The sequence below is a fragment of the Arachis stenosperma genome, chromosome 10 (genome assembly GCF_014773155.1).
Source record: "Arachis stenosperma cultivar V10309 chromosome 10, arast.V10309.gnm1.PFL2, whole genome shotgun sequence".
NCBI classification, from domain to species: Eukaryota; Viridiplantae; Streptophyta; class Magnoliopsida; order Fabales; family Fabaceae; genus Arachis; species Arachis stenosperma.
In genome coordinates this window covers 66948123-67020211 of record NC_080386.1, presented here as the reverse complement: position 1 = coordinate 67020211, position 72089 = coordinate 66948123, and the positions used below count along the sequence as shown (strand labels likewise).

General features: G+C 38.1%; 1 protein-coding gene and 3 non-coding genes across 4 annotated transcripts; 3 read left to right on the top strand and 1 right to left on the bottom strand.

Annotated features, from left to right (window-relative positions):
- The first annotated feature begins 262 nt into the window (after positions 1-262).
- LOC130959581 (small nucleolar RNA R71) lies at positions 263-370 on the top strand. The gene has a single exon (XR_009078653.1). It is a non-coding gene; the product is annotated as a small nucleolar RNA R71 (small nucleolar RNA).
- A 32112-nt stretch (positions 371-32482) lies between these two features.
- On the top strand, positions 32483-41854 carry LOC130957192 (uncharacterized). Its single transcript, XM_057884058.1, has 5 exons — positions 32483-32716; positions 32795-33641; positions 40084-40149; positions 41359-41419; positions 41734-41854. Exons 1-5 carry the CDS (start codon positions 32483-32485, stop codon positions 41852-41854), a joined length of 1329 nt encoding a protein of 442 aa, XP_057740041.1.
- LOC130959527 (small nucleolar RNA R71) lies at positions 41830-41935 on the top strand. The gene has a single exon (XR_009078601.1). It is a non-coding gene; the product is annotated as a small nucleolar RNA R71 (small nucleolar RNA).
- Positions 41936-71120: 29185 nt separating this feature from the next.
- On the bottom strand, positions 71121-71224 carry LOC130958775 (small nucleolar RNA R71). Its single transcript, XR_009077881.1, has one exon. It is a non-coding gene; the product is annotated as a small nucleolar RNA R71 (small nucleolar RNA).
- Between the last annotated feature and the right edge of the window lie 865 nt (positions 71225-72089).

Sequence of the window (72089 nt, the reverse complement as noted above, 5' to 3'; positions counted from 1 at the left end):
GTTGAGTCAATATCTTTTTCTGAGCCAGAATGGCATTCAGAGTATCAATCTCAAGAACGCCTTTCTTCTGATTAGTCCCATTGTTTACAGGATTCCTTTCAGAAGTGTACATGAATTGGTTATTTGCAACCATTTCAATTAGCTCTTGAGCTTCTGTAGGCGTCTTCTTCAGATGAAGAGATCCTCCAGCAGAGCTATCCAAAGACATCTTGGATAGTTCAGAGAGACCATCATAGAAAATACCTATGATGCTCCATTCAGAAAGCATGTCAGAAGGACATTTTCTGATCAATTGTTTGTATCTTTCCCAAGCTTCATAGAGGGATTCTCCATCCTTCTGTCTGAAGGTTTGGACTTCCACTCTAAGCTTACTCAATTTTTGAGGTGGAAAGAACTTTGCCAAGAAGGCATTGACTAGCTTTTCCCATGAGTCCAGGCTTTCTTTAGGTTGTGAGTCCAACCATATCCTAGCTCTGTCTCTTACAGCAAAAGGGAATAGCATAAGTCTGTAGACCTCAGGGTCAACCCCATTAGTCTTGACAGTGTCACAGATTTGCAAGAATTCAGCTAAGAACTGATGAGGATCTTCCAATGGAAGTCCATGGAACTTGCAATTCTGTTGCATTAGAGAAACTAATTGAGGCTTAAGCTCAAAGTTGTTTGCTCCAATGGCAGGGATAGAGATGCTTCTCCCATAGAAGTCGGGAGTAGGTGCAGTAAAGTCACCCAGCACCTTCCTTGCATTGTTGTTGTTTTCGGCTGCCATGGGTTCTTCTTCTTTGAAGATTTCTGTTAGGTCCTCTACAGAGAGTTGTGCCTTAGTTTCCCTTAGCTTTCGCTTCAAGGTCCTTTCAGGTTCAGGGTCAGCTTCAACAAAAATGCCTTTGTCTTTGCTCCTGCTCATATGAAAGAGAAGAGAACAAGAAAATGTGGAATCCTCTATGTCACAGTATAGAGATTCCTTGAGGTGTCAGAGGAAAAGAAAATTAGAAGGAACAGGTAGAAGAATTCGAACTTAGTCAAATAGAGTTCGAATTGTGCATTGAGAAGGAGTGGTACTCCATAAATAGAAGGATGTGAGAAGAGGGGAAGAGAATTTTCGAAAATTAAGTGAAAGATTTTGAAAACATTTTGAAAAACTTGAATTGATTTTCGAAAACCAAGAGTGGGAAAGAAATCAAGTAATTTTTGAAAGAGATTTTGAAATTAGAAATAAAAAAGTTATGATTAAAAACTGTTTTGAAAAAGATGTGAAAAAAAAGATATGATAAAAAAAAAGTTATGGTTTTAAAAAGATATGATTGAAAAGATATGATTAAAAAAAAACAAATTAAAAAGATTTGATTTTAAAAATTAATGACTTGCCTAACAAGAAAAGATATGATTCAAACATTAAACCTTTCTCAACAGAAGAGGCAACATACTTGAAATGTTCAATCAAATCATTAATTGTTAGCAAGTATCTTTGAAAAAGGAAAGAAATTGATTTTGAAAACATTTGATTGAAAAGATATGATTTGAAAAAGATTTGATTTTGAAAAACTTTGAAAACTTAAAAAAAATTGATTTGAAAACAAAATCTTCCCTCTTGTGCCATCCTGGTGTTAAACGCCCAGAACCATTCTGGCGTTTAACGCCCAAAATGCTACCTTTTTGGGCGTTAAACGCCCAACCAGGTACCCTGGCTGGCGTTTAAACGCCAGTCTGTCCTTCTTCACTGGGCGTTTTGAACGCCCAGCTTTTTCTGTGTAATTCCTCTATAGTATGTTATGAGTCTTCAATTCTCCGTATTATTGACTTGAAAAGACACAAATGAAAAATATTTTTGGATTTTTAATAATAAGGAGTAATCAAGATGCAACTAAAATCAAATAACAATGCATGCAAGACACCAAACTTAGCAGTTTGTATACTACTGACACTAATAAAATGTGAATGCATAGGAGACACATAAACACTCAAGTCAAGAGAATTAAGAATCATAGTAATAAAATCATCAAGAACAACTTGAAGATTAATGAAGACACATGCATGAATGCAAAAAGAGCAGAAACATGCAATTGACACCAAACTTAAAATGAGACACTAGACTTCAAACAAGAAACATAAAATTATTTTTGGTTTTTATGGTTTTGAAATTTTTTGTGCTTTTCGAAAATTATATGAAAATAGAAAACGAAGGTTTCAGAATTCTTAGTTTGGATTCCAGGAATCATTGCAATGCTAGTCTAAGACTCCGGTCCAGGAATTAGACATGGCTTCACAGCCAGCCAAGCTTTCAAAGAAAGCTTCGGTCCAAAACACTAGACATGGCCAATGGCCAGCCAAGCCTTAGCAGATCAATGCTCCAATAGCAAGATTGATAGAAATCAACAAGCTCTTGTGATGATCAGTTGAAACCTCGGTCCAATAAGATTAGACATGGCTTCTCAGCCAGCCAGACTTCAACAGATCACCATGAAACACTAGAATTCATTCTTAAGAACTCTGAAGAAAAATACCTAATCTAAGCAACAAGATGAACCGTCAGTTGTCCATACTCGAAACAATCCCCGGCAACGGCGCCAAAAACTTGGTGCGCGAAATCGTGATCACTACAACTTCGCACAACTAACCAGCAAGTGCACTGGGTCGTCCAAGTAATAAACCTTACGCGAGTAAGGGTCGATCCCACGGAGATTGTTGGTATGAAGCAAGCTATGGTCACCTTGTAAATCTTAGTCAGGCAGACTCAAATGGGTATAGATGATGAATAAAACATAAAGATAAAGATAGAGGTACTTATGTATATCATTGGTGAGAGCTTCAGATAAGCGTATGAAGATGCTTTCCCTTCCGTCTCTCTGCTTTCTTACTGTCTTCATCCAATCCTTCTTACTCCTTTCAATGGCAAGCTTATGCAAGGGTTTCACCGTTGTCAGTGGCTACCTCCCATCCTCTCAGTGAAAACATTCCTATGCTCTGTCACAGCATGGCTAATCATTTGTCGGTTCTCGGTCAGGCCGGAATAGAATCCAGTGATTCTTTTGCGTCTGTCACTAACGCCCCGCCTGCTAGGAGTTTGAAGCACGTCACAGTCATTCAATCATTGAATCCTACTCAGAATACCACAGACAAGGTTAGACCTTCCGGATTCTCTTGAATGCCGCCATCAGTTCTTGCCTATACCACGAAGACTCTGATCTCACGGAATGGTTGGCTCGGTTGTCAGGCGAGCACTCGGTTGTCAGGCGATCAACCATGCATCATGTATCAGGAATCCAAGAGATAAACATTAGAGCCTCGTTTGCTTGTAGAACAAGAGTGGTTGTCAGTCACTTTGTTCATAAGTGAGAATGATGATGAGTGTCACATAATCATCACATTCATCAAGTTCTTGAGTGCGAATGAATATCTTAGAATAAGAACAAGCGGAATTGAATAGAAGAACAATAGTAATTGCATTAATACTCGAGGTACAGCAGAGCTCCACACCTTAATCTATGGTGTGTAGAAACTCCACCGTTGAAAATACATAAGAACAAGGTCTAGGCATGGCCGAATGGCCAGCCTCCCAAAGAGGGTTCAATCATAAAAACATGATCAAAAAGATCAAAATACAATAGTAAAAGGTCCTACTTATAGGAAACTAGTAGCCTAAGGTGTACAAAGATGAGTAAATGACATAAAAATCAACTTCCGGGCCCACTTGGTGTGTGCTTGGGCTGAGCAATGAAGCATTTTTCGTGTAGAGACTCTTCTTGGAGTTAAACGCCAGCTTTGGTGCCAGTTTGGGCGTTTAACTCCCATTTTGGTGCCAGTTCCGGCGTTTAACGCTGGAAATTCTGTAGGTGACTTTGAACGCCGGTTTGGGCCATCAAATTTTGGGAAAAGTATGGAGTATCATATATTGCTGGAAAGGCCAGGATGTCTACTTTCCAACGCCGTTGAGAGCGCGCCAATTGGGCTTCTGTAGCTCCAGAAAATCCACTTCGAGTGCAGGGAGGTCAGAATCCAACAGCATCTGCAGTCCTTTTCATTCTCTGAATCAGATTTTTGCTCAGGTCCCTCAATTTCAGCCAGAAAATACCTGAAATCACAGAAAAACACACAAACTCATAGTAAAGTCCAGAAAAGTGAATTTTAACTAAAAACTAATAAAAATATACTAAGAACTCAACTAAAACTATTAAAAACATACTAAAAACAATGCCAAAAAGCGTACAAATTATCCGCTCATCACTTATACCACGAAGATTCTGATTAAGGAATCTTAGAGAAGCTCATTCAATCTGATGTAGAACGGAGGTGGTTGTCAGGCACACGTTCATGGATTTGAGGAAGGTGATGAGTGTCACGAATCATCACTTTCTCCATAATTAAGCGCAAGTGAATATCTTAGATAGGAACACGCATGTTTGAAAGGAGAAACAGAAACAATTGCATTAATTCATCGAGACGCTGCAGAGCTCCTCACCCCCAACAATGGAGTTTAGAGACTCATGCCGTCAAAGTGTATAAAATTTAGATCTGAAAATGTCATGAGGTGCAAAGTAAATCTCTAAAAGTTGTTTAAATAGTAAACTAGTAACCTAGGTTTACAGAAAATGAGTAAACTATGATAGATAGTGCAGAAATCCACTTCTGGGGCCCACTTGGTGTGTGCTGGGACTGAGACTTAAGCTTCCCACGTGCCTGGGGCTGTTTTGGGCGTTCAACACCAGGTTGTAACCTGTTTCTGGCATTGAACTCCAGCTTGTAACCTGTTTCTGGCGCTGGACGCCAGACAGCAGCATGATACTGGCGTTGAACGCTAGTTTACGTTGTCTATCTTCGCGCAAAGTATGGACCATTATAAATTGTTGGAAAGCCCTGGATGTCTACTTTCCAACGCCGTTGAGAGCGCACCAATTGGACTCCTGTAGCTCCAGAAAATCCATTTCGAGTGCAGGGAGGTCAGAATCCAGCAGCATCAGCAGTCCTTTTTCAGCCTAACTCAGATTTTTGCTCAACTCCCTCAATTTCAGCCAGAAAATACCTGAAATCACAGAAAAACACACAAACTCATAGTAAAGTCCAGAAATATGATTTTTGCCTAAAGACTAATAATATTCTACTAAAAACTAATTAAAACATGCTAAAATCTACATGAAATTACCCCCAAAAAGCGTATGAAATATCCGCTCATCAGCGACCTTCCCAATTCTAGTGACAGTAGGAAAAAAGACCAAAATATCTGATTCCCAGCTTCTGACTCTTGCGCCATACCTGTAACAACCTCAATTTTTCGAGTACGCGAAATCTTTTCTGAAGGCACGGATTTCTCCGGAAGATCGGTAAAGGGAACACCTCTTATATATTATAAAGTATCTCAATCCTCATTGTCATTATATCATCCTTAAGCTAGAACCTCTTCTGAGGCAAGCTCGACAACGCAATCAAGAAGAACCTAGTTTTTGAATCGTATGGGTTAGGAGTTTTGGCTCTATTTTTCGTAAATAGTCTCTGTTTGATGATCTAGACTCGATTCATAAGAGAAGAGAGATAATAGTATAATATTATCCTTATATTAGTATTAGAAGCTGCTTGAATGATATTATAAGGTTATCTGGTCTGTTTTAGTTAAAAATAGGAAATCGGTTTAACCAGGTTGACAGTTTACTGGTGTAGCTTAGCACCAACACTCTCTGATGACTTTAGCAATTCTAAGGCCTCATACTACATGTTCTATTCTGATATTAAATATGTAACTAGTGTCATTTATTCTGGTAGCTCAGTAAATAATTTCTAGAGATGTTTTACAAGTGTTCCGATACACCTAGTTTTAGTAGTTATATACCTGAGATATTTTAATATTATTTTAATCCACCTCCTAGCCAACCAATCACAACTCACCCTACATCCCCAAGACCTCCAAGGCTGTCTCATTTCTTCATTTTTGGCCGAAAATAACAAGAGAGAAAAGAGAGAAACATTCATGACACTTAAATCTTCAAAGCTTGATTTCTTCTGAACTAAAACTCAAACCAAAACTCCGATTTCACCAAAATGATCCTCTCTTCTTCCTCTACATAACCATATAACATATCAAGGCTGGAAATAAGGTGAGATGGCTGTCTCCCTCCCTCTTCAATTCGGTTTTCAAGGAAACATGCTTAAACATGTGGTTTCTTAATGTTCTTCCTTAGGAATCACGCTTAACTTGACTTGAGGGCCAAGAAACATTAATTTCCAGCAAGTCTAAGGTGAGATATCCCTTCCTAACGTGCTGAGAGAGATTTGGTCAGTTGAGGATTTGTGGATTTAAAGTTGTTCTTGATGTGATTTAGGAGGAAAAAGTGCTTAAGCACCACCTAAAAGTCTAACCGAATTAGGAGCAGCAAAACCAGGTAGGATTTTAATAATTTAATCTTGATTGATTGTGTCTAAGTTTTTTAATTATGATATGGTTTGGCTGTGCTTGAAATTGATGATTTATATGAGTGATTCTTCTCGAAATTTTGGTGAAAATTTGATGAACTTTGATAATATTCAAGCTATGAATTTTGTTCTTGAGGGCTGCTGGAATAACGAACCCTAACCCTTAAATTGGTGTTGAATTTGTGTTGTAATCAAGGGGAAAATATGGGGCTTTAGTGGATGCAATTTTATTTTAAATTATGGTAAAAATCGGTTGCTGAAAAGATTGAAAAACGGGTACAAACAGAGAAAGAATCTGAAGAATTTATGAAGAACACGAAAAACACTTTGAGTATGATGAAGAACATTGAATAACACCTTTTAGATCTTAAAAAGGGTAAGGTTGTAATTATTTTGGTGTTTGAGGGTTATTTGGTAATTTCTGAATGTTAGGGTGATAAAGTAGAAATATTAAAAGTTACGGGTAGTAAAAAATGAATTTTAAAGGTTAAAGGTTAAAGTAAAATTAATTTTCTAAATTTAATGATAAAATAATAAATAATAATAAAATATTAAATAATAATATTTAATTAAAAATAATATTTTAATAAAAATAATAAAATAATGCAAAAAAGGCAGTTTTTCGTAAAAGCTTTAGAAAGACAACTTTAAGCATAGAATTCCATAATTACCATCATAAAACACCTAGGGAGTGGTAATAACATGATAGTGAGGCAAAGATAAAGGAAAGTTAAGAAGTTAAAAAAAGATAAAATCAAAGAAAAGTGTATAAAGTTTTAGTGACAGAAAAACAGACAGAGATTAGTGAACGAACTAGAGCAAAATAGTGAGTCCTTGAGTTGCGACTAGGGTTACGTATAATATGAAAAGTTAAACTGTATCAGTATAGAATTAATGAACCTATACCTGGGACAGGCTAACTATTCATACCGAAATTTACATAAGCTTTAAATACATACATAAAGCAGAGAAATCAGTACAGAGTAGAGAAACACAAAAAATAGAGTAACCAGACCAGAATAAAGAGGTAAAGAGAAAAAAATAATATAAATACAGAGAAAAAAGTAATCAGAATAGAGTAAAGAGACAAAGAGAGAAGAGCAGTAAAACACACGAACTGATAATGTTAAATACGGGAAGTACCCACGAACTGAATGATCATTGGTCTCGGGAAAACCTACGATCTATTAACTATTTCATGTGCAGAAAAAACCCACGAATTGATAATCATTGACTACGGGAATAACCCACTAACTGTTATATGTTGATCTCGGGTATAACCTACGAAATGAGGATCATTGTATTGTTGTGTATTGATCTCGGGTATAACCCACGAACTGAGGATCATGTTTGTTTTTGTATGTTGATCTGGGGGAAACCCACGAACTGAGGGTCATTGTTTTGTTTGTGAATTGATCTCGGGGACGCCCACGAACTGAGGATCACTGTTTCCCCTTGTGCGTATATTTTGGGGTCGGGCTTTGCGCCGACTGCCGGTAGCCACGAAGGAGTGGTATTCTTACCACCGACACATATGAACTAAGGACACAAAGGGAAGCCATATCTGGGACTTGTTCCTAGTTAATGTCGGGTTGTAGGGTGTAAACCGACACGTGAGTTCATGGCCTGCATAGGATAGACATGCATCATTCTTGGTTGTGCGTTTCCTCTGTTATGATTATTGATTGAATGTATGCCTTGCTTAATTGTATTCTATTCTCTGTGTCTGTGTCTTATTTTCTTGTATTCTTTTATTTGTGTTTTACTTTTTGTTTTCTCTATTTTCTCGATTTATCTATTTCTTCTATTTACTGCTTCTCTGTATTTTGCTATTCATCTGCTAAACAACACAGAATTAATGAACGTAACTAATAACCTCGGCCCTACTAAGAGCTCCCCAGTTCTTACCCCTTCTCTCTCCCTTCCCCTTTCAGATGGAAGCAGGAGTACCCTTCCGTAATCTACTGATGACCGTTTCGCAAAGAGGATTCCGCTCTAGGTAGTTTTCTGAGTCTAGGGTGAATCTCATTCTTTATTTATATGTATATACTGTGAGACCAGCCAATATCTGCACCTCGTTTGTACGTGAACATTAACCTAAATCCTGTGTACGAGACTCCTGTTGTATGGCTACTTGTTGAGGTACCAGAGAGACGTCATATGGCAATGTCTGATCGTGCAGAGGAGTAGCAGATGATGTCCTACCTTTTGATGACGTTCCACCAGACTTGAGTTTTGAAGACTTAGAACGTACTTTCCCTCAGTTTAGTAGTTTAGAGGGACTAGGTGAGTATAGAGTCTAGGCTAGCCTGGGTGCCAGCTTAGGGACTTCTTGAACAGGTTAGGGCCTGGGATGTTGTATGTATATATATATATGTATATGGTTATTATCTAGCTATATCTAGGGGTGTTCTAACTAAAAGTCTATACTCTAATAAAGGCTGAATCACCGAATGTTGTCAACTACTTGTGATGTATGTATGTGTGGTTGTTTATAACTATTTTATCTGTTATTAATTGTGAATTGATTATGAATGATTCTGTTTGTTAATCCAAACATTTTCAAAAAAAGGTACCTCGCAAAATAACTACATTTTTAACAGCGAATCAGGCTCATATAATAAATAATAGATAATAATTAAGAAGACAAGTTGGTAACGCTCAGTTTCCGGTATGATACTAGACATACTAAAAATTGGGTCATTACAATTTTGTATCAGAGCAGTTCGTTCCCAGTAGAGCCTGGGGAGTGGACTGACTATGTTTTATTGCATACTCTGCTTGTGTGTCTCATGCTGTTAGGGTATCTTCAAGATACATTTGGCATGAATGTCTATGAGTGCTCATTTTGGGAATGTTTGTGCTTAGCTTGAGATATTAAGACTGATCACCTTAATGTTGATTGTTTGGTACGGATAAGGCCTCAATGACTGTGAATAGGCATGGATTAATCGAGCTCCGAACGATGAATCGACGTGAGCCACAGCTATCTTCATAGCTATTATGATCTTAATGGCTATGGATGTGTGAGATTTGGATGCTATCAGCAACAAACCGATCTCTTTGTTAGGATGGGCTGAAGAAAATAGATCGCTTGACGAAGGATTCTTGCACGCGGCTGAAATCTTGAGGGGAAAATTTTCATTTAGGAGGGTAGAATGTAACAACCCTGATTTTTCGAGTACGCGAGATCTTTTCTGAAGGCACGGATTTCTCCGGAAGATCAGTAAAGGGAACACCTCTTATATATCATAAAGTATCTCAATCCTCATTGTCATTATGTCATCCTTAAGCTGGAACCTCTTCTGAGGCAAGCTCGACAACACAATCACGAAGAACCTAGTTTTTGAATCGTATCGGTTAGGAGTTTTGGTTTTATTTTTCGTAAATAGTCTCTGTTTGATGAGCCAGACTCGATTCATGAGAGAAGAGAGATAATAGTATAATATTATCCTTATATTAGTATTAGAAGCTGCTTGAATGATATTATAAGGTTATCTGGTCCGTTTTTGTTAAAAATAAGAAATCAGTTAAACCGGGTTGACAGTTTACTGGTGCAGCTTAGCACCAGCACTCTTTGATGACTTTAGCAATGCTAAGGCCTCATAATACATGTTTTATTCTCATATTAAATATGTTACTAGTGTCATTTATGCTAGTAGCTCAGAAAATAATTTCTAGAGATGTTTTTACAAGTGTTCCGATACACCTAGTTTTAGTAGTTATACACCTGAGATATTTTAATATTATTTTAATCCACCTCTTAGCCAACCAATCACAACTCACCCTACATCCCCAAGACCTCCAAGGCTGTCTCATTTCTTCATTTTTGGCCGAAAATAACAAGAGAGAAAAGAGAGAAACTTTCATGACACTTAAATCTTCAAAGCTTGATTTCTTCTGAACTAAAACTCAAATCAAAACTCCGATTTCACCAAAATGATCCTCTCTTCTTCCTCTACATAACCATATAACATATCAAGACTGAAAATAAGGTGAGATGGCTGTCTCCCTCCCTCTTCAATTCGGTTTTCAAGGAAATATGCTTAAACATGTGTTTTCTTGATGTTCTTCCTTAGGAATCATGCTTAACTTGACTTGAGGGCCAAGAAACGTTAATTTCCAGCAAGTCTAAGGTGATATATCCCTTCCTAACGTGCTGAGAGATATTTGGTCAGTTGAGGGTTTGTGGATTTAAAGTTGTGCTTGATGTGATTTAGGAGGAAAAAGTGCTTAAGCACCACCTGAAAGTCTAACCGAATTAGGAGCAGCAAAACCAGGTAGGATTTTAATAATTTAATCTTGATTGATTGTGTCTAAGTTTTTTAATTATGATATGGTTTGGCTGTGCTTGAAATTGATGATTTATATGAGTGATTCTTCTCAAAATTTTGGTGAAAATTTGATGAACTTTGATAATATTCAAGCTATGAATTTTGTTCTTGAGGGCTGCTGGAAAAACGAACCCTAACCCTTAAATTAGTGTTGAATTTGTGTTGTAATCAAGGGGAAAATATGGGGCTTTAGTGGATGCAATTTTATTTTGAATTATGGTAAAAATCGGTTGCTGAAAAGATTGAAAAACGGGTACAAACAAAGAAAGAATCTGAAGAATTTATGAAGAACACGAAGAACGCTTTGAGTATGATGAAGAACATTGATGAACACCTTTTAGATCTTAAAAAGGGCAAGGTTGTAATTATTTTGGTGTTTGAGGGTTATTTGGTAATTTCTGAATGTTAGGGTGATAAAGTAGAAATATTAAAAGTTACGGGTGGTAAAAAATGAATTTTAAAGGTTAAAGGTTAAAGTAAAGTTAATTTTCGAAATTTAATGATAAAATAATAAATAATAATAAAATATTAAATAATAATATTTAATTAAAAATAATATTTTAATAAAAATAATAAAATAATACGAAAAATGCAGTTTTTCGTAAAAGCTTTAGAAAGACAACTTTAAGCGTAGAATTCCATAATTACCTTCATAAAACACCTAGGGAGTGGTAATAACATGATAGTGAGGCAAAGATAAAGGAAAGATAAGAAGTTAAAGAAACGATAAAAACCAAAGAAAAGTCTGTAAAGTTTTAGTGACAGAAAAACAGACAGAGATTAGTGAACGAACTAGAGCAACATAGTGAGTCCTTCAGTTGCAACTAGGGTTAGGTATAATATGAAAAGTTAAACTGATTTAGTATAGACTTAATTAACCTATACTTGGGACAGGCTAACTATTCATACCGAAATTTACATGAGATTTAAATACATACGTTAAGCAGAGAAATCAGAGCAGAGTAGAGAAACACAGAAAATAGAGTAACCAGACCAGAGTAAAGAGGTAAAGAGAAAAAAAGTAACATAAATACAAAGAAGAGAGTAATCAGAACATAATAAAGAAACAGAGAAAGAAAAGCAGTAAAACACACGAACTGATAATGTTAAATACGGGAATTACCCACGAACCGAATGATCATTGGTCTCGGGGAAACCTACGAACTATTAACTATTTCGTGTGCTGGAAAAACCCACGAATTGATAAACATTGATTACGGGAATAACCCACTAACTGTTATATGTTGATCTCGTGTATAACCCACGAACTGAGGATCATTGTATTGTTGTGTATTGATCTCGGGTATAACCCATGAACTAAGGATCATGTTTGTTGTTGTATGATGATCTGGGGGAAACCCACGAACCGAGGGTCATTGTTTTGTTTGTGAATTGATCTTGGGGACGCCCACGAACTGAGGATCACTGTTTTCCCTTGTGCGTATATTATGGGGTCGGACTTTGCGCCGACTGCCGATAGTCACGAAGGAGTGGTATTCTTACCACCGACACATATGAACTAAAGACACAAAGGGAAGCCATATCTGGGACTTGTTCCTAGGTAATGTCGGGATACAAGGTGTAAACCGACACGTGAGCTCATGGCCTGCATAGGACAGACATGTATCATACTTGGTTGTGTGTTTCCTCTGTTATGATTACTGAATGAATGTATGCCTTGTTTACTTGTATTCTATTCTCTGTGTCTCTGTCTTATTTTCTTGTATTCTTTTATTCGTGTTTTACTTTTTGTTTTCTCTATTTTCTCTATTTATCTATTTTTTCTATTTAGTGCTTCTCTGTATTTTACTATTTATCTACTAAACAACACAAAATTAATGAACGTAACTAATAACCCTGGCCCTACTAAGAGCTCCCCAGTTCTTACCCCTTCTCTCTCCCTTCCCCCTTCAGATGGAAGCAGGAGTACCTTTCTGTAATCTACTGATGACCGTTTCGCAAAGAGGATTCTGCTCTAGGTAGTCTTCTGAGTCTAGGGTGAATCTCGTTCTTTGTTTATATGTATATACTGTGAGACCAGCCAATATCTGCACCCCGTTTGTTTGTGAACTTTAACCTAAATCCTGTGTACGAGACTCCTGTTGTGTGGCTACTTGATGATGTACCAGAGAGAGGTCATATGGCAATGTCTGATCATGCAGAGGAGTAGCAGATGATGTTCTACCTTTTGATGACGTTCCACCTTACTTGAGTTTTGAAGACTTAGAACGTACTTTCCCTCAGTTTAGTAGTTTAGAGGGACTAGGTGAGTATAGAGTCTAGGCTAGCCTAGGTGCCAGCTTAGGGACTTCTTGAACAGGTCAGGGCTTGGGATGTTGTATGTATATATATGTATATGGTTATTATCTAGCTATATCTAGGGGTGTTCTAACTAAAAGTCTATACTCTAATAAAGGCTGAATCACCGAATGTTGTCAACTACTTGTGATGTATGTATGTGTGGTTATTTATAACTATTTTATCTGTTATTACTTGTGAATTGATTATGAATGATTCTGTTTGTTAATCCAAACATTTTCAAAAAAAGGTACCTCGCAAAATAACTACGTTTTTAACAGCAAATCAGGCTCATATAATAAATAATAGATAATAATTAGGAAGACAAGTTGGTAACACTCAGTTTCCGGTATGATCTAGACATACTGAAAATTGGGTTGTTACAATACCACTGATTGCTCTTGGTATGGCAGCAGTTTAAGGAAAACATAGTTACCCTCCTTGAATAGCACAACATTATTCACAAGTTCATTATTTTGCGAGCCATATAAGAAAATGGCACCTGAAAAAGTTATAACAGGGAGAAGGACAAAGCGGGCATTTATGCGGGAGGCTGTTGATAATGCTGTGGCGGCAAAGCATCAATAATATTTGGTGAGGTTGGGCAGAAAGTGATGTAATACCTGTGCTAAAGTTAAATAAAATTAAGCCAGGCGGTGAATACTCCCCTCCCCTAAAGAAAAAAAAATAATTTTTGCATATTCTTTTTAATACTGTACGATGTTTTCTCATTGAACAAATGTATAATAATATGATGGGTATAAATGATACACAATAATGTGGCTTGATATGTTGTTACTAGTACCGTGAATGGAAGGTAGAGATGGAACTCAGTCACACTCTAAGCATTGAACAATTTAGATATATAATCAAATTAATTTACAATAAATGCAGTAAATAAGTCACCTTCCCGATTCTAGTGACAATAGAAAAAAATACCAAAATATCTCATTCCCAGCTTGTGACTCCTGCGCCATGCCACTGATTGTTATTAGTATGGCTGCAGTTTGACGAATACATTGTTACCCACCTTGAATACCCCAACATTATTCGTTACTTCATCATTTTGCCAGCCATATAAGAAAGTAGCACCTGAAGAAGTTACAACAGGGAGATAGACAAAGTGGGCATTGATGCAGGAGGGTGTTGATAATGCTGTGGCGGTAAAGCATCAACAACATCTGGTGAGGTTGTGCCGAAAGTGATGCAATACCTGTGCTAGAGTCAAATCAAATCAAGCCAGGTGGTGAACACTCTCTTTGCCTGAAGAAAAAAAATTTATTTATTTTTTTCAATACTATAAAATGTTTTCTCATTGAACTAATGTACCATTATATGATGGGTATAAATGACACACAATAATGTGGCTTGATATGTTGTTACTAGTGATGTGAGTGTACGATAGAGATAGAACTCAGTCACACTTTAAGCTTTGAATAATTTAGGTATGTAATTAAATTAATTTACACTAAATGCAGTAGATAAGCCACCTTCCCGATTCTAGTGATAATAGGAAAAAAGACCAAAATATCTCATTCCTAGCTTCTAACTCTTGCACCATGCCATTGATTGTTACTGGTATGGCTGTAGTTTGATTAATACATAGTTACCCACCATGAATAGCAAAACATTATTCGCAAGTTTGTCATTTTGCCAGGCATATAAGAATGTGGCACCTGAAAAAGTTTCAACAGGGAGACAGGCAAAGTGGACATTGATGCGGGAGTCTATTTATAATACTGTGGCACCAAAGCATCAACAACATCTGCTGAGGTTGGCTAGAAAGTGATGCAATACCTGTGCTGAATTCAAATGAAATCAAGCCAGGCAGTGAACACTCTCTTTCCCTAAGGGAAAAAATATTTTTTACAATATTGTACGATGTTTACTCATTGAACTAATGTACCATAATATGATGGGTATAAATAAAAGATAATAATGTGGCTTGATATGTTGTTAATAGTGGCATTAGTATACGGTAGAGATCAAACTTAGTCACACTTTTAGCATTGAACAATTTAGGTATGTAATCAAATTAACTTTCACTAAATGTAGTAAATAAGCCACCTTCCTAATTCTAGTGACAATAGGAAAAAAGACCAAAATATGTAACTCCTAGCTTCTGACTCTTGCGCCATGCCACTAATTGTGACTGGTATGGCTGCAGTTTGACGAATACGTAGTTACCCACCTTGAATCGCACAACATTATTCGTAAGTTCATCATTTTGCTAGCAGTATAAGATAGTGGCCCCTGAAAAAAGTTAAAACAGGGATAAGGGCAAAGTTGGCATTGATGTGGGAGACTGTTGATAATGTTGTGGTGTCAAAGCATCAATGACATCTGGTGAGGTTACGCAGAAAGTGATGTAATACATGTGCTAAAGTCATGTCAAATTAAGTCAGGCGGTGAACACTCCATTTCGCTGAAGAAAAAAATTTTTTTACTTATTTTTTTCAATACTGTATTGTATTTACTCATTGAACTAATGTACCATAATATAATGGTATAAATGATACACAATAATGTGGCTTGATATGTTGTTATTTGTGTCGTGATTGTAAGGTAGAGATGGAACTCAGTCACACTTTTGGCATTGAACAATTTATTTTTCTAGTCAAATTCATTTACTGTAAATGCAGTAGATAAGTCATCTTCGCAATTATAGTGACTCTTACGCCATGCCACTGATTGTTGCTGGTATGGCTGTAGTTTGACAAGTACATAGTTACTCAGCATGAATAGCACAACATTATTTGCAAGTTCATTATTTTGCCAGCCATATAAGAAAGTGGCACCTTAAAAAGTTACAACAGGGAGACAGTTAAAGTGGGCGTTGTTGCGGGAGGCTGTTGATAATGCTGTCTTAGCAGCATCAATAACATTTGGTGAGGTTGGGTAGAACGTGATGTAATACCTGTGCTAAGGTCGAATCAAATCAGGGAAGGCGGTGAACACTCCCCTTCCATGAAGAAAAAAATATTTTTAATTATTTTTTTTTAATTTTGTATAATGTTTACTCATTGAACCAATGTACCATAATATGATGGGTATAAATGATACAAAAAAGATGTGCTATGTTGTTACTAGTGCCGTGAGTGTAAGGTAGAGATCGAACTCAGTCACACTTTTAGCATTGAACAATTTAGGTCTATAATCAAATTCACTTACAGTAAATGCAGTAGATAAGCCACCTTCCCAACTTAAATGACAATGGGAAAAAAGACCAAAATAGCTTATTCCCAGCTTCTGACTCTTGTGCCATGCCACTGATTGCTGCTGGTATGCCAGCAGTTTGACGAATACATAGTTACCCTCCTTGAATAGCATAACATTATTCACAAGTTCATTATTTTGTGAGCCATATAAGAGTGTGGCTCCTGAAAAAGTTATAATAGGGAGAAGGACAAAGCGGGCATTGATGAGGGAGGCTGTTGATAATGCTGTGGCGGCAAAGCAACAATAACATTTGGTGAGGTTGGGCAGAAAGTGATGTAATACCTGTGCTAAAGTCAAATAAAATTAAGCCAGGCGGTGAATACTCTCCTTCTCTGAAAGAAAAATATTTTCTGTATATTCTTTTTAATACTGTACATTCTTTACTCATTGAACAAATATACAATAATATGATGGGTATAAATGATACACAATAATGTGGCTTGATTTGTTGTTACTAGTACCGTGAATGGAAGGTAGAGATGGAACTCAGTCACACTTTAAGCATTAAACAATTTAGGTATGTAATCAAATTAATTTACACAAATGCAGTAAATAAGTCACCTTCCCGATTCTAGTGACAATAGGAAAAAAGACCAAAATATCTCATTCCCAACTTGTGACTCCTGCGCCATGCCGCTGATTGTTATTAGTATGGCTGCAGTTTGACGAATACATTGTTACCCACCTTGAATACCCCAACATTATTCGTTACTTCATAATTTTGCCAGCCATATAAGAAAGTAGCGCCTGAAAAAGTTATAACAGGGAGATGGACAAAGTGAGCATTGATGCGGGAGGGTGTTGATAATGCTGTGGCGGTAAAGCATCAACAACATCTCGTGAGGTTGTGCAGAAAGTGATGCAATACATGTGCTAGAGTCAAATAAAATCAAGCCAGGTGGTGAACACTCTCTTTCCCTGAAGAAAAAAAATTATTTATTTTTTTTCAATACTATAAAATGTTTTCTCATTGAACTAATGTACCATTATATGATGGGTATAAATGACACACAATAATGTGGCTTGATATGTTATTACTAGTGATGTTAGTGTATGATAGAGATGGAACTCAGTCACACTTTAAGCATTGAATAATTTAGGTATGTAATTAAATTAATTTACACTAAATGCAGTAGATAAGCCACCTTCCCGATTCTAGTGATAATAGGAAAAAAGACCAAAATATCTCATTCCTAGCTTCTGACTCTTGCACTATGCCATTGATTGTTACTGGTATGGCTGTAGTTTGATTAATACATAGTTACCCACCATGAATAGCATAACATTATCCGCAAGTTTGTTATTTTGCCAGCCATATAAGAATGTGGCACCTGAAAAAGATTCAATAGGGAGACAGGAAAAGTGGACATTGATGCGGGAGTCTGTTGATAATACTGTGGCACCAAAGCATCAACAACATCTGCTGAGGTTGGCTGGAAAGTGATGCAATACCTGTGCTGAATTCAAATGAAATCAAGCCAAGCAGTGAACACTCTCTTTCCCTAAGGGAAAAAATATTTTTTACAATATTGTATGATGTTTATTCATTGAACTAATGTACAATAATATGATGGGTATAAATAAAAGACAATAATGTGGCTTGATATGTTGTTACTAGTGGCATTAGTATACGGTAGAGATGAAACTTAGTCACACTTTTCGCATTGAACAATTTAGGTATGTAATCAAATTAACTTTCACTAAATGTAGTAGATAAGCCACCTTCCTAATTCGAGTGACAATAGGAAAAAAGACCAAAATATGTAACTCCTAGCTTCTGACTCTTGCGCCATGCCACTGATTGTGACTGGTATTGCTGCAGTTTGACGAATACGTGGTTATCCACCTTGAATCGCACAACATTATTCGTAAGTTCATCATTTTGCCAGCAGTATAAGATAGTGGCCCCTGAAAAAGTTAAAACAAGGAGAAGGGCAAAGTGGGCATTGATACGGGAGGCTGATGATAATGTTGTGGCGGCAAAGCATCAATGACATCTGGTGAGGTTACGCAGAAAGTGATGTAATACATGTGCTAAAGTCAAGTCAAATTAAGTCAGGCGGTGAACACTCCATTTCGCTGAAGAAAAAAAAATTTACTTATTTTTTTCAATACTGTATTGTATTTACTCATTGAACTAATGTACCATAATATAATGGTATAAATGATACACAATAATGTGGCTTGATATGTTGTTATTTGTGTCGTGAGTGTAAGGTAGAGATGGAACTTAGTCACACTTTTGGCATTGAACAATTTATTTTTCTAGTCAAATTCATTTACTGTAAATGCAGTAGATAAGTCATCTTCGCAATTATAGTGACTCTTATGCCATGCCACTGATTGTTGCTGGTATGGCTGTAGTTTGACAAGTACACAGTTACTCAGCATGAATAGCACAACATTATTTGCAAGTTCATTATTTTGCCAGCCATATAAGAAAGTGGCACCTTAAAAAGTTACAACTGGGAGACAGGTAAAGTGGGCGTTGTTGCGGGAGGCTGTTGATAATGCTGTCTTAGCAAAGCATTAATAACATTTGGTGAGGTTGGGTAGAACGTGATGTAATACCTGTGCTAAAGTCAAATCAAATCAGGGATGGCGGTGAACACTCCCCTTCCATGAAGAAAAAATATTTTTAATTATTTTTTTTAATTTTGTATAGTGTTTACTCATTGAACCAATGTACCATACTATGATGGGTATAAATGATACAAAAAAATGTGCTATGTTGTTATTAGTGCCATGAGTGTAAGGTAGAGATCGAACTCAGTCACACTTTTAGCATTGAACAATTTAGGTCTGTAATCAAATTCATTTACAGTAAATGCAGTAGATAAGCCACCTTCCCAATTCAAATGACAATGGGAAAAAAGACCAAAATAGCTGATTCCCAGCTTCTGACTCTTGTGCCATGCCACTGATTGCTGCTGGTATGCCAGCAGTTTGACGAATACATAGTTACCCTCATTGAATAGCATAACATTATTCACAAGTTCATATTTTGTGAGCCATATAAGAGTGTGGCACCTGAAAAAGTTATAACTGGGAGAAAGACAAAGCGGGCATTGATGAGGGAGGCTGTTGATAATGCTGTGGCGGCAAAGCATCAATAACATTTAGTGAGGTTGGCCAGAAAGTGATGTAATGCCTGTGCTAAAGTCAAATAAAATTAATCCAGGTGGTGAATACTCCCCTTCCCTAAAAGAAAAATATTTTTTGTATATTCTTTTTAATACTGTACATTCTTTACTCATAGAACAAATATACAATAATATGATGGGTATAAATGATACACAATAATGTGGCTTGATATGGTTTTACTAGGGCTGTGAATGGATGGAAGAGATGAAACTCAGTCACACTTTAAGCATTGAACAATTTAGGTATGTAATCAAATTAATTTACACTAAATGCAGTAAATAAGCCACCTTCCCGATTCTAGTGACAATAGGAAAAAAGACCAAAATATCTCATTTCCTGCTTCTGACTCCTGCGCCATGCCACTGACTGTTACTAGTATGGTTGCAGTTTGATGAATACATAGTTACCCACTGATGACAAGTCATCTTATGCTATCTTTTCAAGCATTTTTCACTTGTTTCATTAGGTTTTATGCACTTTCTTGCTCAATAAGTAAGTGATTGGAGTGGATTTTCATGATTTTGTTGAATCAACCAAACATCATTTATTTTTTACAAAATCATAGGTTTTATGCTAGAATTGATTGATTTTATAAATGATGCAAAGATCTAGTGATTTTGGTGGGACTTTGATTAGTTGTTTGGTTGCTTGAGGTGAAGAAATGATAAAAAAGAGGAAAACAAGGGATTTTTGGCACACTTTGAAGTTTGAGAACGCTTTAGACCTTAGGCCACGATTTTTAAAGCGTGGCCCATAAAAATAAAGCGTGGCGCATCGAAGCTCACAAGGAGCGCTCAAAGTTACAAACGGAGTGCCCAATAGGAGGCACCAAATGGTGCAGTAAAAGCAAAGGCCAAGGCATAGCGTTCAAAGAAGAGAATGCTACGTTGCCTTCCCTTCAGTTTTTTCGTGCCTCATCAAGAAAAGCAAAGTGATACACAATGGGAGAACCAAGGCTCGAAGAGGAAACCAGCGCATGCCAAGGAATAGCACTCACAAGACTGAACGTAGCGTTCATTCTCTTCACCTTTTTCGTGACACTCTTGGCAAGGAAACAAGGGAGCAAGGCCAGCGCTAAAAGGGTGCAACGTAGCGCTCGAAGAGGGGAACCAAGCAAGGCTGGGCGCATCAAGACAAAGAGGAGTAGCGCTAAAAAATTCGAGCGTAGCGCTCCCTTTTGCTCACTTTTTCAAGCTTGAAACCAAGGAAAGCCAAGCATGCACAAAGCAAAACACAAGGGCAGCGTTTGAAAAAGGCAACGTAGCGCTCCCTTTTGCTACCTTTTTCGTGCTCTTGGAACCAAGGAAATCTGAGTTCAAAGCAAACCAAGGCAGCGTTCACAATTTGAACGTAGCGTTTACTTAGTGAACGCTATGTACAAGGAGCTATGGGAAAGGAGGCTTGGCACATGACAAGGCTAAGTGAACGTAGCGTTCACAAGACCAAACGGAGCACTCCCCTGGGAGCTGACCCATGCCTCCAACTCAATTGAACCAAGGCCAACCGGACCCATCTCTCTTCAAATCCAAAAACTAAAAGACCCACTCCAAGCTTTGAAGACCAAAAATAGAAAGTATATAAATAGGAGTTAATTCAATTTGTAAAGGACCTTTAGCTCATTTTTACTTTTCACTTTTGAATTTTTATTTGGGAATTTGGGAATTGGGAATTGGATTTAGTTTTCTTTCTGTTTTCATTTTCTTTTCTTCTGCAACTTCTGCTATCTGTTCTTGGAATTTGAATTGAGATTGAAGAGCTCCGTTGATTCTAAATCTTGGAATCATCTTTCACCTTTCATCTCAATTGTTCTAAGAATTGGATCTGAGTTTCATTTACTATTTTCCTTTTCATTTATTCTGCAATTACTTTTCTGCTTGATCAAGAGAGCAATTGAGATCTAGATCTGCTTTCAAATCTCATTTCTCTTCTTCGATCTTCAATTTATCTTTATAAATTTCATAATTAACTCAATTTTTCTTACTGTTTGTTTCTTTAAGAAATTTTCCTTTCTGTTTTGCTACCGAATTGAGTCTCTTCATTTTATAGCTTTCTGATTTGCATCAATTTACATTTCCTTGTTGAATTCTGAATCCTAGCACCCAAATCCTTTTTACTCTTCAAGCAATTTACATTTCTCAACAATTTAGATTCAACAATTTACATTTCTTGCACTTTAAGTTTCTGTAATTTATTTTTCTTACAATTTAAGTTTCAGCTCTTTTACTTTCTTGTTCTTTAAGTTACTTGCAATTTACCTCTTCTGCACTTTGTTCTTCTACTCAAGTTACCTTCTGCACCTTTATTTACTTGTAATTTAGCTTCTGTCAATCAAAATCACTCAATTCATCGAATATTCACTTAACTAAATTCATCACCTAACAAAAATTGCTCAATCCATCAATCCCTGTAGGATCGACCTCACTCTTGTGAGTAATTACTACATAATGCGACCCGGTACACTTGCTGGTGAGTGATGACATGTCACCATGTCATGTTTTTCTATGCTTTTTCATACAAGAAATTTATGATTAGTGCTTAAATATTGCATTCTTTGGTGCTTAAATGGTACATTTCTTTGATCTTTTGATTTGATAAACTTTGTAGGAAATAAGAAGAAAAAGAAGCAAAAAGAGCACAAAATAAGCTAAAAAGAAGAAAAGAGGAATTTTGGGCACACTTTGAAGTTGGAGCACACTTTGGAGGCTTAGGCCACGCTTCTAAAAGCGTGACCCATGACCAAATCAAGGAAGAAAAGCGTGGCCCAAAGGAAGAAAAGCGTGGCTCAAAACAAGGAGGAAGAGAGGACAAAAAGTTTTGGGTGAAAAGTTAGCCTTGAAGTTAGCCCCCTAACTTGGAGGCTAACGTTAGAAGTTGAAAAACAACTCCCTGGGCACTCAAAGTTTGCGCCAACGTTAGCCCCCTAACTTGGAGGCTAACGTTGGCATGAAAATGTGTCCCAGGGGTGGCCAAAGTTTGCGCCAACGTTAGCCCCCTAACTTGGAGGCTAACGTTGGCACATGAAAACACAACAGCTTGAAGGGGTGTACTTCCAACAAGAATAACTTGAGCTAGAGAGCTCCAAATGAGGTGATTCAAGAAGCATTGGAAAGTAGGAATCAAGAGCTTTCCAAGCATATATGGCACTGCATGGTGGACACTAAAATTGAGGGAGAAAACTGCCCCGCAATGTGCATAAATGAACATGTGGGCAACCTGCAGTGAGGCCACTTGACCTCTGCACCTTCAATGGAGTATAACTCGAGCTGTAGAGCTCCAATTGATGCGCTTCCAACGGCAAATAAAAGTAGACATTCAGGGCTTTCCAACAATGTATAATAGTATGGGGTGGACAAAACGTTTGAGCCTCCAGAATTGGCGTTTTCGCCAACGTTTGAGGGCAAACGTTACCCCAAACGCTGCACACCAAAGCCAGCGACCATGCCCTCTTCAAATGATCATAACTTGAGTTTTAGATGTCCAATTGAAGTGATTCCAAGTGGGTTAGAAAGCGGACATTCAGAGCTTTCCAACCATATATGATAGTCTATATTGGGCATAAAATTGGCAACATGACAAGAGGACAAAGTTGGCGCCACAAGCACACAAGGCAAGGCCAACGTTAGGGTCAAAGTTAGACCCCTAACGTTGGCACCAACGTGAGTAGCAGCAAAATGATGCTAGCTGCTATGAAAAGTTGGGGCCAAAGTTAGACCCCTAACTTTGGCTCAAACTTTTGGTCCAACTTTTGCAAACTCAACCCGGTTCAATTCGGTTCCTCTTCAAACTCCAAGAGCAATCAACCAAGGCCTTTATCAACCAAATTCCATCAAGAGCAAGGGCCCAATTGACACCACTCAGAGGCACAAGATAGTTAGAATAGAAATTTCATTTTAATTGTAATTTGTTTTGAATTTCATTTTCATTTTGTAGAAATGCCTATAAAAAGGCATCATTTTCATATTTGTGAGGAGGCTGGCTCCACTAGGGAGCATTAGGAGTAGATAGCTCTCTCTTTTAGTTTTCATTTCTGTTTTGAATCTTGGGTAGAGATTGGAAGGAATTCTGTTTTCATTCTCACCTTGAGAATTCTCTTTGTTCTTCTTCTACAAAATTTCAGTGAATTAAGGATTTGAATCAACACTCTGTTTATTGCTTTCATCTCTATTTCTTCTTCAAATTGTTTCTCTGTTGGATCAAGGAAGGACTTGAGATCTAGACTTGTTTTCTAGTCTCATTGAGCCCCTGAGATCTTCAATTTCTCTTTTAGATTTTGCAATTGAGCCAAGCTGCTTTCTATTTTGATTCTACAAGTGATTTTCCAAATCCATTTGAATATGCTGCATCTTTTAATTCTCTGTTTGATTGCACTTTGAATTCTCTTGTTTAGTTTTAATTCCCAGCACCCAACTCCTTTATTCTTCCTGCAATTTAATTTTCAGTTGCTTAAATTACTTCCTTCTTTAGTTTCCAGCACCCACTCCCCTTTACATTCACTGCAATTTACATTTCTTGTCATTTAAGCTTCCGCCCATTTAAGTTTCTGTCAAATTTAGCTTCTGCACTTTTAATTCTTGCAATTTACTTTCTGTTGGCTATAATTTCACACAATTCACTAAATGTCAGCTTGACTAAACTAATCACCCACTAAAGTTGCTTGATCCTTCAATCCCTGTGGGATCGACCTCACTCCCGTGAGTTTTATTACTTGATGCGACCCGGTGCACTTGCCGGTTAGATTGGTGTTGTTCTGGGAGAAATTCATTTTTCCACCAAAATTTCCCATCAAGTTTTTGGCGCCGTTGCCGGGGATTGATTAGATCAACAATGATTAAGTGGGTGAGAAGTCTAGATCAAGCATTTTCTTTATTTTTGTTCTCTGTTCTAAGTTGAAACCAAGGTGTTTGAGTTATTGCCTCACTAAGAAATTCATCTCTGAGATATGAATTTCAATTTTTCTTGGTGTTGTGTTTTACAAAATTCAAATGGAGTTCAACTCATCTTATGATCAAACAAATTTTATGGGATATTACCCACCATCACCAATCTCTAATGATGGTTGGGAATATCACCAAAAAACTTCAAATTCTGGGCCCTCCAATTCATGGAGCTATGCTTCAGAAACACAAGATGAGCAAGAAAATCATATGGGATACCAACCACCACCACAAAATGATTCAAGTCATTATTCTAATGGTGGCTGGGAGTATCACCAAGGAATGAAAGAGCATTCACCCTCACGTCCCAGTTTCTCAATTGACGATTCTTCATCACTTAAATATGCCTCAACACAAACCTCCACGAGCCAAAGACTCTCAAAACTTGAGTCCAGGTTTAACAGGATGGTGGAGGAAGGTCAACAATCTTGGAGGGAACTAAAAATCCTTTCTTAGGAGATAGATAAGCAATTGGAGGACACAGATAAACGCTTAGAACTACTAAGCAAGGGAAATAAAGACCAATTGACAGATGTGAAGGATAAAGTGGAAGAGCAAGATAAGGAGGCCACTGCATCAAGTGAACTTTCAAGGAAGAATGAGGTGGTTGAACCTGAAACTGCACTTGAGATAACAAGAGAACATGAAGACTCACAGCTCTCACAAACTCCCCTGGACCAAAACGCCTCAACACTTGACTCCATGATTGAAAGGTTTGAAGAGGAGATGAAGAAATGTTGGGAAAATCGACAAACCTCCCCCATGATAGAGCTATTAAAACAAAAGTTGGGTGCAAGGAAAGGAGTGGAGGAGCATGAAAGTGAGGAAGTCATTTCAGAGAATTCACACTCAAGTGAAGCAGAAAATCACATGAAGGAAAGGCTCGTGGAACCACCAATACAAGAGGCCCTTAATGAAGAAATCACTCCAATAATCACACAGCAACCATGTCTTGACATCCAAGAAGTGAAGGCAATTGACAAAAGCACCAAGAAGAGGATTGAGACCAAGATACCAAGGACAACATTCATGAGAAGGTCAACTGCAAACAATCCTCCCCCTGATCCAGCAAGCAAGATCAATCAAGCCAATTTCACAAGGGAGCTTGTTGAAAGAAGACCAAGACAGGGGACAATAACTGAAACTTCTCCCCTCTTGGAGTCATTCCTCTTAACAAACTGGAAGAAGAGGAAGAAAGTAAACAACATGTCAACAGTAGGTACAAATTCTCTTCTCTGCTTTGCTTTAGTTCTTTGTTTTGTTTCAAATTCAATAAATTGGCATATGGTTACATTCTAAGTTTGGTGTTGCCTTGCAACAAAGTGTTTTCAATCTTTTTGGATGATTGCATCAAATCAAAAATGAAAGTGACACACCAAGATTCTAAGTTTGGTGTGCCACCTATTTTTCTATGCAAATCATTCAGCAACACCACTTGTCTGCATAACCATAATGTCTTTGCAGTGTTAATTTTCTTTTGGTTTGATATTTTGTTATTCTGTTTACTTTAGTTAATTCTTTGTTTTTAATGCTTTCATTTTAGTCTGCTTATTTGCTGTGTTTATTAATACATCACCAAGAGAGCTTTATTAATGACAGATTCTTGGCTTAGTGATCGTATTTAATAAAGAACAGTTTCATTTGCTTGGTTTTAATTCAAATAAAAGGACATAGGATTGCATTTTAAGTTTGGTATTGCTATGCAACACAATTTGCTTCAAATCTTTACTGGGTACTTGCATTGATTCCAAGTGAAAGTGTCACACTAAGTTTGGTGTGCCACTTATCTTTTATGCAATGTATTGTGCACACCTTCTTATCTATGCAATCAAAATGTCTCTGTCTCTTGTGCCTTGATTATTATCTTTAATTTTGCTTGCTTAGAACACATGTACTACTAACTTTTCATTGTGTAAGACATTCATGATCCATCTTAGCCCCATAGCCGTTGTTCTAATTGTTGCTTGAGGATGAGCAAGCATTTTGAGTTGGCAAGGGAAAGAGGAAGAATGGGAGGAAAACGACAACAATAGAGAAGATGAACTACAAGGTTGTAAAGTTCCTTTTCCTCTCATTTGTTTCAAGCACTATAAACTGCATGATTGTCTTTACCTTCTCTGTATGCATGTGTGTATGAAAAGGCATAGTTTAAATTCTAAATTGCAACATGGTGCTATGTCATTATGATTACCAACTTGAGTTTTGTGAATTCAAAAGCAACCAAGTATCATGATCATAAACAAACAAGGCATTAAAGAAGATTTTAGCATGTGCATAAAAGTATTGGAAAGCTAGTATGTTTGATTGTTGCTTAATTGCATTGGATTTTATTTAATTGAAGTTTTCATCTAGGACATTTTGTGAAATCTTTTAAAATCATGAAAACCTTGAAAGCAAATGCAAAATAAAGCAAGAAAAGAAAAAGGGAAAGAATGAGAAAGCTGAAGGCTCTGAGTACCAATGGCAATTTATTTGTTAAGTGCTTGTGGTGTTTATGTATCAAGCCAAATGCTTGGAAACAAAACACTTAGAAGTCAAGGCTAGGCTCAAAGTGCAAAAGCACTCCCTCAAAGCTCAAGGCTCTGAGCATCAATGATTAGAGAGTCAAGAAAAGAAAAGAAAAATGAGCTTAATGAAGTCCTCTAATCAAATGCTTGTGGTGCTTATGTATCAAGTGGTAATACTTGAAAACAAAGCATTTAGAAGTCGTAGCTTTGTTATCAACTCATGGGGCAAAGCACCCAAAAGGAGAAGCTAAATAAGAAAATCAAAAGCTTGCTTCAAGGAAGAAATATAAAAGAAAGATTTCATAAATTGAGCTAGATGGAAGCATCAATCATTTATATCTCTTTTGTGATTATAGCATGCTTAGAAAACTAGCTCACCATGAATATTGAGTTGCTATTCTTCTTGCCTTGGATTGTCAATCTTTATTGCATGATTCTTTTCTTGCTTGGGGACAAGCAAGGTTTAAGTTTGGTGTTGTGATGACATGTCACCATGTCATGTTTTTCTATGCTTTTTCATACAAGAAATTTATGATTAGTGCTTAAATATTGCATTCTTTGGTGCTTAAATGGTACATTTCTTTGATCTTTTGATTTGATAAACTTTGTAGGAAATAAGAAGAAAAAGAAGCAAAAAGAGCACAAAATAAGCTAAAAAGAAGAAAAGAGGAATTTTGGGCACACTTTGAAGTTGGAGCACACTTTGGAGGCTTAGGCCACGCTTCTAAAAGCGTGACCCATGACCAAATCAAGGAAGAAAAGCGTGGCCCAAAGGAAGAAAAGCGTGGCTCAAAACAAGGAGGAAGAGAGGACAAAAAGTTTTGGGTGAAAAGTTAGCCTTGAAGTTAGCCCCCTAACTTGGAGGCTAACGTTAGAAGTTGAAAAACAACTCCCTGGGCACTCAAAGTTTGCGCCAACGTTAGCCCCCTAACTTGGAGGCTAACGTTGGCATGAAAATGTGTCCCAGGGGTGGCCAAAGTTTGCGCCAACGTTAGCCCCCTAACTTGGAGGCTAACGTTGGCACATGAAAACACAACAGCTTGAAGGGGTGTACTTCCAACAAGAATAACTTGAGCTAGAGAGCTCCAAATGAGGTGATTCAAGAAGCATTGGAAAGTAGGAATCAAGAGCTTTCCAAGCATATATGGCACTGCATGGTGGACACTAAAATTGAGGGAGAAAACTGCCCCGCAATGTGCATAAATGAACATGTGGGCAACCTGCAGTGAGGCCACTTGACCTCTGCACCTTCAATGGAGTATAACTCGAGCTGTAGAGCTCCAATTGATGCGCTTCCAACGGCAAATGAAAGTAGACATTCAGGGCTTTCCAACAATGTATAATAGTATGGGGTGGACAAAACGTTTGAGCCTCCAGAATTGGCGTTTTCGCCAACGTTTGAGGGCAAACGTTACCCCAAACGCTGCACACCAAAGCCAGCGACCATGCCCTCTTCAAATGATCATAACTTGAGTTTTAGATGTCCAATTGAAGTGATTCCAAGTGGGTTAGAAAGCGGACATTCAGAGCTTTCCAACCATATATGATAGTCTATATTGGGCATAAAATTGGCAACATGACAAGAGGACAAAGTTGGCGCCACAAGCACACAAGGCAAGGCCAACGTTAGGGTCAAAGTTAGACCCCTAACGTTGGCACCAACGTGAGTAGCAGCAAAATGATGCTAGCTGCTATGAAAAGTTGGGGCCAAAGTTAGACCCCTAACTTTGGCTCAAACTTTTGGTCCAACTTTTGCAAACTCAACCCGGTTCAATTCGGTTCCTCTTCAAACTCCAAGAGCAATCAACCAAGGCCTTTATCAACCAAATTCCATCAAGAGCAAGGGCCCAATTGACACCACTCAGAGGCACAAGATAGTTAGAATAGAAATTTCATTTTAATTGTAATTTGTTTTGAATTTCATTTTCATTTTGTAGAAATGCCTATAAAAAGGCATCATTTTCATATTTGTGAGGAGGCTGGCTCCACTAGGGAGCATTAGGAGTAGATAGCTCTCTCTTTTAGTTTTCATTTCTGTTTTGAATCTTGGGTAGAGATTGGAAGGAATTCTGTTTTCATTCTCACCTTGAGAATTCTCTTTGTTCTTCTTCTACAAAATTTCAGTGAATTAAGGATTTGAATCAACACTCTGTTTATTGCTTTCATCTCTATTTCTTCTTCAAATTGTTTCTCTGTTGGATCAAGGAAGGACTTGAGATCTAGACTTGTTTTCTAGTCTCATTGAGCCCCTGAGATCTTCAATTTCTCTTTTAGATTTTGCAATTGAGCCAAGCTGCTTTCTATTTTGATTCTACAAGTGATTTTCCAAATCCATTTGAATATGCTGCATCTTTTAATTCTCTGTTTGATTGCACTTTGAATTCTCTTGTTTAGTTTTAATTCCCAGCACCCAACTCCTTTATTCTTCCTGCAATTTAATTTTCAGTTGCTTAAATTACTTCCTTCTTTAGTTTCCAGCACCCACTCCCCTTTACATTCACTGCAATTTACATTTCTTGTCATTTAAGCTTCCGCCCATTTAAGTTTCTGTCAAATTTAGCTTCTGCACTTTTAATTCTTGCAATTTACTTTCTGTTGGCTACAATTTCACACAATTCACTAAATGTCAGCTTGACTAAACTAATCACCCACTAAAGTTGCTTGATCCTTCAATCCCTGTGGGATCGACCTCACTCCCGTGAGTTTTATTACTTGATGCGACCCGGTGCACTTGCCGGTTAGATTGGTGTTGTTCTGGGAGAAATTCATTTTTCCACCAAAATTTCCCATCAGTGAGTTTGTGTGGAATCATTTTTCCCTCATCAAGTTTTTGGCGTCGTTGCCGAGGATTGATAAAGATTGACAATGATTAAGTAGGGTGATAATCTAGATTAAGCACTTTTTCTTTTGTTTTTGCTAAGCACATTAACTGTTTGAGATTTTGTTTCACTAACTTTAACATCACTCTAGCAATAAAGTATTCTGCTTGTTTTATTGGTTTTTGTGTATGTCAGAGGCAAGGAGAGAGGTCTCTACCTTCTGTGAGACTGACAAAAGAACTCTCAGAAGATTGAGAAGAGAAGCAAGAGGAAAAGGAGTCATTGAAGAGGCAGACTCAGAGGAAAAAAATCAAGAAATGGAAGGGAATCATCCTAATCCTCCAGATGAAGTAGCCAACAACAATGGCCAACCTCAGAGAAGAGTTTTAGCCTCTTACACCTTTCCCAACCCAACGCACTGTGGGAGTAGCATTCTTACTCCCAATGTCAATGCAAACAATCTTGAATTGAAGCCTCAACTCATCACTCTCGTGCAGAACAATTGTTCCTATGGAGGAGGCCCACTTGAAGATCCAAACCAACACCTATCCACTTTTCTGAGGATTTGTGACACTGTCAAAACCAATGGTGTGCATCCTAATATTTACAAGTCAACCATCACCTACATGGGGGCAAAATAAGGAAAGTTATGAACAACAACCGTAGGAACAAGTTCAATATGTGCACAACCAAGGTTTTGGATCAAATGACTTTCATGGAGATAACTACATTTCTTCTTGGAGGAACCACCCAAACATGAGATGGGGAGACAACCAAAACCAACAATCTTGGCAGAGGAACTCAAACCAAAATAACTCTAGAAACACAAACCATCAAAACCATTAAAACACTAACCAAAACCAATACAGAAAACCACAAAATAATTGATGATTTGATTTTTGTGTGGTTTAGAATTTCACTAATGAAATCTCATTGCAAGTATAGTTTCTAAACCAACAATAATCCTTTTATACAAAAATTTATTTGTCACAAGTACAAACCCCTAAAATCTATAAACCGAAGTATTTAAACCTCGGGTCGTTCTTCCTAGGAATTGCAATAAAGTGTCTTGTTATTGGTTATGGAGTATGTTTTGGGGTTTTGATAAGAGACATGAAAGATAAATGGCAAGGAAGTAAACTAATGGCTAAAAAGGTCTTGGCAAGGGTTGGTGGTCAAGGATATCTATCCTAATCACTAACCACAACTTCAGAATTGGCAAGGATCAATCCCATTAAGTCATCCTCTAATTAGTAGTATAGGAAAGTCAAATGAGCTATATCAATACAAGTCCATAAGTCCTAACACTCCACTAATTCAATTAGTGAGAACTAGAGTCAATGGATCCCAATCATCAATTACTTGGACATTAGTAACTCAAGAGTTCCTAAGTTACCTCTCCAAGCCAAGAGCATAAAATTCTACTCTAACATCCTTCGAAGCATTTCATCAAACACTTGGAAGGCATAAAAGGAAAGCATAGTAAAATTATAAGGAATGTAAATCTAGACTACTCAATTGCAAGGAATTAAACAACAAAAATCAGATGAACAACAAAGAAACATGAAAACATAAATTGCATTAAGAGAAAATAGAGGAAACAAAAGTGCATCAAAGAGAAATAGAAGAACAAAAGTGCATCAACTCAAAAGTAGAGAATTACAAGAATCAAATGCTAAACTAGAGAGAAGAGATGTAGAAGAAGAATAACTACAAAAAGAAAAGTAAATCAAAGCATGAAATTAACCTAGATCTAAGAATTCTTAATCTAGATCTAAACCTAATCCTAATTCTAGAGAGAAGAGAGAGCTTCTCTGTCTAGAAACTAACTTTCCCTCCAAAACTAAACTAAAACTAAACTAATGGTGACTAGTGTATTGATTCCCCTTCAATCCTTGTATTAAATAGCATTAGAAATGAGTTGGATTGGGCCCACAAGGCTTCTAAAATCACTGGACACGAGTTGCATTAAGTGGAGTATGTGCAACCATCGGCGCGTACGTGTATAGTGCGCGTGTGCGCCTCTATGCACGATGCAACTATGACAAATCTTATATCATTTCGAAGCACTGGATGTTAGCTTTCCAACGTAACTAAAACCGCATCATTTGGACCTTTGTAGCTCAAGTTATGGTCGATTAAGCGCGAGGAGGTCGGCTTGACAACTTTTGCGATTCCTTCATTTCTTCATGAGTTCTCCATTTCTACATGCTTTTCCTTCATTCCCTTGATCCAATCCTTGCCTCCTAAATCTGAAATCACTTAATCAAATATATCAAGGCATCTAATGCAATCAAGGTGAATTAAATTTAGCTATTTGAAAACCTAAAAAGCATGTTTTCACTCTTAGGCACAATTAAGGGAGAAGTTATAAAACCATGCTATTTCATTGAATAAATGTGGATAAAAGGTGATAAAATCCCCAAAAATCAATACAAGGTAAGCCCTACAAATGGGGTTTATCAATAACCAACCCCAATCCAACTACTATCCACCCAATAATCCATCCACTAACAAAAATAACTTTTATCCACCCTCAACATCCCATAATCAACCACAACCACCTCAAGACTCCCAAAGAATCTCCAACTTGGAGATAATGATGGAAAGGATGATGAAGCACCAATAGCTAACCCAGCAAGAACCATGAAGGCTCAATAAAAAATCTAGAAAGGTAAATTGGTCAATTGTCCAAGCAAGCAGTGGCTGAGAGACCAACTAGTTCACTTCTAAGTGATACCATTCCAAACACCAAGGAGGAGTGCAAAATAATTCAATTAAGGAGTGGGAGAACTTTGGAAAATGACAAAGAAGCTAACAAGAAGCCCATGGACAATGACAATACTAGCAGCAAGAAGCAAGCAAGAAAAGAAAACAAGATGGATCAGGAGAAACTCAAAGAGAAAGAGGAGCAGCTACAAGCTTTAAAGAAAGGGAAGCAAATTATGGAGGAACCATCACAAGAACAGAGGAAGGAAGTGAAGGCTTACACACCTCCTCTGCCATATCCTCAAAGACTACAAAAAGAACTCAAGGATAAAAAATTCCCCAAGTTCCTTGAGGTCTTCAAGAAGCTGGAGATTAATACCCACTTGCTGAAGTATTGGAGCAGATGCCCCTATATGCTAAATTCCTAAAAGAGCTCATCAACAAAAGGAAGCTGGCATGAGAAAGAAACGGTGCTTCTGACACAAGAATGTAGTGCTGTCATCCAAAGAGGTCTACCACCAAAGCTCAAAGATCCAGGAAGCTTTATCTTATCTTGTATTATAGGCAACAGAACACTGGACAAAGCTCTTTGTGATCTAGGAGCCAACATCAATTTAATGCCTCTTTCATTAATGAAGCAGCTTGCAATAGAGGAACTCAAGCCAACTAGAATGTCACTACAAATGACTGATAGATCACCCAAAATACCTAATAGAGTTGTGGAGAATTTGCTAGTGAAAGTAGGAGACTTCATATTTCCTGCTGACTTTGTTATTTTAGACATGGAGGAAGAAGGACACAACTCAATCATCTTGGAGAGGCCCTTGCTGGCCACAGCAAGGGCCATAATTAATGTAGAGAAAGGTGAGATGACACTCAGAGTGCATGATGAGAAGATGATCATCAATGTCTTTAAATCCATGAAACACCTCCCTGAGGAAGAAAAGCACATGAGAGTTGAAATGGTGGAAAAAGTAGAAAGGGGGTTACTTGAAGCCAACAACCAGGAGGAAATAGAAGTGGAACAAGATGTTATAGAAGAGGAAGTGATAGAAATCTCCTCTGAAGGCAAGACAGAAGAGAAGCCAAAACAAGAGTTTAAGCCTCTTCCCCCTAATCTCGAGTATGTGTTTCTTGGAGAAGCAGAGGCCTTGCCAGTGATCATAAACTCTTCCTTGAACATAGAAGAAGAAACAAGGCTGATTGAAGTGTTGAAAGCCCACAAGACAGCCTTGGGTTGGACGATTGATGATATCAAGGGCATAAGCCCTACCATCTGTATGCACAAAATTCTATTGGAAGAAGATTCAAGGCCTGTAGTTTACCCCCAAAGAAGACTTAACCCAACCATGAAGGAGGTGGTTCAAAAAGAAGTGATGAAGCTATGGAATGTAGGAATTATATACCCAATCTCTGACAGCCCTTGGGAAAGCCCAGTTCAAGTGGTGCCAAAGAAAGGGGGGATAACTGTAATATCTAATGAGAAGAATGAGTTAATCCTTACAAGGACAGTGACTGGGTGGAGGATGTGCATAGATTATAGAAGACTGAATGATGCCACAAGAAAGGACCACTTCCCTCTCCCTTTCATTGATCAGATATTAGAAAAATTGGCAGGCCATGCTTATTATTGCTTCCTGGATGGGTATTCCGGGTATAATCAGATAGTGGTGGATCCCTGACGTTAGGATTTTTGCCAGTAAAGAAGTTCATAAATACAGTCGCGTTGTAGATATAGTCTCTAAACTGACAGAAATCCCTTCGTGCAAACGTTTTGGTTGTCACAAGTAACAAACCCCTTTAAAATTGATAACTGAGTATTTAAACCTCGGGTCGTCTTCTCAAGGAATTGCAGGGAGGTATGTTCTTATTATTGGTTATGAATCTTGTAAATTAGGGGTTTTAGAAATAAGGGAGAAGTATGACAAGTAATTTAAATGGCAATTAAAAATAAATAAATAACTGTAAAATAAACTTTTGGCAAGGTGTAAGAACTGGAAGTCCTATCCTTATCAATTGTGATGAGAATTGGGTTTGAATCCCACTTAGTTAACCTTTACTAACAAAGGAAGGTTAAGTGGACTGATTAGCTTAATTCTCAAGTCCTAGTTAACTCTTGTGGAGAGGCTAGCTTTAGAGCAATCCTAATGCAATCAGAATCTACCCATTTCAACCACTGTTTTATTTGACAGCTCAAGCGTTACCAATCACTTAACCCAAGCCAAATGGGGGAAAAAATCTAAATTAAATTAAAAGCATTTGTATAAATAAAGCAAGGCAAAAGTAAATCTGAAGTACCTCAAATAATATTAATTAAGAAAATCATAACATGAATGTAGCATAAGCCAAATTGAAAAGATAAATAATAATTCAAGTAATAAAATAAAAGCATTAGAGTATCCCAAATGGAAGAAAAATATAAAGTAAAAGGAATATAAAACCTGGGATCGAGAGTCACTCTTAAAACTAAGAGAAGTCCTAAATCCTAATCCTAAGAGAGAGGAGAGAACCTTTCTCTCTGAAAACTACACTAAAATAATAAAAAGAGAATTATGAATGGCATCCTCATGAATGTATGCATTCCCCCACTTTATAGTCTCTAATCTGTGTCCTCTGGGCCGAAAAATGGGTCAGAAACAGCCCAAAAATCACTTCCAGCATTTTCTGGTCCGTACAGGTCGCGGAAAAGTGACGCGGCCGCATGGCTCATGCGGCCGCGCGGGTTGCGTTCCTGCCAAGTCACGCGTCCGCGTGACCCACGCGTTCGTGTTGCCTGGCATCAGGGCAGCTATGGCAAATTATATATCAAATCGAAGACCCGGACGTTAGCTTTCCAACACAACTGGAACCGCGTCGTTTGGACCTCTGTAGCTAAAGTTATCGCTGTTTGAGTGCGAAGAGGTCAGGCTGGACAGCATAGTAGTTTCTCCAACTTCTTGTATTCCTTCCACTTTTACATGCTTCCTTTCCATCCTCTGAGTCATTCCTGCCTTGTAATCTCTAAAAACACTTAACACATATATTAAGGCATCTAATGGTATAAAAGGAGAATTAATATTAATAAAATTAAGGTCAAAGAAGCATGTTTTCAATCAAAGCACATAATTAGGAAGGCAAATACAAAACCATGCAAATAGTATGAATAAATGGGTAAAGAGTTGATAAAATCCATTCAATTAAGCACAAGATAAACCGTAAAATATGGGTTTATCAATCCCAAATACCAAGAAAAGACATCCTTCACATGTCCATTTGGAGTTTTCACCTACAGAAGGATGTCATTTCGGCTATGCAATGCCCCAGCTACCTTTCAAAGGTGTATGCTTTCCATCTTCTCAGATATGGTTGAAAAATTCTTAGAAGTCTTCATGGACGATTTCTCTATTTTTGGCAACTCTTTTGAAAATTGTTTGCAACATCTAACTCTTGTATTGAAACGATGCCAAGAGACAAATTTAGTCTTAAATTAGGAGAAATTCCATTTCATGGTACCAGAGGGTATTGTTCTTAGGCATAAGGTTTCAAACAAGGGTATAGAAGTTGACAGAGCAAAAATAGAAATCATTGAACATCTCCCTGTACCTGTCAACGTAAAAGCAGTGAGAAGTTTTCTTGGGCATGCTGGGCTTTATAGAAGATTCATCAAAGATTTTTCAAAAATAGCCAAACCACTTAGCAATTTGCTAGTGGTTGACAATCCTTTTATTTTTTATGACAATTGTAAACATGCCTTTGAAACTTTAAAAAGAAAATTCACCACAACACCAATCATCACACCCCCGGAATGGGGACTTTCCTTTGAACTAATGTGTGATGCAAGTGATGTTGCAATTGGTGCTGTCTTGGGGCAAAAGAAAGATAAGCTGCATCATGTCATATACTATGCTAGTAAGGGGTTAAATGAGGCATAAAAGAATTATACCACCACAGATAAAGAACTCCTGGCTATTGTATATACATTTGATAAGTTTAGCCAATGTTTGATTGGTTCAAAAGTCATAGTATATACTGATCATATTGCCCTTATGTATCTTATGTCTAAACAGGATGCAAAGCCCAGACTCATCAGATGGGTGCTGCTGCTACAAGAATTTGACATTGAAGTGAGAGATAGGAAGGGGAGTGAGAATCAAGTGGCATATCATTTGTCCAGAGTGCCACAAGAGGCCAATCAAGATGTGCCACAGCAAGTGAATGAAAAATTTCCTGATGAACATCTTTTCCAAGTCCAGCAAGTACCTTGGTTTGCTGATATAGCAAATTACAAGGTGGGAAGAAAAATCCCTCAAGAACTCTCCAAGCAACAAGTGAAAAAGCTACTCAATGAAGCCAAGAAGTTTTTGTGGGATGAACCATTTTTGTTCAAAAGATGTCCGAATGGAATGATTAGGAGGTGTGTCCCTGAAACTGAGATGAAAGATATATTGTGGCATTGTCATGGTTCAGCCTATGGTGGTTACTTTTTGCCAGAAAGAACAGCAGGCAAAGTGCTTAAAAGTGGATTTTATTGGCCAACTCTATTCAAAGATGCTAGGGAGTTTGTCCACCAATGTAATGAATGACAAAGAGCTGGAGGATTGATAAGAAGGAATGAGATGCCTCAAAACTACATCCTGGAAGTAGAACTCTTTGATCTTTGGGGCATAGACTTTATGGGCCCTTTTCCACCTTTATACTCCTTCAAATACATCCTTGTGGCAGTAGAATATGTCTTAAAGTGGGTGGAAGCCATAGCAACAATCACATGTGATGCACAAATTATTCTTCAATTCCTTAAGAAGCACATTTTTACTAGATATGGAGTTCCTAAGGGTCTTGTCAGTGATGGTGGTAGTCATTTTTGTAACAAGCAGATGGAGAAACTCCTTCACAAATATGGAGTGATTCATAAAGTAGCTACACCATATCACCCTCAGACTAATGGCCAGGCTGAATTGGCAAATAGGAAGTTGAAGAAGATCTTAGAGAAAACAGTAGGAAGCACAAGAAAGGATTGGGCCAGAAAATTAGAAAATGCTCTCTGGGCATATAGAACAGCATTCAAAAGTCCTATAGGAAGATCCCCATTTCAGCTAATCTATGGAAAATCATGCCACCTTCTTGTGAAGCTAGAACATAAAGCTTACTGGGCCACCAAACTCCAAAATTTTGATCCTCAAGCAGCAAGAGAAAAAAAGTTGTTGCAACTCAATGAGCTAGAGGAATTCAGATTGGAAGCTTATGAGAGTGCAAAGATATACAAGGAGAGAGCTAAAATGTGGCATGACAAGAAGATCTTGAAAAGAGCGTTCAAACCAGGACATCAAGTACTCATATATAATTCTAAGCTCAAGATTTTCCCAGGCAAGCTCAAATCTAAATGGATTGGCCCCTACTTGGTGACAAAGGTTCTCCCTTATAGAAGCCATGAATTGCTCGATGAAGCAACAAAGAACAACTTCACAGCAAATGGTCAAAGGTCAAAGCATTACTTGGGAAGCCCTTGGGACGAAGAGATGGAGGTTCAGAAGCTAAGTTGAACAAGAATGAAGGATGTCAAGCTAGTGACATTAAAAGAGCGCTTGTTGGGAGGTAACCCAACCAGAGGTAGTTCTCTTTTCCTAACCATTTCAATAAAAAGATTAACTGAATTCATCTATATTGTAAGGAGCTAAGTTTGGTGTGACACACCAAAATAATTTAAGGGTGAATGAAAAAAGCCAAGTTTGGTGTTCCACCGAAAATCTCAACTAAAACACATTTAAACCCTCTGCATAAAAGGTTACTAGCTCCAAACAATCAGGAAACTTACTTAACCATTGTCTGTTTTCTTTTTTTTTTAGTTCTACTACCTTTAGCAAAGGTACAAGGTTTCATATATGGTTGACTTGTTGCATAAGGAACATCGGCAAGAAACTAAGTTTGATGTTCACACACCAAACTAAGTTCAAAAGCCTAACAAACAATTTCTGCATGCTAAATCAATTGCCTAAGGGCTTGGGAACAAGCAACTTTTAAGGATTATGTAGGAAAACATTCAACCTTTGGAAGGGATCTGCATCATCATCCAAAAGAGATACAATAGAGAGAAAAGATGAGGACAGAAGAAAAGCTGAGAGACATTCCCAACAGGTTGTATTGACACTTAATCCTTCTGCTGAGAAGTATTTTAACTTGGAAACTCCTATATGCCTTGCTGAAGTGTTCAATTAGGTGTAAATATAGATGTTTGCTAAGTATTCTAGCTTGCATAATGCTTGTTGTCATTCACTTGCTTAAATTCATGTCTTGTTTCCATTTTGCATCAATAAAAGAGAAAATGTTTGAAATAGAAAGTGAATGTCCAATGTGGTAGGAATTAGAATAAAGTTTAGTGGTGGTAATTGTTTGATTCAATGACTAGCTCAATAATAAAAGCTGCATAATAGAGTGCTCTTTGTAGTGTAAACTAAGCTGCTGCTATAAAGTCTTTTATCAGTGAACATCCCTTGAGAGTAAAGAAAAGTGAGAAAGAAAAAGAAAAGAAAAGCCAAGAGTTGGCAAAGAAGCAAACAATAAGGCTAGACACCAATAGCTTGGACCTTAGGACATATGCCTGTGGTGCTTTTGTATTCGGATATGCTTGGACAATTAGGTTCTGAGGAGTATTCCAGATCTGCTTCCTGAGCTCAGTGCTTTTCCTGGATCTTCAATTTCTCTTTTAGATTTTACAATTGAGCTAAGTTTCTTTCTGTTTTATTTCTGTTTAAATCTGCTGTAACTTACTTCATATTCTACCTCTCTGATTTATTGCTCTTACATTTTCTTGTTGAATTTTGAATCCCAATACCCAAATCCCTTTACTCTTCAAGCAATTTAAGTTCCTCAGCAATTTAGATTCAGTAATTTGGATTTGTTGCACTTTAAGCTTCAGCCATTTACATTTCTTGCAATCTGAGTTTCAGTCATTTACATTACTTGCACTTTAAGTTTAAGCTCTTTTACTTTCTTGCACTTTAAGTTTCATGTAATTTACTCTTCTGCACTTTTCTTTTCTGTCAATTTCCCCCTCTCCCTTTTATTTTCATGCAATTTAGCTTTTGTTGTCACAATTCACTCAACTCATCAACTGTTTTCTTAACTAAACTAATCACCTAACTAAAATTGTTCAACCCATCAATCCCTGTGGGATCGACCTCACTCATGTGAGTAATTAATGCGACCTGATACACTTGCCGGCGTGTTTTGTGAGGAATCGTTTTTCCCTCATCACAGCAATCTGTGTCATGGTGCAAGTGTTAGAAGCTAGAAATGAGATATTTTAGTTCTTTTTTTTCCTATTGTCACTAGAATAGAAAAGGTGGCTTATCTACTAAATTTAGTGAAAGTTAATTTTATTACATACCTAAATTGTTTAATGCTAAAAGTTTGACTATGTTTCTACTCAACGTTGTACTCATGGCACTAGTAACAAGATATCAAGCCACATTATTGTCAATCATTTATACCCATCATATTTTGGTACATTAGTTCTATTAGTAAACATCGTACAATATTGGAAAAAATATGTAAAAAATATTTTTTCCCTTAGGGAAGGAGAGTGTTCACCGCTGGCTTGATTTCGTTTGAATTCACCATAAGTGTTGTATCACTTTCCAGCCAACCTCACCAGATGTTATTGATGCTTTACTGCCATAGCATTATCAACAGCATCCCACATCAATGTCCACTTGGCCTGTCTCCCTGTTGAAACTTTTTTCAGGTGCCACTTCCTTATATGGCTGGCAAAATGATGAACTTACGAATAACGTTGTGCTATTCAAGGCGGGTAACAATGTATTAGTCAAACTGCAGCCATACCAGTAGCAATAAGTGGCATGGCGCAATAGTCAGAAGCCGAGAATGAGATATTTTTGTCTTTTTTTCCTATTGTCACTAGAATCGGGAAGGTGGCTTATCTACTACATGTAGTGTAAGTTAATTTGATTACATACCAAAATTTTTAAATGCTTAAAGTGTGACTAAGTTCCATCTCTACCTAACACTCACGGCACTAGTAGCAACATATCAAGCCACATTATTGTGTATCATTTATACCCATCATATTATTGTACATTTGTTCAATGAGTAAACATCGTACAATATTAAGAACAATATGTAAAAAATATTTTTTTTCTTCAGGGAAGGGGAGTAATCACCGCCTGGCTTAATTTTATTTGACTTTGGCAGAAGTATTACATCACTTTCTGCCCAACCTCACCATATGTTATTGATGCTTTGCTGCCACAACATTATCAACAACCTCCCACATCAATGCCCGCTTTGTTCTTCTCTCTGTTATAACTTTTTCCAGTGCCACTTTTTTATATGGCTTCCAAAATAATGAACTTGTGAATAATGTTGTGCTATTCAAGGTGGGTAACTATGTATTCGTCAAACTACAGGTATACCAGCAGCAATCTGTGTCATGGCACAAGAGGTAGAAGCTGGAAATGAGATATTTTAGTGTTTTTTCCTGTTGTCACTAGAATCGGAAACGTGGCTTATCTACTACATTTAGTGAAAATTGAAAGTTAATTTGATTACATACCTAAATTGATCAATGCTAAAAGTGTAACTAAGTTTCTACTCTACCTTATACTCATGGCACTAGTAACAACATATCAAGCCATATTATTGTCTATCATTTATACCCATCATATTATGGTACATTAGTTCAATGAGTAAATATCGTACAGTATTAAAAAAATAAGTAAAAAATATTTTTTCCTTAGGGAACGAGAGTGCTCACCGCCTGGCTTTATTTAATTTGAATTCACCACAGGTCTTGCATCACTTTCCAGCAAACCTCACCAGATGTTATTAATGCTTTGCTGCCACAGCATTATCAATAGCCTCCTACATCAATGTCCACTTTTCCCGTCTCCTTGTTGAAACTTTTTCAGGTGTCACTTTCTTATATGGTTGGCAAAATGATGAACTTGCGAATAATACTGTGTTATTAAAGGTGGGTAACTATGTATTTGTCAAACTGCAGTCATACGAGTAGCAATCAATGGCATGGCGCAAGAGTCAGAAGCTGGGAATGAGATATTTTGGTATTTTTTCTATAGTCACTAGAATCAGGAAGGTGGCATATCTACTGCATTTAGTGTAAATTAATTTGATTACATACCTAAATTGGTCAATGCTTAAAGTGTGACTGAGTTCCATCTCTACCTTACACTCACGGCACTAGTAACAACATATCAAGCCACATTATTGTCTATCATTTATACCCATCATATTGTCGTACATTAGTTCAATGAGTAAACATCGTACAGTATTGAAAAAAATAAGTAAAAAATATTTTTTTCCCATTGGGAAGGAGAGTGTTCCCCGCCTGGCTTCATTTCATTTGAATTCACCACAGGTATTACATTACTTTCCAGGCAACCTTACCAGATGTTATTGATGGTTTGCTGCCACCGCATTATCAACAGCCTCCCGCATCAATGTCCACTTGGAGAACATGTCCAGAGGGCATTGTCTAGTCAGCAACTTGTACCTCTCCCAAGCTTTATAGAGGGTCTCACCATTTTTCTGTCTGAAAGTCTAAACCTCCACCCTAGGCTTAGTCAGCTTCTTTGGTGGGAAGAATTTAGTAAGAAACCCAGTGACAACCTTATCCCAAGTATCCAAACACTCCTTTGGTTGAAAATCTAGCCACAGCTTTTCTCTGTCCTTCAAGGCAAATGGGAAGAGCTTGAGTTTGTACACCTCAGCATTCACCCCATTAGTTTTCACAGTATCACAAATTTGCAGAAAATTTGAGATAAACTAATTGGGATCTTCCTGAGGGAGTCCATGAAATTGACAGTTTTGTTGCACCAAAGTGACTTGCTATGGCTTCAGTTCAAAGTTGTTTGTAGCAATAGGAGGCACCACAATGCTTTTTCCATAAAGACCTGCAGTAGGAGCAGTGTTTGAGCCAAGCACTCTTCTGGGTTGCTCATTCCCGACTGGATTTGCCACATTGGCATTAACAGCATTATTATGATCCATAGTGGACTCTGCAACCTTGTACAGTGATGAGCGGATAATTTGTACGCTTTTTGGCATTGTTTTTAGTATGTTTTTAGTATGTTTTAGTTAGTTTTTAGTATATTTTTATTAGTTTTTAGTTAAAATTTACTTTTCTAGACTTTACTATGATTTTGTGTGTTTTTCTGTGATTTCAGGTATTTTCTGGCTGAAATTGAGGGACCTGAGCAAAAATCTGATTCAGAGACTAAAAAGGACTGCAGATGCTGTTGGATTCTGACCTCCCTGCACTCGAAGTGGATTTTCTGGAGCTACAGAAGCCCAATTTGCGCGCTCTCAACGGCGTTGGAAAGCAGACATCTTGTGCTTTCCAGCAATATATGATAGTCCATACTTTTCCCGAGATTTGATAGCCCAAACTGGCGTTCAAAGTCACCTTCAGAATTCCCAGCGTTAAACGCCAGAACTGGCACAAGGATGGGAGTTAATCGCCCAAACTGGCACAAAAGCTGGCGTTTAACTCCAAGAAGAGTCTCTATACGAAAATGCTTCAATGCTCAGCCCAAGCACACACCAAGTGGGCTCGGAAGTGGATTTTTATGTCATTTACTCATCTCTGTAAACCCTAGGCTACTAGTTCTCTATATATAGGACCTTTTACTATTGTATTTTCATCTTTTGATCTTTGGAATCTTTTGATCTTTAGATCTTTTGATCACGTTTGGGGGCTGGCCTCACGGCCATGCCTAGACCTTGTTCTTATGTATTTTCAACGGTGGAGTTTCTACACACCATAGATTAAGGTGTGCAGCTCTGCTGTACCTCGAGTATTAATGCAATTACTATTGTTCTCCTATTCAATTCCGCTTATTCTTGTTCCAAGATATTCATTTGCACCCAAGAACATGATGAATGTGATGATTATGTGACACTCATCATCATTCTCACTTATGAACGAGTGCCTGACAACCACTTCTGTTCTACAAGCAAACAAGGCTTGAATGTTTATCTCTTGGATTCCTGATACACGACGCATGGTTGATCGCTTGATAACCAAGCGCTCGCCTGACAACCGAGCCAGCCATTCCGTGAGATCAGAGTCTTCGTGGTATAGGCGAGAACTGATGGCGGCATTCAAGAGAATCCGGAAGGTCTAAACCTTGTCTGTGGTATTCTGAGTAGGATTCAATGATTGAATGACTGTGACGAGCTTCAAACTCGAGATTGTGGGGCGTTAGTGACAGACGCCAAAGAATCACTGGATTCTATTCCGACATGATCGAGAACCGACAGCTGGATAGCCGTGCCGTGACAGGGTGCGTTGAACATTTCTCTATCTTTATCTTTATCTTTTATTCATCATCCATAACCATTTGAGTTTGCCTGACTAAGATTTACAAGGTGACCATAGCTTGCTTCATACCAACAATCTCTGTGGGATCGACCCTTACTCGCGTAAGGTTTATTACTTGGACGACCCAGTACACTTGCTGGTTAGTTGTGCGAAGTTGTGTTTATGCCATGGTATTGAACACCAAGTTTTTGGATTCATTACTGAGGATTAATTGAGTTGTGAAAAGTATTGATCACAATTTCGTCCACCAAGTTTTTGGCGCCGTTGCCGGGGATTGTTGAGTTTGGACAACTGACGGTTCATCTTGTTGCTTAGATTAGGTGTTTTTCTTCAGAGTTCTTAAGAATGAATTCTAGTGTTTCAAGGTGATGTTCTTATCATCACCAAAGCTGATTGATCTTCATCAATTTAGCTCTTGAATGCAATGTCCTGCTGAAGCTTGGCTAGCCATGTCTAATTTCTTTAGACTAAAGCTTTAGACTAACATTGCAAGATTCCTGGAATTCTCATTAAGAATTTTGATACTTTTATTTTCTTTTCCACTTAATTTTCGAAAAAACCACAAAAAAATTTACAAAATCATAAAAACCAAAAATATTTTATGTTTCTTGTTGAGTTTAGTGTCTCATGTTAAGTTTGGTGTCAATTGCATGTTTCTGTTCTTCTTGCATTCATGCATGTGTCTTCATTAATCTTCAAGTTGTTCTTGATGATTTCAGTGCTCTGATCTTTGAATTCTATTGACTTGAGTGTTTTGTGTTTCGCATGTGTATTCTCATTTTGTTAGTGTCAGTAGTATACAAACTGCTAAGTTTGGTGTCTTGCATGCATTGTTTGTTTGATTTTAGTTGCATTTTAATTATTAAAAATCCAAAAATATTTTTAATTTGTGTCTTTTCAAGTCAATAATACAGAGAATTGAAGATTCAGAACATACAGCAGAGGAATTATACAGAAAAAGCTGGGCGTTCAAAATGCCTAGTGAAGAAGGGCAAACTGGCGTTTAAACGCCAGCCAGGGTGCCTGGCTGGGCGTTTAACGCCCAAAAAGGTAGTAGTTTGGGCGTTAAACGCCAGAATGTGCACCATTCTGGGCGTTTAACGCCAGGATGGCACAAGAGGGAAGATTTTGTTTTCAAATCAAATTTTTTTAAGTTTTCAAAATCTTTTCAAAATCAAATCTTTTTCAAATCAAATCTTTTCAATCAAATCTTTTTCAAACTTAATTTCTTTCCATTTTCAAAGATACTTGCTAACAATTAGTGATTTGATTCAACATTTTAAGTATGTTTCCTTTTCTGTTGAGAAAGGTTTAATGTTTGAATCATATATTTTCTTGTTAGCCAAGTTATTAATTTTTAAAATCAAATCTTTTTGAAAAAGTTTTTCAAATCATATCTTCTCAATCACATTTTTTTAAAACCAATCATATCTTCTTTATCACATCTTTTTCAAAATAGTTTTCAATCGTATCTTTTTGATTTCTAATTTCAAAATCTTTTTCAAAAATCAATTTTTTTACTTGATTTTTGAAAATCAATTAGTGTTTTTCAAAATGTTTTTAAAATCTCTTACTTAATTTTCGAAAATTCTTCCCCTCTTCTCACACTCTTTTTCTACCTCTACCTTCTATTTTTCCGTTCCTCTGACACCTCAAGGAATCTCTATACTGTGACATAGAGGATTTCATATTTCCTTGTTTTCTTCTCTTTCATATGAGCAGGAGCAAAGACAAAAGAATTCTTGTTGAGGCTGATCCTGAACTTGAAAGGACCTTGAAGCCAAAGCTAAGAGAAGCTAAGGCACAATTCTCTGTAGAGGACCTAACAGAAATCTTCAAAGAAGAAGAACCCATGGCAGCCGAAAACAACAACAATGCCAACAATGCAAGGAAGGTGCTGGGTGACTTTACTGCACCTACTCCCGACTTCTATGGGAGAAGCATCTCTATCCCTGCCATTGGAGCAAACAACTTTGAGCTTAAGCCTCAATTAGTTTCTCTAATGCAACAGAATTGCAAGTTCCATGGACTTCCATTGGAAGATCCTCATCAGTTTTTAGCTGAATTCTTGCAAATCTGTGACACTGTCAAGACTAATGGGGTTGACCCTGAGGTCTACAGACTTATGCTATTCTCTTTTGCTGTAAGAGACAGAGCTAGAATATGGTTGGACTCACAACCTAAAGAAAGCCTGAACTCTTGGGAAAAGCTAGTCAATGCCTTCTTGGCAAAGTTCTTTCCACCTCAAAAATTGAGTAAGCTTAGAGTGGAAGTTCAAACCTTCGGACAGAAGGAAGGAGAATCCCTCTATGAAGCTTGGGAAAGATACAAACAATTAATCAGAAAGTGTCCATCTGACATGCTTTCTGAATGGAGCATCATAGGTATTTTCTATGATGGTCTGTCTGAACTGTCCAAGATGTCTTTGGATAGCTCTGCTGGAGGATCTCTTCATCTGAAGAAGACGCCTACAGAAGCTCAAGAACTAATTGAAATGGTTGCAAATAACCAATTCATGTACACTTCTGAAAGGAATCCTGTGAACAATGGGACTAATCAGAAGAAATGAGTTCTTGAGATTGATACTCTGAATGCCATATTGGCTCAGAACAAAATATTGACTCAGCAAGTCAATTTGATTTCTCAAAGTCTGTCTGGAATGCAAAACGCACCAGGTAGTACTAAGGAAGCTTCATCTGAAGAAGAAGCTTATGATCCTGAGAACCCTTCAATGGAAGAGGTGAATTACATGGGAGAACCCTATGGAAACACCTACAATCCTTCATGGAGAAATCATCCAAATCTTTCATGGAAGGATCAACAGAGACCTCAACAAGGTTTCAACAACAATAATGGTGGAAGAAACAGGTTTAGCAATAGCAAGCCTTTTCCATCATCTTCTCAGCAACAGACAAAGAGTTCTAAGCAGAACACCTCTGACTTAGCAACCATGGTCTCTGATCTAATCAAAACCACTCAAAGTTTCATGACTGAAACAAGATCCTCCATTAGAAATTTGGAGGCACAAGTGGGACAGCTGAGTAAGAAAATTACTGAATTCCCTCCTAGTACTCTTCCAAGCAATACAGAAGAAAATCCAAAAGGAGAGTGCAAAGCCATCAACATGGCCGAATTTGGAGAGGAGGAAGAGGCAGTGAACGCCACTGAGGAAGACCTCAATGGACGTCCACTGGCCTCCAATGAGTTCCCCAATGAGGAACCATGGGAATCTGAGGCTCAAAATGAGACCATAGAGATTCCATTGGATTTACTTCTGCCATTCATGAGCTCTGATGAGTATTCTTCCTCTGAAGAGGATGAGTATGTCACTGAAGAGCAAGTTGCTAAATACCTTGGAGCAATCATGAAGTTAAATGACAAGTTATTTGGAAATGAGGTTTGGGAGGATGAACCCCCTTTGCTCACCAAAGAACTGGATGACTTGTCTAGGCAGAAACTACCTCAAAAGAGACAAGATCCTGGAAAGTTCTCAATACCTTGTACCATAGGCACCATGACCTTCAAGAAGGCCTTGTGTGACCTAGGGTCAAGTGTAAATCTCATGCCTCTCTCTGTAATGGAGAAGCTAGGGATCTTTGAGGTGCAAGCTGCAAAAATCTCACTAGAGATGGCAGACAACTCAAGAAAACAAGCCTATGGACTTGTAGAGGATGTTCTGGTAAAAGTTGAAGACCATTACATCCCTGCTGAATTCATAGTCTTAGAAACTGGGAAGTGCATGGATGAATCCATCACCCTTGGCAGACCCTTCCTAGCCACAGCAAAGGCTGTGATTGATGTTGATAGAGGAGAATTGATCATTCAAGTGAATGAAGAATCCTTTGTGTTTGAGGCTCAAGGATATCCCTCTGTCACCATGGAGAGGAAGCATGAAGAGCTTCTCTCAAAACAGAGCCAAACAGAGCCCCCACAATCAAACTCTAAGTTTGGTGTTGGGAGGCCAAAACCAAATTCTAAGTTTGGTGTTGAACCCCCACATTCAAACTCTAAGTTTGGTGTTGGGAGGTTCCAACATTGCTCTGAACATCCCTGAGGCTCCATGAGAGCCCTCTGTCAAGCTACTGACATTAAAGAAGCGCTTGTTGGGAGGCAACCCAATGTTATATTTTTATCTATTTTCCTTTGTTATTTTATGTTTTTTTTGTAGGTTGATGATCATGAGAAGTCACAAAATCAATGGAAAAAGCAAAAACAGAATGAAGAACAGAAAGAAAAACAGCACACCCTGGAGGAAGAACCTGCTGGCGTTTAAACGCCAGTAAGGCTAGCAGATGGGCGTTTAACGCCCAGTCTGGCACCATTCTGGGCATTTAACGCCAGAAAGGGGCACCAGACTGGCGTTAAACGCAAGTAAAGGGCAAGAAGATGGCGTTAAACGCCAGAAATGGGCACCAGCCCGGCGTTTAACGCCAGAATTGGCACAAAGAGCAATTTTGCTCGCCACTTGGTGCAGGGATGACTTTCCTTGACACCTCAGGATCTGTGGACCCCACAGGATCCCCACCTACCCCACCACTCTCTCTCTTCTTCACCCATTCACCAATCACCTCAACACCTATTCCCCAAAAACCCTTCACCTATCAAATCCCATATTTCTCTTCACCACTCACATCCATCCTTCATAAAACCCCACTGATGAGCGGATAATTTGTATGCTTTTTGGCATTGTTTTTAGTATGTTTTTAGTATCTTTTAGTTAGTTTTAGTATATTTTTATTAGTTTTTAATTAAAATTCACTTTTCTGGACTTTACTATGAGTTTGTGTGTTTTTCTGTGATTTCAGGTATTTTCTGACTGAAATTGAGGGTCCTGAGCAAAAATCTGATCCAGAGACTGAAAAGGACTGCAGATGCTGTTGGATTCTGACCTCCCTGCACTCAAAGTGGATTTTCTGGAGCTACAGAAGCCCAATTGGCGCGCTCTCAACGGCATTGGAAAGTAGACATCCTGGGCTTTCCAGCAATATATAATAGTCCATACTTTGCCCAAGATTTGATGGCCCAAACCGGCGCTCAAAGTCACCTACAGAAATTCCAGCGTTAAACGCCGGAACTGGCATAAAATTTGGAGTTAAACGCCCAAACTGGCATGAAAGCTGGCGTTTAACTCCAGAAAAGGTCTCTACACGAAATTCCTTCATTGCTCAGCCCAAGCACACACCAAGTGGGTTCGGAAGTGGATTTTTCTGTCATTTACTCAATTCTGTAAACCTTAGGACACTAGTTTACTACTTATAGGATCTTTTGACATTGTATCCGTACCTTATGACCTCATAACAATTTGTACACGTTTCTTTCCACAGTATGAGCCTCTAAACCCCATGGTTGGGGGTGAGGAGCTCTGCTGTGTCTTGATGGATTAATGCAATTACTACTGTTTCTTATTCAATCATGCTTGCTTCCATTCTAAGATAACACTTGTTCTTAATCCGGATGAATGTGATGATCCGTGACAATCATCATCATTCTCAACTATGAACACGTGCCTAACAACCACCTCTGTTCTATCTTAGATTGAGTAGTTATCTCTTGGGTTCTTTAATCGGAATCTTCGTGGTATAGGCAGGACCTGATGGCAGCATTCAAGAGAATCCGGAAGGTCTAAACCTTGTCTGTGGTATTCTGAGTAGGATTCAATGATTGAATGACTGTGATGTGCTTCAAACCTGTAACCTACTGGGCGTTAGTGACAGACGCAAAAGAGGGATTCTATTCCGGTAGGGGAGGGAACCAAACCGGTGATTGGCAGTACTGTGACAGAGTGCGTGCATTAGCTTTCACTGCGAGGATGGGAGGTAGCCATTGACAACGGTGAAACCCTACACGAGCTTGCCATGGAAGGAGACTTGTGTGTTTGATGAAGAAGACGGTAGGAAAGAAGAGATTCAGAAGATGGAGCATCTCCAAACCTCAGCCTATTCTCCATTACTGCAAAACAAGTAACCATTTCATGTTCTTTTGCTTTTCACAATCAATCCTGATAATTTCTGATATCCTGACTAAGATTTACAAGATAACCATAGCTTGCTTCAAGCCGACAATCTCCGTGGGATCGACCCTTGCTCACGCAAGGTATTACTTGGACGACCCAGTGCACTTGCTGGTTAGTTGTGCGGGATTGCAAAAGTGTTATTGCAATTTCGTGCACCAAGTTTTTGGCGCCGTTGCCGGGGATTGTTCGAGTTTGGACAACTGACGGCTTATCTTGTTGCTTAGATTAGGACTGTTTATTTTTGTTAGTTTAGAGTCTAGTTTCATATTCTAAGTTTGGTGTCAATTGCATGCTTTTATTTTTCTTTTAAAATTTTCGTTTTTGCATAGTCTTAGTCCCTTTTTGATTCATAAAAATTCTAAGTTTGGTGTCCTCTTTGTGTTTTTCCTTTAAAATCTTCGAAAAAAAAATTAGTGTTTGATTTTCTAAAATTCTAAGTTTGGTGTCTTTTTGTGTTTTTCTCTTTCCTCTTTTTAAGAATCAAATCTTTTTCATAAAAAAATTTTCAATCATATCTTCTTAATTGCTGTTTTCAAAATCTTTTTTTTACTAATTGATTCAGTTCTCAAATTGCTTTGATCTCATTTTCCCTTTTGATTTTCGAATTTTTTTTATTTAAATTTCTTTTTATTTTATTTTTTTTCGGTTATTTCAAAAAAAAAATATATAAACAAAATTTATCTCTTTGCAATTATTATCATTTCCCTTTTGTCCATCATGGACTCAAGTGGAATTAATCAGTCCAAAAGGACTCTGGGGTCATATGCTAACCCCATTACAGCTGCATATGGGAGTAGCATCTGTATACCTCCCATCAAAGCAAGCAGCTTTGAGCTGAACCCTCAACTCATTATCATAGTGTAGCAAAATTGCCAGTATTCCGGTTTTCCACAGGAAGAACCTACTGAGTTTCTGGCACAATTTTTACAAATTGCTGACACAGTACATGATAAAGAGGTGGATCAGGATGTCTACAGACTATTACTGTTTCCATTTGCTGTAAAAGATCAAGCTAAAAGGTGGTTAAATAACCAACCTACAGCAAGCATAAAGACATGGAAACAGTTGTCAGACAAATTCCTGAATCATTTTTACCCTCCAAAGAGGATGACACAGCTAAGGCTGGACATCCAAGGCTTTAAACAAGAGGATAATGAATCCCTTTATGACGCCTGGGAGAGGTATAGAGGTATGCTAAGGAAATGTCCCTCTGAAATGTTTTCAGAGTGGGTCCAGTTAGACATTTTCTACTATGGGCTTACAGAAAAAGCTCAGATGTCTTTAGACCACTCAGCTGGTGGATCTATACACATGAGGAAGACAATTGAAGAAGCTCAAGAGCTCATAGACACTGTTGCTAGAAACCAATACTTATATTCTAGCAATGAGTTCGTTCCAAAGGAGGAGGTCATGGCATTAGTCACTGATCCTAATCCTCAGGAACAGATGAATGAGCTTAATCAACAGTTGCTCCTGATGACAGAACAGTTAGCAGAATTTAAAAATGCTCCATGATACTAAGGTTGCTAATAAGAGCATAGAACTGCAGTTGAATCAAGCAAAACAACAAATATCTAAACAAATAACAGAGGAATGTCAAGCAGTTCAATTGAGGAGTGGGAAGACCTTGAATAACACTGTTCAAAAGAGCAAAAAGCCAAACAAGGAACAATTGACAGAGGACAACCAAACCTCTGTTCAAAATCCCTCTGAGGACAGTAAGAGCCCAGAGAGGAATATTGGCGTTCAAACGCCAGAAAGGGAAGGAAAGCTGGCGTTAAACGCCCATTCCTTGCCCAGTTCTGGCGTTCAAACGCCAGAAAAGGAAGGGAAGTTGGCGTTTAACGCCCAAACTTCACCCATTCCTGGCGTTCAAACGTCAAGGGAGGATCAGACACCTGAGAGTGCTGACAGTAATCCCTCTAACAAGGCTTCTTCAACCACTTCTGTAAGGAATAAACCTGCAGCATCTAAGGTTGAAGAATATCAAGCCAAGATGCCTTATCCTCAGAAACTCCGCAAAGCGGAACAGGATAAGCAATTTGCCCGCTTTGCAGACTATTTAAGGACTCTTGAAATAAAGATTCCTTTTGCAGAGGCACTTGAGCAAATACCTTCTTATGCTAAGTTCATGAAGGAAATCTTAAGTCATAAGAAGGATTGGAGAGAAACTGAAAAAGTGTTTCTCACTGAAGAATGCAGTGCAGTCATTCTAAAAAGCTTACCAGAAAAGCTTCAAGATCCTGGAAGCTTTCTGATACCATGCACATTGGAAGGCACTTACACCAAGGTAGCCTTATGTGATCTTGGAGCAAGTATCAATTTAATACCTGCATCCACTATCAGAAAGCTTGGGTTGATTGGAGAAGTCAAACAAACCAGGATATGCCTCCAACTTGCTGATGGCTCCATTAAACACCCATCAGGCATAATAGAGGACATGATTGTCAAGGTTGGGCCATTTGCCTTTCCAACTGACTTTGTGGTGCTGGAAATGGAGGAGCACAAAAGTACAACTCTCATTCTAGGAAGACCTTTTCTAGCAACTGGACGAACTCTCATTGATGTACAAAAGGGGGAAGTAACCTTGAGAGTCAATGAGGATGAGTTCAAGTTGAATGCTGTAAAAGCTATGCAGCATCCAGACACACCAGAGGACTGCATGGACGCTGACATTATTGACTCTCTGGTAGAAGAGATCAATATGGCTAAAAGCCTAGAATCAGAGCTTGAGGACATCTTCAAAGATACTCAACCTGATCAGGAAGAGCCAGAGGAGGCAAAGGAATTTTTGAAAATTCCTCAGGAGGAGGATAAGCCTCCTAAGCCTGAACTCAAACCATTACCACCATCCCTGAAATATGCATTTCTGGGGGAGGGTGAAACTTTTCCAGTAATTATAAGCTCTGCCTTAAATTCACAGGAAGAGGAAGCACTGATTCAAGTGCTAAGGACACACAAGACAGCTCTTGGGTGGTCCATAAGTGATCTCAAGGGCATTAGCCCAGCCAGATGCATGCACAAGATCCTATTGGAGGATAATGCCAAACCAGTGGTCCAACCACAGAGAAGGCTAAAACCTGCCATGAAGGAGGTGGTGCAGAAAGAGGTCACTAAATTACTAGAGGCTGGGATTATTTATCCTATCTCTGACAGCCCCTGGGTGAGCCCTGTCCAAGTTGTTCCCAAAAAGGGAGGCATGACAGTGGTTCATAATGAAAAAATGAACTGGTTCCTACAAGAACAGTCACAGGGTGGCGCATGTGTATTGATTACAGAAGACTCAATACAGCCACCAGAAAGGATCATTTTCCTTTACCATTCATAGACCAAATGCTAGAAAGACTAGCTGGTCATGATTACTACTGCTTTTTGGATGGCTATTCAGGCTACAACCAAATTGCAGTAGATCCTCAGGACCAAGAGAAAACAGCATTTACTTGCCCTTCTGGCGTGTTTGCCTACAGAAGGATGCCTTTTGGTCTGTGCAATGCACCTGCAACCTTTCAGAGGTGCATGCTCTCTATCTTCTCAGATATGGTAGAGAATTTCTGGAAGTCTTCATGGATGACTTCTCAGTATATGGAGACTCATTCAGCTCCTGTCTTAACCACCTATCACTTGTCCTGAAAAGATGCCAAGAGACTAACCTAGTTTTAAACTGCGAGAAATGTCACTTTATGGTGACTGAAGGAATTGTCCTTGGGCACAAAATTTCAAACAGGGGAATAGAGGTGGATAAGGCAAAGGTAGAGGTAATTGAAAAATTACCACCACCTGCCAATGTTAAGGCAATCAGAAGCTTTCTGGGCATGCAGGATTCTACAGAAGGTTTATTAAGGACTTTTCGAAAATTGCTAAACCTCTGAGTAACCTGTTAGCTGCTGACACACCATTTGTGTTTGACACACAGTGTTTGCAGGCATTTGAGACCCTGAAAGCTAAACTGGTCACAGCACCAGTCATCTCTGCACCAGATTGGGCATTACCATTTGAATTAATGTGTGATGCCAGTGATCATGCCATTGGTGCAGTGTTGGGACAGAGGCATAACAAACTTCTGCATGTCATTTATTATGCTAGCCGTGTTCTAAATGATGCACAGAAGAATTAAACAACCACAGAAAAAGAATTACTTGCAGTGGTATATGCCATTGACAAGTTTAGATCCTACCTAGTGGGATCAAAGGTGATTGTGTACACTGACCATGCTGCTCTTAAATACTTACTCACAAAGCAGGATTCAAAACCCAGGCTTATAAGATGGGTGTTGCTTCTGCAAGAGTTTGATATAGAAATAAGAGACAGAAAAGGGACAGAGAATCAAGTAGCTGATCATCTGTCCAGAATAGAACCAGTAGCTGGGGCGTCCCTCCCTTCTACTGAGATCTCTGAGACTTTCCCAGATGAGCAACTCTTTGTCATCCAGGAAGCTCCATGGTTTACAGATATTGCAAACTATAAAGCTGTGAGGTTCATACCCAAAGAGTACAGTTATGTGCAGAGAAAGAAATTAATTTCAGATGCCAAATACTACCTTTGGGATGAACCATATCTCTTTAAGAGATGTGCTGACGGAGTGATCCGCAGGTGTGTACCCAGAGAGGAAGCACGAAGGATCCTATGGCACTGCCATGGATCACAGTATGGAGGACATTTTGGAAGTGAGCGAACAGCCACTAAAGTTCTCCAGTGCGGCTTCTACTGGCCTACTCTCTATAAAGATTCCCGAGAGTTTGTGCGTAACTGTGACAGTTGCCAAAGAGCTGGTAACCTGCCTCACGGATATGCCATGCCTCAACAAGGAATATTAGAGATAGAATTGTTTGATGTATGGGGAATTGATTTCATGGGACCATTCCCACCATCATACTCAAACACTTACATTCTGGTGGCAGTGGACTATGTATCTAAATGGGTAGAAGCAATTGCTATACCCACTAATGATACCAAGACTGTGCTGAAATTCCTCCAGAAAAATATTTTCAGCAGGTTTGGCGTCCCCAGAGTGCTAATCAATGATGGGGGCACTCATTTCTGCAATAAACAGCTATACTCTGCTATGGTTAGATATGGAATCAGCCATAAAGTGGCAACTCCGTATCATCCACAGACAAATGGGCAAGCTGAAGTCTCTAACAGAGAGCTAAAAAGAATCCTGGAACGGACTGTAATGGTCCGAAGAAAGGATTGGGCAAAGAGCTTGGATGATGCTCTGTGGGCATACAGAACAGCATTCAAGACTCCTATAGGAACCTCTCCATACCAATTGGTGTATGGGAAGGCCTGTCATTTGCCTGTGGAACTGGAACATAAAGCCTACTGGGCAACCAGATTCCTAAACATGGATGCACAGTTAGCTGGTGAGAAAAGACTGCTCCAGCTAAATGAGCTAGAGGAGTTCAGACTCAATGCCTTTGAAAATGCAAAAATTTATAAGGAGAAGGCAAAGAAGTGGCATGACAAGAAATTGTCAACCAGAGTCTTTGAGCCAGGACAAAAAGTTCTGCTCTTCAACTCCAGGCTCAAATTGTTTCCAGGAAAACTCAAGTCCCGGTGGAGGGGTCCATATGTGATTACAGGAGTATCACCATATGGATATGTTGAGCTTCAGGATATTGATTCTGACAAGAAGTTCATTGTTAATGGACAGAGGATCAAGCACTATCTTGAAGGAAATTTTGAGCAGGAATGCTCAAAACTGAGACTTGAGTGATTCTCAGTGAAAGTCCAGCTAAAGACAGTAAAGAAGCGCTTGCTGGGAGGCAACCCAGTCATTAGGAAGGTGTATGATTAGTTCTTACAGAGGCAAGTATCAAAATGAAGGAATTCACAGAGTTACAGAAGGATTCAGCTCAAAAAGCAGAGAAAATGAGCTTACTGGCGAAAAAACGCCAGTAAGGGCATTTTGGGCGTTAAACGCCAGAATGGGCACCATTCTGGGCGTTTAACGCCATAATGGTACCATTTTGGGCGTTAAACGCCAGAATGGGCACCATTCTGGGCGTTTAACGCCAGGTGTGCAGCATCCTGGGCGTTTTGGAAAAACGCCCAGTGATAAAGGATTTCTGGCGTTTAACGCCAGCCAGGGCACCTGGCTGGGCGTTAAACGCCCAAAAGGGGTAGCAAATGGGCGTTAAACGCCAGAATGGGTGCCATTCTGGGCGTTTAACGCCAGAAAGGTGGGGGGACCACATTTTTGTTTTCAACTCAATTTTTTCAAACTTTCCTCTTTTTAACCATACTCTTCTACATAAATGCACTTCAACCTTTCATTATTCACTTTCAAATCTTCACAAATCAAAATCATTCTTCAAATCTATTTCAAATTAATCCCAAATCTTCTTCAAAAACTCACCCTTTTCTCAATTTCTTTTCATATCTTCTCAAATCTCCTTTCAAATTTTTATTTTTTTCGAAATCTCTCCTCCCCACCTTATAAATACACGTTTGTTCCCCTCTTCCAACCACACCATTCGAATTTTCTCTTCCTCCCCCTCTCTTCTCTCTTCTCTTTTGCTTGAGGACAAGCAAACCTCTAAGTTTGGTGTGCTTTTCCGTGATCACTAAGCCAAGATTCATCAATATCATGGCTCCTAAGGGAAAACAAACCAATTTAAGAGGCAAGAAAGAGAATAATCCAAAGAATCTTTGGAATGAAGAGAAGTTCTTAACCAAAGAACATGAAGACCATTATCATAAAATAATGGGCCTGAGGTCAGTGATCCCGGAAGTTAAATTTGATCTGAAAGAAGATGAATATCCGGGGATCCAAGAGCAAATTCGAAACAGAGGATGGGAAGTTCTAACCAATCCCGCGACAAAGGTTGGAAGGAACATTGTTCAGGAATTCTACTCAAATCTGTGGCTAACAGATAAGCAGAGAATGACTGGAACTGCTTACCATACCCATAGAACCATGGTCAGAGGGAAAGTTATATACTTCCATCTGGACAAAATAAGAGAAATATTCAAGTTGCCTCAACTGCAAGATGATCCTGATTCCTTTAATAGGAGGATGGTGAGAGTAGATAAGGGGTTGGATCAGGTTCTAGAGGACATATGCCTCCCTGGAACTAAGTGGATAACCAATTCTAAGGGTGTCCCAAACCAACTCAAGAGGGGAGACCTCAAACCAATTGCAAGAGGTTGGCTAGACTTTATTGGGCATTCCATATTGCCCACTAGCAACCGTTCTGAGGTCACCATCAAGAGAGCAGTGATGATTCATTGCATTATGCTTGGAAAAGAGGTGGAGGTCCATCATGTGATTGCTTGTGAGATTTACACAATTGCAAATAAGAATTCCACTGAAGCCAAATTGGCTTACCCAAGCTTGATTTCCTTGCTCTGTAAAGAGGCTGGGGTGAAGATGGGAGTAGATGAGTTCATACCCATTGAACACCCAATCACCAAAAAGTCAATGGAAGGACAAGTGCAAGACAACTCCATCAAAAGGAGGGCGCATGAGTTCCTCCCTGAACTCCCTGAAATTGGCTACTGGGCCAACCTAGAAGCATCTATTAACAAGTTGCAAGAGACTATGGAGCAACTGAAGGAAGAACAGCAGAATCAAAACTGCATGCTCTGCAAATTGCTGAAGGAACAAGAGAAGCAGGGGCGTGAAATCCAAGAGATGAAACGCCAAAAGCTCTCCTCTCAAGCTGAGGGAGCATCCACTTCTCAAAATCAAGGTTGTTGAGTCCTAACTCTGTGAAAACCTCTATCATTAGGAGCCTATTTTTTTCGTTTTTCTTGTCTTATTTTATATTTTTTTAGTCTCATCTTATATCTATATTTGAGTCTTGTTCTTAGTTCATAATTAATAAAATTTAAGTTTATGCCTTAAAGCTATGAATGTCCTATGAATCCATCACCTCTCTTAAAAGAAAAATGCTTTAATCACAAAAGAACAAGAAGTACAGGGTTTCGAAATTTATCTCTGAAACTAGTTGAATTAGTTTGATGTGGTGACAATACTTTTTGTTTTCTGAATGAATGCTTGAACAGTGCATATGTCTGTTGAATTTGTTGTTTTTAAGAATGTTAAATTTGTTGGCTCTTGAAAGAATGAGGAGAAAAGAGAACTGTTATTGAGGATCTGAAAAATCATCAAATTGATTCTTGAAGCAAGAAAAAGCAGTGAATCCAAAAAAAAAAATTTATAATAATTTTTCGAAAAAAAAAAAAGAATAGAAAAAAAAAGAAAAAGAAAGAAAAAGAAGGAAATAAAGTTGTGATCCAAGGCAAAAGAGTGTGCTTAAGAACCCTGGACACCTCTAATTGGGGACTTTAGCAAAGCTGAGTCACAATCTAAAAAAGGGTTCACCCAATTATGTGTCTGTGGCATGTATGTATCCGGTGGTAATACTGGAAGACAGAGTGCTTTGGGCCACAGCCAAGACTCATACACTAGCTATGTTCAAGAATCAATATACTTAACTAGGAGAATCAATAACACTATCTGAGTTCTGAGTTCTTATAGATGCCAATCATTCTGAACTTCAAAGGATAGAGTGAGATGCCAAAACTGTTCGGAGGCAAAAAGCTACTAGTCCCGCTCATCTAATTGGAGCTGTGTTTCTTTGATATTTTGGAGTCTATAGTATATTCTCTTCTTTTATCCTATTTTGATTTTCAGTTGCTTGGGGACAAGCAACAATTTAAGTTTGGTGTTGTGATGAGCGGATAATTTGTATGCTTTTTGGCATTGTTTTTAGTATGTTTTTAGTATCTTTTAGTTAGTTTTAGTATATTTTTATTAGTTTTTAATTAAAATTCACTTTTCTGGACTTTACTATGAGTTTGTGTGTTTTTCTTTGATTTCAGGTATTTTCTGACTGAAATTGAGGGTCCTGAGCAAAAATCTGATCCAGAGACTGAAAAGGACTGCAGATGCTGTTGGATTCTGACCTCCCTGCACTCAAAGTGGATTTTCTGGAGCTACAGAAGCCCAATTGGCGCGCTCTCAACGGCATTGGAAAGTAGACATCCTGGGCTTTCCAGCAATATATAATAGTCCATACTTTGCCCAAGATTTGATGGCCCAAACCGGCGCTCAAAGTCACCTACAGAAATTCCAGCGTTAAACGCCGGAACTGGCATAAAATTTGGAGTTAAACGCCCAAACTGGCATGAAAGCTGGCGTTTAACTCCAGAAAAGGTCTCTACACGAAATTCCTTCATTGCTCAGCCCAAGCACACACCAAGTGGGCCCGGAAGTGGATTTTTCTGTCATTTACTCAATTCTGTAAACCTTAGGACACTAGTTTACTACTTATAGGATCTTTTGACATTGTATCCGTACCTTATGACCTCATAACAATTTGTACACGTTTCTTTCCACAGTATGAGCCTCTAAACCCCATGGTTGTGGGTGAGGAGCTCTGCTGTGTCTTGATGGATTAATGCAATTACTACTGTTTCTTGTTCAATCATGCTTGCTTCCATTCTAAGATAACACTTGTTCTTAATCCGGATGAATGTGATGATCCGTGACAATCATCATCATTCTCAACTATGAACACGTGCCTGACAACCACCTCTGTTCTATCTTAGATTGAGTAGTTATCTCTTGGGTTCTTTAATCGGAATCTTCGTGGTATAGGCAGGACCTGATGGCAGCATTCAAGAGAATCCGGAAGGTCTAAACCTTGTCTGTGGTATTCTGAGTAGGATTCAATGATTGAATGACTGTGATGTGCTTCAAACCTGTAACCTACTGGGCGTTAGTGACAGACGCAAAAGAGGGATTCTATTCCGGTAGGGGAGGGAACCAAACCGGTGATTGGCAGTACTGTGACAGAGTGCGTGCATTAGCTTTCACTGCGAGGATGGGAGGTAGCCATTGACAACGGTGAAACCCTACACGAGCTTGCCATGGAAGGAGACTTGCGTGTTTGATGAAGAAGACGGTAGGAAAGCAGAGATTCAGAAGATGGAGCATCTCCAAACCTCAGCCTATTCTCCATTACTGCAAAACAAGTAACCATTTCATGTTCTTTTGCTTTTCACAATCAATCCTGATAATTTCTGATATCCTGACTAAGATTTACAAGATAACCATAGCTTGCTTCAAGCCGACAATCTCCGTGGGATCGACCCTTGCTCACGCAAGGTATTACTTGGACGACCCAGTGCACTTGCTGGTTAGTTGTGCGGGATTGCAAAAGTGTTATTGCAATTTCGTGCACCACCCACCTACCTCACCATTCAAATTCAAACCACTTTCCCTCCCAAACCCACCCATACATGACCGAACCATAACCCCCCCACTCCTATATAAACCCTTCTTCACTCCTTCATGTTCACACACTCTAAACACTACTTCTCCCCCCCCTTTGGCCGAATCACAAAGCCATAACCATCTCCTCTATTTTTTCTTCTTCTACTCTCTTCTTTCTTCTTTTGCTCGAGGACGAGCAAACCTTTTAAGTTTGGTATGGTAAAAGCATTTCTTTTTGTTTTTTCCATAACCATTTATGGCATCCAAGGCCGGAGAAACCTCTAGAAAGAGGAAAGGGAAGGCAAAAGCTTCCACCTCCGAGTCATGGGAGATGGAGAGATTCATCTCAAGGGTGCATCAAGACCACTTCTATGAAGTTGTGGCCTTGAAGAAGGTGATCCCCGAGGTCCCTTTTAAACTCAAAAAGAGTGAATATCTGGAGATCCGACATGAGATCCGAAGGAGAGGTTGGGAAGTTCTTACCAACCCCATTCAACAAGTTGGAATCTTAATGGTTCAAGAGTTCTATGCCAATGCATGGATCACCAAGAACCATGATCAAAGTGTGAACCCGGACCCAAAGAATTGGCTTACAATGGTTCGGGGGAAATACTTAGATTTTAGTCCGGAAAATGTAAGGTTGGCATTCAACTTGCCCATGATGCAAGGAGATGAACACCCTTACACTAGAAGGGTCAACTTTGATCAAAGGTTGGACCAAGTCCTCATAGTCATTTGTGAAGAGGGCGCCCAATGGAAGAGAGATTCAAGAGGAAAGCCGGTTCAATTGAGAAGGCATGACCTCAAACCCGTGGCTAGGGGATGGTTGGAGTTTATCCAACGCTCAATCATTCCCACTAGCAACCGGTCTGAAGTTACTATAGACCGAGCCATCATGATCCATAGCATCATGATTGGAGAAGAAATAGAAGTTCATGAGGTGATATCCCAAGAACTTTATAAGGTGGCGGACAAGTCCTCTACCTTGGCAAGGTTAGCCTTTCCTCATCTCATTTGTCACCTCTGTTACTCAGTTGGAGTTGACATAGAGGGAGACATCCCCATTGATGAGGACAAGCCCATCACTAAGAAGAGGATGGAGCAAACAAGAGACCCCTCTCATCATCAAATCCCTGAGATGCCTCAAGGGATGCACTTTCCTCCACAAAACTATTGGGAGCAACTAAACACCTCCCTTGGAGAATTGAGTTCCAACATGGGACAACTAAGGGTGGAGCACCAAGAACATTCCATCCTCCTCCATGAAATTAGAGAAGATCAAAGAATCATGAGAGAGGAGCAACAAAGACAAGGAAGAGACATTGAGGAGCTCAAGCACTCCATAGGATCTTCAAGAGGAAGAACAAGCCGCCATCACTAAGGTGGACCCGTTCTTTAATTTCCTTGTTCTTTATTTTTTCTGTTTTTTTCGAAAATTATGCTTATGTTTATCTATGTTTGTGTCTTGTGATCATTAGTGTCTTAGTGTCTATGCCTTAAAGTTATGAATGTCCTATGAATCCATCACCTTTCTTAAATGAAAAATGTTCTTAATTGAAAAAGAGAAGAATTGCATGAATTTTGAATTTTATAACAGTTTAATTATTTTGATGTGGTGGCAATATTTTTGTTTTCTGAATGTATGCTTAAACAGTGCATATGTCTTTTGAATTTGTGGTTCATGAATGTTGGCTCTTGAAAGAATGATGAAAAAGGAGACATGTTACTGAGGATCTGAAAAATCATAAAAATGATTCTTGAAGCAAGAAAAAGCAGTGAATACAAAAAAAAGAAGAAAAACGAAAAAAAAGAGGGAGAAAAGAAAACGAAAAAAAAAAGAAAGAGAAAGAAAAAGAGAAAAAGAAAGAATTAAAGTTGTGATCCAAGGAAAAAAGAGTGTGCTTAAGAACCCTGGACACCTCTAATTGGGGACTCTAGCAAAGCTGAGTCACAATCTGAAAAGGTTCACCCAATTATGTGTCTGTGGCATGTATGTATCCGGTGGTAATACTGGAAGACAGAGTGCTTTGGGCCACGGCCAAGACTCAATAAGTAGCTGTGTTCAAGAATCATCATACTTAACTAGGAGAATCAATGACACTATCTGGATTTTGAGTTCCTAAAGAAGCCAATCATTCTGAATTTCAAAGGATAGAGTGAGATGCCAAAACTGTTCAGAGGCAAAAAGCTAAAAGCCCCGCTCATCTAATTAATACTGATCTTCATAGATGTTTTTGGAATTCATTGCATATTCTCTTTTTATCTTATTTGATTTTCAGTTGCTTGAGGACAAGCAACAATTTAAGTTTGGTGTTGTGATGAGCGGATAATTTGTACGCTTTTTGGCATTGTTTTTAGTATGTTTTTAGTATGTTTTAGTTAGTTTTTAGTATATTTTTATTAGTTTTTAGTTAAAATTCACTTTTCTGGATTTTACTATGATTTTGTGTATTTTTCTGTGATTTCAGGTATTTTCTGGCTGAAATTGAGGGACCTGAGCAAAAATCTGATTCAGAGACTAAAAAGGACTGCAGATGCTATTGGATTCTGACCTCCCTGCACTCGAAGTGGATTTTCTGGAGCTACAGAAGCCCAATTGGCGCGCTCTCAACGGCGTTGGAAAGCAGACATCCTGGGCTTTCCAGCAATATATGATAGTCTATACTTTGCCCAAGATTTGATGGCCCAAACTGGCGTTCAAAGTCACCTTCAGAATTCCCAGCGTTAAACGCCGGAACTGGCACAAGGATGGGAGTTAAACGCCCAAACTGGCACAAAAGCTGGCGTTTAACTCCAAGAAGAGTCTCTACACGAAAATGCTTCAATGCTCAGCCCAAGCACACACCAAGTGGGCCCGGAAGTGGATTTTTATGTCATTTACTCATCTCTGTAAACCCTAGGCTACTAGTTCTCTATATATAGGACCTTTTACAATTGTATTTTCATCGTTTGATCTTTGGAATCTTTTGATCTTTAGATCTTTTGATCACGTTTGGGGGCTGGCCTCACGGCCATGCCTAGACCTTGTTCTTATGTATTTTCAACGGTGGAGTTTCTACACACCATAGATTAAGGTGTGGAGCTCTGCTGTACCTCGAGTATTAATGCAATTACTATTGTTCTCCTATTCAATTCCGCTTATTCTTGTTCCAAGATATTCATTTGCACCCAAGAACATGATGAATGTGATGATTATGTGACACTCATCATCATTCTCACTTATGAACGAGTGCCTGACAACCACTTCTGTTCTACAAGCAAACAAGGCTTGAATGTTTATCTCTTGGATTCCTGATACACGATGCATGGTTGATCGCCTGACAACCGAGCCAGCCATTCCGTGAGATCAGAGTCTTCGTGGTATAGGCGAGAACTGATGGCGGCATTCAAGAGAATCCGGAAGGTCTAAACCTTGTCTGTGGTATTCTGAGTAGGATTCGATGATTGAATGACTGTGACGAGCTTCAAACTCGCGATTGTGGGGCGTTAGTGACAGACGCCAAAGAATCACTGGATTCTATTCCGACATGATCGAGAACCCACAGCTGGATAGCTGTGCCGTGACAAGGTGCGTTGAACATTTCCACTGAGAGGATGGGAGGTAGCCACTGACAACGGTGAAACCCTTGCATACAGCTTGCCATGGAAAGGAGTAAGAAGGATTGGATGAAGACAGTAGGAAAGCAGAGAGACGGAAGGGACCAAGCATCTTCATACGCTTATCTGAAATTCCCACCAATGAATTACATAAGTATCTCTATCTTTATCTTTATGTTTTATTCATCATCCATAACCATTTGAGTTTGCCTGACTAAGATTTACAAGGTGACCATAGCTTGCTTCATACCAACAATCTCTGTGGGATCGACCCTTACTCGCGTAAGGTTTATTACTTGGACGACCCAGTACACTTGCTGGTTAGTTGTGCGAAGTTGTGTTTATGCCATGGTATTGAACACCAAGTTTTTGGATTCATTACTGAGGATTAATTGAGTTGTGAAAAGTATTGATCACAATTTCGTCCACCATACAGTCTTGCTTGTTGTAAACACCGCCTAAAAGTCCTTTCAGGTTCACTATCAAAGTCTAAAAGAGGTTCTTTTTCCCTGTTCCTGCCCGTAAACAAACAGAAAAAAAGAAAAGGTGGAAACCTCTACGTCAGAGTGCAGAGAATTCCCAGTGAGGTAACCTATGTAAAAGAAATAAAAAAAAACAACTAAATAATTAAAGCCAAAAAATTTCAAAAATTATAAAAAAAAATAAACCGAAAATTTAAAATAAAAATAACAAGGGGATACCAAACTTAATTTCAGAAATTAAAGAAAAATACAGGATAAAATTTCTCTTTTTTTTAAATTAAAGACAAAAATAAAACAAAACTAATAGAATATAGAAAAAATTGAAGGAAACAAAAACGAAAATAAAAGGAAATGAAAATAAAAAGGAAAAAAAGAAAAAGGAATGCCGTAAGTTTTTAGAAAAATCAAAAGAAAAAAATCAAAGAGCGGACAGGGAAATGGGAAACGAGAACAAAATAGCAGGGGAGGGGTGTACGAATGAAAGAACGAAAGAAAGAAGAAAAGAAAAAGAATTACGGCAACAAAAATAAACAAATAAAGAAACAAAAATTAATAATACTAAAATAAAACTAATTAAAAGTAAAATTATCTAATCTAAGAAATCAAACAACGAGTAGTTGTCAATCACAATCAATCCCCGGCAACGGCGCCAAAAACTTGGTGCGAAAATTATAACCCACAAACTAATCGGCAAGTGCACCGGGTCGTACCAAGTAGTACCTCAAGTGAATGAGGGTTGATCCCATTAGGATTGATGGACTAAGCAACAATGGATGATTAAATTACTTAGTTAGACAAACAGAAAAGAGCGTTTGGGTCTCAATTACATTAAACAGTAAATTCAGAAAATTAATAAAGCAAGCAGTAAACAAGTTGTGAATAATATATAGAGAAACAGTTAAGGCTTCAGAGTTATCTATTTTTCGGATTGACTTTTCTTACTAACTATTTTAATCATGCAAGACTTAATTCATGGCAAACAATATGTGACTAAACCCTAATTCCTTAGACCTTTTTAGTCTCCTCTAACTCTCATCAACCGCCAATTCCTTGGTCAAATAATTCCAATTAGAGGGTGTGGTTTAATTGCACAGAAATCCTAATTACCCAAATATAAGAGGATTATATGTCATGTATCCCATTAAATCCAGATAATTAGAAATTTAGGAGAATATGTTTTCAAGCTGTTATTCAAGTAAAGAACTTTTTCAAGTTATACAAGAACTCAATTAGAAAGAGGGTCATACTTCCGTTCCACCCAAATTCATAAGATAAAGAACGAAATAATTCTTGAAATATAAATCAGTACATGAATTAAAATAGAAAAATAATATAATCAATCCATACAATAGATAAAGCTCCTAACCTTAACAGTGGAGGTTTAGTTGCTCATGGTTCAGAGAGAAAAACTAGGATTTAGAAAAACTGTAATTTATAGAATGAGGTCGAATAATCCCAGAAGAGAAGTTTATTTTCTCTTTTATATCTAATCCTAATTAATTTAAAATCTATTTTTTAAAATTAAAATAATATCTTTTCCTATTTTAAAATAAAAATACAAATTTAAATCAGTATTAATTAAATCTTTGAGCACTCCTAATTCGGACGCTGGGACCACCAATCATGCGCCTTACTTGGTGAACTTCTGCGTCTAACTTGAGTTGTTGTTGTGCATTGGGCGTCCTTGTTAGTGTCTTGCGCCTTACCTGGAGTGTTGGAGTAACACTGGCGCCTAACTCAAGGTTTTGAGCACTTAACTTGAAGTCTAAGGCCACACTCAGTGCCTAACTTGAGGAATTGTTGCGCCTAACATGAGTGAATCACACCTTGTTGCGTGTAGTTGTTGTGCCTTGAGCCTTACTTGAATTTTCTCAAGTTAGGCGCAGCCTTGGCCAAATTGGTATGAGATAAGTGTGTACTATTATATATAGTTGGAAACATCTGGAAGTTAGCTTTCCAATGCCATTAAAACCACGTCCAGTGGAATTCTACATCATCATTCGACTTCTTCTCTTTTTCTGCAAAAAATCTATCAAATCCAGCCAAATGCTACCTAAAATAAAAACAGAATTACACACGACTCAAAGTAACATCCATAGTGGCTAAAAGATAACTAATTATTGATTAAACTCAACAAATTAAATGCAAATTCACTAGAAAAAGATAGGAAAGATGCTCACGCATCACCTGTCTCCCTGTTGAAACTTTTTCAGGTGCCACTTTCTTATATGGCTAGCAAAATGATAAACTTGTGAAAAATGTTGTCCTATTCAAGGTGGGTAACTATGTATTCGTCAAACTGCAGTCATACCAGTAGCAATCAGTGGCATAGCGTAAGAGTCAAAAGTTGGGAATGAGATATTTTGGTCTTTTTTCTATTGTCACTAGAATCAGAAATGATGGCTTATTTACTGCATTTAGTGTAAATTAATTAATTACATACCTAAATTGTTCAATTCTTAAAGTGTGACTGAGTTCCATCTCTACCTTACACTCACGGTACTAGTAACAACATATTAAGCCACATTATTGTGTATCATTTATACACATCATATTATTGTACATTTATTCAATGAGTAAACATCGTAGAGTATTAAAAAAAAATATGTAAAAAATATTTTTTTTCTTCAGGGAAGGGGAGTATCCTGGCTTAATTTTATTTGACTTTAGCACAAGTATTACATCACTATCTGACCAACCTCACCAGATGTTATTGATGCTTTGCCGCCACAGCATTATCGATAGCCTCCCGCATCAATGCCCTCTTTGTCCTTCTCCCTAATATAACTTTTTCGGGTGCCACTTTCTCATATCGCTTCCAAAAATTAATAAACTTGTGAATAATATTGTGCTACTGAGGGTGGGTAAATATTTATTCATCAAACTGCAGGTATACCAGCAGCAATCAATGTCATGGCGCAAGAGTTAGAAGTTGGAAATGAGATATTTTACTCTTTTTTTCCTATTGTCACTAGAATCGGAAAGGTGGCTTATGTACTACATTTAGTGAAAGTTAATTTGATTACATACCTAAATTGTTCTATGCTAAAAGTGTGACTAAGTTTTTACTCTACCTTAAACGCATGGCACTAGTAACAACATATCAAGCCACATTATTTTCTATCATTTATACCCATCATATTATGGTACATTAGTTCAATGGGTAAATGATGAGCGGATAATTTATACGCTTTTTGGCATTGTTGTTAGGTAGTTTTTAGTATAATCTAGTTACTTTTAGGGATGTTTTCATTAGTTTTTATGCTAAATTCACATTTCTGGACTTTACTATGAGTTTGTGTATTTTTCTGTGATTTCAGGTATTTTCTGGCTGGAATTGAGGGACCTGAGCAAAACTCTGATAAGAAGGCTGACAAAAGACTGCTGATGCTGTTGGAATCTGACCTCCCTACACTCAAAATGGATTTTCTAGAGCTACAGAATTCCAAATGGCGCGCTCTCAATGGCGTTGGAAAGTACACATCCAGAGATTTCCAGCAATATATAATGGTCCATACTTTATTCGAGATTTGAGGATGTAAACTGGCACTCAACGCCAGTTCCATGCTGCATTATGGAGTCAAACGCCAGAAACACGTCACGAACCAGAGTTGAATGCCAAAAATACGTTACAACTTGGCGTTCAACTCCAAAAGAAGCCTCAGCTCGTGTAAAGATCAAGCTCAGCCCAAACACACACCAAGTGGGCCCTGGAAGTGGATTTATGCATCAATTACTTACTTCTGTAAACCCTAGTAGCTAGTTTAGTATAAATAGAACTTTTTACTAGTGTATTAAACGTCTTTTGGATTATCATGTCTTGGACTATCTAGTTCTTTTGACCATTCGGTCTTTCATGGGAGCTGGCCATTCGGCCATGCCTGGACCTTCATCACTTATGTATTTTCAACGGTGGAGTTTCTACACACCATAGATTAAGGGTGTGGAGCTCTGCTATACCTCAAGTTTCAATGAAATTACTACTATTTTCTATTCAATTCGATTTATTCCTGTTCCAAGATATTCGTTGCACTCCACCATGATGAATGTGGTGATCCGTGACACTCACCATCATTCTCACCTATGAACGTGCGTAACTGACAACCACTTCCGTTCTACCTTAGACCGGGCGCATATCTCTTGGATTCCTTAACCAGAATCTTCGTGGTATAAGCTAGAATTGATGGCGGCATTCATGGGGATCCAGAAAGTTTAACCTTGTCTGTGGTATTCCGAGTAGGATTCCGGGATTGAATGACTGTGACGAGCTTCAAACTCGCGATTGTTGGGTGTGATGACAAACGCAAAAGAATCAATGGATTCTATTCCGACATGATCGAGAACCGACAGATGATTAGCCGTGCTGTGACAAGAGCATTTGGACCTTTTTTACGAGAGGATGGGAAGTAGCCATTGACAACGGTGATGCCCTACATACAGCTTGCCATGAAAAGGAGTAAGAAGGATTGAGGGAAGGCAGTAGAAAAGCAGAGATCCAACAGGGACAATTCATCTCCATACACTTATCCGAAATTCTCACCAATGATTTACATAAGTATTTCTATCTTTATTTTATGTTTTATTTATTATTATTATTCGAAAACTCCATAATCAATTATTATCCGCCTAACTGAGATTTACAAGATGACCATAGCTTGCTTCATACCAACAATCTCCGTGGGATCGACCCTTACTCACGTAAGGTATTACTTGTACGACCCAGTGCACTTGCTGGTTAGTTGTGCGGAGTTGTGACTAAGTGTGATTCACGTTTGAGAGCACTACCAAGTTTTTGGTGCCGTTGCCAGGGATTGTTCGAGTATGGACAACTGACGGTTCATCTTGTTGCTCAGATTAGGTAATTCTCTTTTTTCTTTGTTTTCGAAAAATTATTCAAAATTTTTAAGAATGAATTCTAGTGTTTCATAAAGTATGTTGAAGCTTGGCTGGCTATAAAGCCATGTCTAACTCAATTGGATTGAGGCTTCAAAACCATCAGCATAGAGGCAAGTTAATTGGAATATTAGTTGTTACATGACTGATTTATATCTTCTAAAGCTGGCTAGCTATTAAGCCATGCCAAACCCTTGGATTGGAGCTTTAGGCTAATATTGAAAGATTTCTGGAATTCTTATTAAAAATTTTGGATTTCTTATTTTTTTTTCCTATATGTTTTTCGAAAAAATTAAAATAAAATACAAAAAAATCATAAAATCATAAAAATAAAAAATATTTTGTGTTTCTTGTTTGAGTTTAGTGTCAATTTTTAAGTTTGGTGTCAACTGCATGTTTTTAAAAAAAATTTCTTGCATTTTTTGAAAATTCATGCATGGTGTTCTTCATGATCTTCAAGTTGTTCTTGGTAAGTCTTCTTGTTTGTTCTTGATGTTTTATTGTTTTGTGTCTTTTATTGTTTTTCATATGCATTTTTGCATTCATAGTGTCCAAGCATTAAAGATTTCTAAGTTTGGTGTCTTGCATGTTTTCTTTGCATAAAAAATTTTTCAAAAATATGTTCTTGATGTTCATCATGATCTTCAAAGTGTTCTTGGTGTTCATCTTGACATTCATAGTGTTCTTGCATGCATCATATGTTTTGATCCAAAATTTTCATGTTTTGGGTCATAATTTTGTTTTTCTCTCTCATAATTAAAAATTCAAAAATTAAAAAAAATATCTTTTCCTTTTTTTTCACTCAAAATTTTGAAAATTTGGGTTGACTTAGTCAAAAATTTTTTAAATTAGTTGTTTCTTGTAAGTTAAATCAAATTTTGAATTTTTAAAAAAATCTTATCTTATTAAAACTTTTTCAAAATTCAAATCTTTTTCATTTTTTTATTTATTTTTTGAAAATTTAAATTTTTTTTAAAATGCTTTTCAAAAATTTTTTTCTTAGTTTTATCTTTAATTTCAATACACTAACAATTAATATTATTGATTCAAAAATTTGAAATTTGTTACTTTCTTGTTAAGAAAGGTTCAATCTTTAAATTCTAGAATCTTATCTTTTAGTTTCTTGTTAGTTAAGTAATTAATTTTAAATTTTAAAAATTAAATCTTTTTCAACCATATCTTTTTAATCATATCTTTTTATCATATCTTTTTAAATCATATCTTTTTCAAAAATTTGATTTCAAAATATCTTATCTAACTTCTTATCTTCTTATCTTTTCAAAATTGATTTTAATATCTTTTTCAACTAACTATTTGACTTTTTGTTTGTTTCTTATCTTTTTCAAAACCACCTAACTACTTTTCCCTCTCTAATTAATTAATTGTTTTAAATTTTAATTTCAATTTTAATTCTTATCTTTATTTTCGAAAAATCATTTAACTCCTTTTCAAAATTTATTTTCGAAAATCTCTCTCTCCTTTTCTTCTATTTATTAATTAATTTACTAACTCTTCTCTTCACCTCTCTTCATCTCAAATCACTGCCCCTATCCTTACCCTTGTATTTGGATTCTCCTTTTTTTATTCCCTTCTTCTTCTACTAATAATAAGGAACCTCTTTACTGTGATATAGTGGATTCCTCTTCTCTTCTTTTCTTGTTCTCTTCTCTTTCATATGAGCAGGAATAAGGAAAAAGGCATTCTTGTTGAAGCTGACCCTGAGCCTGAAAGGACTCTAAAGAGATAACTAAGAGAAGCCAAATTACAACAATCCAGAGACAACCTTGCTGAAATTTTCGAACAAGAAAAGGAGATGGCAGCCGAACCTAACAACAATAATACAAGAAGGATGCTTGGTGATTATACCACACCTATGTCCAAGTTTGATGGAAGAAGCATCTCAAATCCTGCCATAGGAGCAAACAATTTTGAGTTGAAACCTCAATTAGTTGCTCTAATGCAACAGAACTGCAAGTTTTATGGACTTCCATCAGAAGATCCCTACCAGTTCTTAACTGAGTTCTTGCAGATCTGTGATACTGTTAAGACTAATGGAGTAGATCCTGAAGTCTACAGGCTCATGCTTTTCCCTTTTGCTGTAAGAGACAGAGCTAGAACATGGTTGGACTCTCAACCTAAAGATAACCTGAACTCCTGGGATAAGCTGGTCACGGCCTTCTTGGCTAAGTTCTTTCATCCTGAAAAGCTGAGCAAGCTTAGAGTGGATGTTCAGACCTTCAAACAAAAAGATGGTGAATCCCTTTATGAAGCTTGGGAAAGATACAAATAGATGACCAAAAGATGTCCTTCTGACATGTTTTCAAAATGGACCATGATAGATATATTCTATTATAGTCTATCTGAGTTCTCTAAGATGTCATTGGACCATTCTGTAGGTGGATCCATTCACCTAAAGAAAACCCCTGCAGAAGCTCAAGAACTTATTGACATGATTGCAAATAACCAGTTCATGTACACTTCTGAGAGAAATTCCGTGAATAATGGGACGCCTCAACGGGAAGGGAGTTCTTGAAATTAATGCTCTGAATGCCATATTGGCTCAGAACAAAATGTTGACTCATCAAGTCAACATGATTTCTCAAAGTCTGAATGGATGGCAAAATGCATCCAACAGTACTAAAGAGGCATCTTCTGAAGAAGAAGCTTATGATCCCGAGAACCCTGCAATGGCAGAGGTAAATTACATAGGTGAACCTTATGGAAACACCTATAATTCATCATGGAGAAATCATCCAAATTTCTCATGGAAGGATCAACAAAAGCCTCAACAAGACTTTAATAATGGTGGAAGAAATAGGCTCAGCAATATCAAGCCTTATCCATCATCTTCTCAGCAACAGACAAAGAATTATAAACAGAATACCTCTAACTTAGCAAATTTAGTCTCTGATGTGTCTAAGGCCACTTTAAGTTTCATGAATGAAACAAGGTCCTCCATCAAAAATCTAGAGGCACAAGTGGGCCAGCTGAGTAAGAAAATCACTGAAATCCCTCCTAGTACTCTCCCAAGCAATACTAACGAAAATTTAAAAAGAGAGTGCAAGGCCATTGATATAATCAATATGGCCGAACCTAGAGAGGAAGGAGAGGACGTGAATCCCAATGAGGAAGACCTCATGGAACGTCTCTCAAGCAAGAAGGAGTCCCCTATTGAGGACCT

Excerpts from the sequence above, each read along its gene's own strand:
- LOC130957192 (XM_057884058.1), top strand. The coding sequence starts at position 32,483 with ATGGACAATGACAATACTAGCAGCAAGAAGCAAGCAAGAAAAGAAAAC. Across the intron at positions 32,717-32,794 it reads AATTCCCCAAGTTCCTTGAG|AGCTCATCAACAAAAGGAAG; the intron begins GTCTTCAAGAAG and ends AATTCCTAAAAG. Across the intron at positions 41,420-41,733 it reads GCTGGGAATGAGATATTTTG|GTATTACATTACTTTCCAGG; the intron begins GTATTTTTTCTA and ends AATTCACCACAG.